This window comes from Gossypium hirsutum, chromosome A01, assembly GCF_007990345.1.
Source record: "Gossypium hirsutum isolate 1008001.06 chromosome A01, Gossypium_hirsutum_v2.1, whole genome shotgun sequence".
Lineage (NCBI taxonomy): Eukaryota > Viridiplantae > Streptophyta > Magnoliopsida > Malvales > Malvaceae > Gossypium > Gossypium hirsutum.
In genome coordinates, this window is record NC_053424.1 from 9625693 (window position 1) to 9697781 (window position 72089).

A 72089-nucleotide genomic window follows, 5' to 3' on the forward strand; every position below is an offset into this window, starting at 1 on the left:
GATAGAAACACAAAAGATATAATTGTGAAATGTGAAATTAACTTTATTTATTTATCGTTCAAATACATAGAAAACAATTACATGTTTACTACAATATGGACACATTTCCCAGCAAGTATTTGTAGTCCTAGTGGGACTATGTATTTTCTATTAAATATTATTTTTTTTGTTATCTATAAAATAGAGACTATTGACTAGATCAAAACATACCATATTAAGCTTTGTTACTTTGTCAAATTATAATGTGATTTATTCTTCAAATAAAGTATATTCTTCAATAGAGTTCAACTTTTAGTTTCTAACCCATATAGAGAAATTATATTCTCTATTGGTACATCAATAAAGTTTTCATTGTGTTAATTGGTTCATGAATTTAGAGCTCAGAGACTAAACAAGTCGAGGATTCAAGAATAGCAAAGAAGATTGTATTGATAGAAAGTTGGGAAACGACCTAAACCGTCTAACTCAAAACAACGGTACTGTTTTGGTAAATTGTTTATTGATACAAGTAACACAAATGCCTAGTTTTAAAATTTTTAATTTTTTATTGTGCAATATAAGCATTTTCTAAATCGAATATTTCCAACAATTGATATCAAAGTTAAATTGTGTTATGTTTATAGCGTAAATAAAATTAAACAATTTACTTCTCTCTTTTGACCGAATAAATTGATGAGAAGTGACCTTCTTACATTATATACATGTTTTGAATTTATATACTTGAATGGATGGATGTTTATTAGTTTATAATTGTTATAAAGTAATTTATTATTGATAGGGGATTTATCATTGCTAGTGATAAACATTGATTTATAATAGGGGTGATTTTTGTTAACATTGTCTGGTTGTTATTAGGGGGTTAAGTTTTTACATTTGTGTTTGTATGCTTTGTATGATGGTGGTTAGATGTCTTACGTTTCTGTTGAATTGATATGTACTGTTATGTCTGGTATGTTACTTTGCAATATATCACTGATGAAAATTACTTTGTAATACTAAATATGTAATTATGGTATATTTCAATACGAGAAGGATGACTAATTATATTTATAATTTATACAAAATTATATATTTTAATATGAAGTAATTTACAAATTTATACTATTTTATTTTCCAAAATTATATATTTTAGCATGTAACACGTGAGTTAAAATTAATTCAAAAATAAAATAAAAATGGTCGGGAGTTGGGATAAATTTAATACTATGATTTAAACAAGGCCAAACCTTATTTGATCCTTGAAACGGTCTGTGTTTAGCAATTTCTTCATAGAAACTCTGCCGGAAGACTTGACGTTTTGGTAAACCATGTTCACTTTATTCATCATTATTGATACGCAAATTATTCATCATTTTTCAAAGTATAGAAGTGAATGTTTTCTAGTTGCGCTCTGAATCGTTCTTGGTCAGACTCATAGTTACTGCTCATCATTCCGGATTGTTGACAACCCTAGTTGCAATACTTGATTAGAATTATTCTAACCTCGCATCACTTTAGATTTGAATGCTACACTATTGCAAACTCAGTTGCTTTTCTAGAAGACGAGCAAGACACTTTGAATATAAGCATTTTCAAAGTCAGTAAAATATAAAGAAAACTTGAAGTCTCCCTGTTCTCTTAACAATAGTCATCGATATCCATGCCTACGGTCATCTATTCAAGACAAAAGACTTGCATTTACAGTCAATGCATGAACTTAGAATGTTCATTAAAATGGAATCTATACTTAATTCGGCGAGCAATGTGCTATCAGACTAGATATCCATGGAAATGGATTTCTATTTTTACACTGCTTGTTGTTTCCTCGTCATCTTCTCAAATGCTTCAACTGCAATCGACACCCTTTCTCAATCAGACTCACTCACCGACGGCATTACCTTAGTCTTCGGTGATGGAAGCTTTCAATTGGGTTTCTTCTCTCCTGGCAGTTCTAAGAACCGCTACCTGGGAATCTGGTACAACAACATCCCCATGCAAACTGTTGTTTGGGTTGCAAACAGGGTAAACCCAATAAACGATTCCACTGGCTTGTTGAAGATACAAAGTAATGGGAAAATCCTGCTTCTAGTTCAGAACACAACAGCTGTTTGGTGCGCTAACTCGATAGCAAGAGTTGAGAATCCAGTATTGCAGCTCCTGGATTCAGGTAATCTTGTTGTCAGAGATGGAAAGTGTTAAGATCGTCCCGAATAAGCAACGAACAAGTAAAAATAGTAGAAGAAATTGAGAAGATGAACACACAAATTTAACGTGGAAAAACCCCTCAAAAGAGGATAAAAAACCACGGGCAAAGATAATTTTACTATAATGGCAAAAGAATGAAGAGTACAAAAGATGGAGATAAAAATTAAACCCCGAAAACCCAAAAAATAAAGAACCCTCAAACGTAAACACAAAATTCTCTGAATGTGTTATGAGTTCTAATCTAATGGGTGTCTCTTAATTCTAAGATTGTAAAGGAGCCTATTTATAGGCTAAATTAGTAAGTCAAATAAACTATACTAATAAATGCTAAATATATTATACTAATAAATACTAAATCTTCTAGAAAGAAAATATATTTTTGTTTAACTTGACTTGCAAGCAATCTCTTAGAATTTGGGTCACACAATTCTAACAATCTCCACCTTGACACGAATTCTTTCAATGCCATCTTTGCCAAAACCCGCCACGGGCCTATCTTGAACTATGCAGGGAATTAACTGAGTCGAATCTATGCTTAGAAGGTGGAAGACTTCTAGCCTTCGACTTGTGCACTGCCAAATCAAAACTAACCCGGGTCTGATTTTCACGAATACAGTGCCCTAACTTTTCAAAACCTGCATCCAAAAGAGAACCTCTCTTCAACGAAACGGTCATACCTTTTTCCCTCCTATGACCAAGTTGCCTCCGCTTCAAATGAGTTGACTTTGACTCCGTAACGGACGAGGAACGTCCGATTTCACCGGTCACTGTAGAACCTTCCAGAATATAAAGACTGCCGGCTCTTTTACCTTTTAACAAAACGAGAGCTCCACGAGATACTTTAATGTCGCTCGACTTGATGTTGATTCTGCATCCTTTCAAGTCTAAAATACTCAAGGAGATGAGATTCTTTCGTAAATCAGGTACATACCTGACATCTGAGAGTGTCCTAATCGTCCCATCGTGTGTCCTAATTTTAACAGTACCAATACCGATTATTTTACTAGATGAATCGTTTCCCATGTGCACAACTCCACCTTCAACTGAACTGTATGTGGAGAACCATTCTCTATTGGGACACATGTGGAAAGAACATCCTGAATCTAGGATCTACTCAGACGTAAGCTTGGAGTTATCGCTCGTTGACACTAACAAGAAATCATCACCGCCTTCATCGACCAAATTAGCACCAGCTACATCTTCCTCGTTACTCTCAGCAGCTCTTTTATTTCGCAGTTTATAACAATATGCTTTGACGTGACCTAACTTTTGCAATAGCGACACCTTTTGTCTCGTTTCTTTGATGCTACCAAAACGGAAGCTTGTCTATCTGCTTTGCTATTCAAATCAAACTCATTGTCGAGTTTGTCTCTACTCAACAAATGACCCTTCACATCTTCGAACAAGAGTTTGTCTCTGCCATAAATCAGGGTTTCCCTGAAAGACTTGTATGAAGAGGGTAAAAGCATAATAACAGCATAGCTTGATCTTCATCGTCAATATGAACCTCAACGTTCTTTAAATCATTTAAAAGAGTGATGAATTGACTGATGTGATCTTTAAGAAGCTCACCTTCGTTCATGCGAAATGTAAATAGACGTTGTTTCAACACTAAACGGTTAGCCAGAGGCTTAGTCGCATAAAGAGTTTCTAACCTTTTCCACAAGGCGAATGAGGTCTTCTCCATCAATACCTCCTGCAATACTGTATTCGCGAGGCACAACTGGATTGCAGACAAGGCCTTTTCATCAAGCTCTTCTCATTCTGTTTGATTTAGATTCTCAGGCTTTTTCCCTGTAACAACCTTTTTCAAGCCATTTTGAACTAGAATTGCCATCATCCGAACTTGCCACAGATTGAAATTTGTCTCACCATCGAACTTCTCAATTTCAAACCTTGTTGCTGCCATCTCTGACCGGGCTGATCTATGAAAGTTAAACTAGCTCTGATACCACTTGTTAGGATCGTCCCGAATAAGCAACGAACAAGTAAAAATAGTAGAAGAAATTGAGAAGATGAACACACAAATTTAACGTGGAAAAACCCCTCAAAAGAGGATAAAAAACCACGGGCAAAGATAATTTTACTATAATGGCAAAAGAATGAAGAGTACAAAAGATGGAGATAAAAACTAAACCCCGAAAACCCAAAAAACAAAGAACCCTCAAACGTAAACACAAAATTCTCTGAATGTATTATGAGTTCTAATCTAATGGGTGTCTCTTAATTCTAAGATTGTAAAGGAGCCTATTTATAGGCTAAATTAGTAAGTCAAATAAACTATACTAATAAATGCTAAATATATTATACTAATAAATACTAAATCTTCTAGAAAGAAAATATATTTTTGTTTAACTTGACTTGCAAGCAATCTCTTAGAATTTGGGTCACACAATTCTAACAGAAACCAGAGAATTACTTGTGGCAAAGCTTTGATTATCCATCAGATATAATGTTACCAGGGATGAAAATTGGTATTGATTTAAGAACTGGTCTCCATCGAAGACTAGCAGCCTGGAAGAACTAGGATGATCCATCTCCAGGTGATCTTACTTACGGTGTAGAACTTGAAGGAACCCTAGAGATGGTGCTAAGGAAAGGCTCGGAAAAGTACTATCGGAGTGGGTTATGGAATGGCGATGGATTTAGTGGGACGCCAAATTTAAGGTCGAATCCCATCTTTGATTATGACTTTGTGTGGAACGAAAATGAGGTTTACTATATATATTCCCTTAAAAACAAATCAGTGATGTCGAGGTTTGTTTTGAACCAAACCCAAAGTGTAAGACAAATGTATACATGGAACCCAGAAACTCAAACTTGGAAGTTGTTCTCAATCATGCCAAGTGACTTATGTGACAGAAGTGGACTTTGTGGTCCAGACGGGGACTGTGATAACAATAAGCTCCCGGCTTGTCAATGTTTGACAAGGTTCAGACCGAAATGGCTCGAGAGATGGAACTCATCGGATTGGTCCGACGGCTGCATACACAGTAAGCCACTTCACTGCAAGAGTGGAGACGGGTTTATCAGAATTGGGAAGGTGAAAACCCCAGACACCATAAACTCTTGGGTTAATAAAACTATGAATCTCAAGGAATGTAGAGCCAAGTGCTTGAGGAACTGTTCCTGCATGGCCTACACTAATCTATATGTTACAAGAGGAGGTAGTGGCTGCGCCATGTGGTATGGAGATTTGCTTGATATCAAACAGTTTCAATCAGATGGTCAGGATCTTTACATCAGAGTGTCTGCTTCAGAAGCAGGTACTGCTTTATAAAACTACATGTTATTACATCTTGTGATAATGCTTTTTGGGTTTTTGTGTAATAAAGAATTAATATTTGTGCTTCTTTATCAATATTGAAAATGGCAGAACGGAAGAAAAAGGCTAAGGTGAAACTTGCCATCATACTTGGGACGGTAATTGCTGCGATTTTGGGGTTTCTTTTAATCGTTTGTTACATTCTCAGAAGCAGGAGAAAGTTAAAAGTTAACACTAATTATGGCCCTCATAAATGTACTAATTTTGTTCTTTGTTACAAATACCATAGTCATTTTGCTTGCTCGAACTTGTGTGTTCGATACTCATATTGTGTCCGACATGGATGTATTTGGTTTTTTAAGTTTATGCATTCAGAGGGTAACTGGAGGATTATATCTCATACCCAAATCCAAAAATGTGTGAGATGCTTCAAGAAAATGAAGAGTTAGAAGTTGCGCATCATAGAAAATCCCAATCTCCATCCCAGTTTTTGGGAAAATTAAACAGTACTATTGATTTTTTTCCCCTTTTTACTTGATTTCCTACAAATTTGTATGATCTAAGAAACAGAGTCCCATAGTGCATATACCAAGTGCTTGTCTATGATTTATACTGTTTTTAGATGAAGTGAAAGACAAGAATCTAAATGATAGAGAGGATAAAGACGAGAATGAAGATATGGAGCTTGCAGTATTCGAGTTTGGGACCATAGCTCAAGCTACTGATTCTTTTTCATTTAACAACAAGCTAGGTCAATGTTAGGGTCGTCCCGATTAAGCAACGAACAAGTAAAAATAGTAGAAGAAATTGAGAAGATGAACACACAAATTTAACGTGGAAAACCCCTCAAAAGAGGATAAAAAACCACGGGCAAAGATAATTTTACTATAATGGCAAAAGAATGAAGATACAAAAGATGGAGATAAAAACTAAACCCCGAAAACTCGAAAAACAAAGAACCCTCAAACGTAAACACAAAATTCTCTGAATGTGTTATGAGTTCTAATCTAATGGGTGTCTCTTAATTCTAAGATTGTAAAGGAGCCTATTTATAGGCTAAATTAGTAAGTCAAATAAACTATACTAATAAATGCTAAATATATTATACTAATAAATACTAAATCTTCTAGAAAGAAAATATATTTTTGTTTAACTTGACTTGCAAGCAATCTCTTAGAATTTGGGTCACACAATTCTAACAATTTCCACCTTGACACAAATTCTTTCAATGCCATCTTTGCCAAAACCCGCCACGGGCCTATCTTGAACTATGCAGGGAATTAACTGAGTCGAATTTATGCTTAGAAGGTGGAAGACTTCTAGCCTTCGACTTGTGCACTGCCAAATCAAAACTAACCTGGGTCTGATTTTCACGAATACAGTGCCCTAACTTTTCAAAACCTGCATCCAAAAGAGAACCTCTCTTCAACGAAACGGTCATACCTTTTTCCCTCCTATGACCAAGTTGCCTCCGCTTCAAATGAGTTGACTTTGACTCCGTAACGGACGAGGGACGTCTGATTTCACCGGTCACTGTAGAACCTTCCAGAATATAAAGACTGCCGGTTCTTTTACCTTTTAACAAAATGAGAGCTCCACGAGATACTTTAATGTCACTCGACTCGATGTTGATTCTGCATCCTTTCAAGTCTAAAATACTCAAGGAGATGAGATTCTTTCGTAAATCAGGTACATACCTGACATCTTAGAGTGTCCTAATCGTTCCATCGTGTATCCTAATTTTAACAGTACCAATACCGATTATTTTACTAGATGAATCGTTTCCCATGTGCACAACTCCACCTTCAACTGAACTGTATGTGGAGAACTATTCTCTATTAGGACACATGTGGAAAGAACATCCTGAATCTAGGATCCACTCAGACGTAAGCTTGGAGTTATCGCTCGTTGACACTAACAAGAAATCATCACCGCCTTCATCGACCAAATTAGCACCAACTACATCTTCCTCGTTACTCTCAGCAGCTCTTTTATTTCGCAGTTTATAACAATCTGCTTTGACGTGACCTAACTTTTTGCAATAGCGACACCTTTTGTCTCGTTTCTTTGATGCTACCAAAACGGAAGCTTGTCTATCTGCTTTGCTATTCAAATCAAACTCATTGTCGAGTTTGTCTCTACTCAACAAATGACCCTTCACATCTTCGAACGAGAGTTTGTCTCTGCCATAAATCAGGGTCTCCCTGAAAGACTTGTATGAAGAGGGTAAAGAGCACAATAATAGCATAGCTTGATCTTCATCGTCAATATGAACCTCAACATTCTTTAAATCATTTAAAATAGTAATGAATTGACTGATGTGATCTTTAAGAAGCTCACCTTCGTTCATGCGAAACGTAAATAGACGTTGTTTCAACACTAAACAGTTAGCTAGAGACTTAGTCGCATAAAGAGTTTCTAACCTTTTCCACAAGGCGAATGAGGTCTTCTCCATCAATACCTCCTGCAATACTATATTCGCGAGGCACAACTGGATTGCAGACAAGGCCTTTTCATCAAGCTCTTCCCATTCTGTTTGATTTAGATTCTCAGGCTTTTTCCCTGTAACAACCTTTTTCACGCCATTTTGAACTAGAATTGCCATCATCCGAACTTGCCACAGATTGAAATTTGTCTCACCATCGAACTTCTCAATTTCAAACCTTGTTGCTGCCATCTCTGACCGGGCTGATCTATGAAAGTTAAACTAGCTCTGATACCACTTGTTAGGATCGTCCCGATTAAGCAACGAACAAGTAAAAATAGTAGAAGAAATTGAGAAGATGAACACACAAATTTAACGTGGAAAAACCCCTCAAAAGAGGATAAAAAACCACGGGCAAAGATAATTTTACTATAATGGCAAAAGAATGAAGAGTACAAAAGATGGAGATAAAAACTAAACCCCGAAAACCCGAAAAACAAAGAACCCTCAAACGTAAACACAAAATTCTCTGAATGTGTTATGAGTTCTAATCTAATTGGTGTCTCTTAATTCTAAGATTGTAAAGGAGCCTATTTATAGGCTAAATTAGTAAGTCAAATAAACTATACTAATAAATGCTAAATATATTATACTAATAAATACTAAATCTTCTAGAAAGAAAATATATTTTTGTTTAACTTGACTTGCAAGCAATCTCTTAGAATTTGGGTCACACAATTCTAACAGTCAAGGAGGTTTTGGTCCTGTTTATAAGGTAAAACTTGCTGTAATTTAGCCCAATGATCTTTCTTTATTTTATTGAAAGCTCATAAAGTGTAGTAAAATATTCCAGGGGACACTAGGAAATGGACAAGAAATTGAAGTGAAGAGACTTTCAAAGAGTTCCGGACAAGGATTGCATGAGTTTAAGAATGAAGTAAAGTTGATTGCCAAACTTCAGCATCGGAATCTTGTAAGGCTTCTTGGATGTTGCATTCATGGAGATGAGAGAATGCTAGTTTATGAATACATGCCTAATAGAAGCCTTGACTCCTTCATTTTCGGTATGAAAATCATTACAAACCTCTCAATATTATCACTTTTGCTTCTTCAATAACCAAATGAGTTGCAAGACTAACAAGAATACCTACTTTCCAGATCATACGAGACGCAGAGTTTTATCTTGGTCTAAGCGTTTCCGGATTATCTGCGGGATTGCTAGGGGACTACTCTACCTTCATCAAGACTCAAGGTTGAGGATAATCCATAGAGATCTTAAAACTAGTAATGTTCTACTTAATAGTGAGATGAACCCAAAAATTTTAGATTTTGGCCTTGCAATAACTTTTGGAGGAGATCAAACAGAAGCTAATACAAATAGAGTAGTCGGAACTTAGTAAGTGTACTATTATGCCACTGCTATACTATTTGACCTATAAATCCCCATAACTAAATTTTCTTTTATCCAACAATGTTCTGTAGTGGTTATATGGCACCAGAATACGCTATCGATGGGTTGTTTTCTGTAAAGTCAGATGTTTTTAGCTTTGGGATATTATTGTTGGAGATTATAAGCGGAAGAAAGAACAGAGGATTTTATCATGTAAATCAAAGTGGCAACCTCATTGAACATGTAAACATCGACAAATGCTATTATCATTATGTTTTGTCAGTTAAACTTCAAATGCTAAAAGGTTTGAATTTGGCTGCAGGCATGGAGATTATGGAAAGAAAGCAAACCTTTGGATCTTGCCGATGATTTCTTAGCAGACACTGGAGACCTATCCGAATTGCTACGGTGCATACACGTTAGCCTTTTATGTATACAACAGCATCCTGAGGAAAGACCAAACATGTCATCTGTGGTTCTAATGTTGGGAAGTCATAATGAATTGCCTTCGCCTAAACAACCTGGTTTCTTGTTTTACAATAAACCCTTTGAAGCTGATTGTTCATCCGGAAACGACAGATTGTCTTCGAGAAATGAAATAAGTTTATCATTATTAGAGGCTAGATAAGAAAAAGATTGTATGGCTCACTCAATCTGTTATGTTCCAAACTATCAGTCCCACTTATTTGATCAAGCAAGATTTTAGGTTTTTCATAAAGCTTTAGACATTGAAGGAAGATAATTGTTGTGGTGATAATTCTTGTTCCCTCGACAAATTGTTTAAATTTAGTGTTTAGATTCTTGAATCATGTTGTAGATGCAAAAATAAATTAGTATACAAGTAAAAAGGCTTCTCAACTTTTGACTCGGGTTTGGGTCATTGTTATTTTGGATCTAATTAGGGGTGAAGAAAGAAAATTTTTTGAGTCGAAATTAAATTATATACTTTTACGATAATAAAAATGTAATTTTATCATTTTAATAATCTATATCTTTATTATTTTTAAGAGTTATAATTAAATTTTTATCATTTTGAGATGTAAAGTACAATTTTACTATTATTAATTTAAAATTTTATAAATTATAAATGTGTTTAAATGAAAATTTTTCATTTCATATCTCCGCCTGCCATCTCCACTACATCCCATTGAAGAAATTTCCCACCCCTTACTAAAACTTGATAATTTGTTACTAGTCTAAGTTGGCTGGCAGATTAATCTTGGAACTCAGTTATCACTTGATTTCAAAACTTGATGTTTATGTAATTAGTTTTCTAAACCCAGATTGTAAATAATCAAGAAATTCGACTCGATAATTGTACAATTTAATCGTCAATCCTTGTAGGTTTCCTACTGTCTTTTAGATCATATTCCACAAATTATTATTAATATATTTATAGAATTTGATCTATTTTCGCCTCCACCTTTCATTAATTATACAAGTTAGGTGACACTACTTTTGATTATATTTTATTGTCATTGACTTATTCTCTATCACCAATGGTATGTGTAATTGACTGTCTTCTAATCATATAGGGTTTAGCAAAGAAAGAGATCTTGTTTTTACGTTAGAGCAATAAACGACGTGCGCTGTTTAGGATGCTTTCTATTGTATTGTTTAGTCACTTTGATTATTTATGTGGCAATCATTTTGGTACTGTTTTGACACTTATGTGGTCACTCGATTAATTTACTTGTCATGCTACAGTTATTAATTATAAAAATTCATGTTTTGAGTTAGTTTTAATATGTGTAACTTGTGCATGAAAGTTCAGTTGTATGTTAGACTTTTTTAGGTACCTTTTAGATCTAGGATAAGGGAATTATTTGGTCATGATTATTTGGGTTAATTGTTTGGAGAATTTGCAAGAACTGGAATCTTTTCATCTATCAAAATATTAATTGGACAGATTATGATGTTATAAAAACTTTCCTCAGTTGGGCTCAACATTTTGAACCTTTTTGAATTAGGATCAAGCCTAATTCACCCAAGTCAGAAATTCATTATCATTATGAAGATAATTGGGTCTATTTATTTTCTGATGGAGTAGTGGCTAGAGTTTCCGAAAATGCTTTCACAGGTGGCGTGGTTCGTAATCGGGTTGGCAATTGGATTTTGGGTTTCAATCATTATTTGGGCAGATGTTCACCTTTGGAGGCAAAACTTTAGGGTATTCTTGATGGAATTCACATTTTATTAAGTAAGGGCTACAAGAAAGTCAGGATTCAGACAAATAATCTTGAGGTGGTCAGGGCCTTGTCCATGGAGGAAACAGTGGACTCCGGTATTACCTTGCTCAAAAGAGTTAAACGCGCTCTGAAGGTCAGTGGGAAATTAAGTATGTTCCTAGGGAGTGTAACTTAATTGCAGATCAATTGGCAAAGATTAGTCTCTCTTGGCAGACTTCCCTTCAGAATCTAATAAATCGACTAATTCAAAATTTGCAAATTAACGATTTTTTGATTCTCGAATATCCAACTCACAAATTAATTCTTTATAGCGTATTTTATTTGCCTTTGATAAATAAGATAGTAGTCGTTGATGTTTTCCTAAAATTTTACGTAGACCTCTCTGAGATAAATAGTCTTTTTGTGCAATTCCAAATGTGAAGTAAGTCTTCGTATCTTATTGGTGAAACTAACTATTTGAAATTCAACAGACCCTTGTTTTCTTCTTTTTCTTTTCTTGAAAAATAATTGAGATGAATGAATTTTTAACATAAAACCAAAAAATTTCCCCCCTTTTTTTGAATGTGAATTTTACTGATCAGTAATAATAATACTAGCCATTTTGATATACACGATGATTTTAAGTTCGTTATGAACTTTATCATTTTTTTCAAATAAAATTAATCAATCTGAGTTTCGATTTGATTCGTATAGGGGTACAAAAGAGTGAGAGATTTCTACAAAAGAGAAAATTTTAGAATCCAAATAAGAGGATTTTGTTGATTCATTTGTCGATCTAATTGATATGTATGTCATTAAATTAGTATCATGTAAGCTCATTACATTAGAAAAAAAAAGATATTGGGAATTAATTCCCAATAAATAAGAAATAATTTAGTGTAAGAGCCAAATGAATCAAAAGGTTCATGTTTGGTTCGGGAAGGGATCATGGAATTTTTTAAATAAAAAAATGAATAGAAAGATAATCTACTTTCATTAAGGGATTTATTAGATAATCGAAAAGAAAGGATCTTGAATACTATTTGAAATTCAGAAGAACTACGCGGGAGGCTATTGAACAGCTGGAAAAGGCCCGGACCCGCTTACGAAAAGTAAAAATACAGGTGGATCAGTTTCGAGTGAATGGATACTCTGAGATAGAACGAGAAAAATTGAATTTGATTAATTCAACTTATAAGATTTTGGAACAATTAGAAAATTACAAAAATGAAACAATTTATTTTGAACAACAAAGAGCGATTAATCAAGTCTGACAACGGGTTTTCCAATAAGCTTTATAAGGAGCTCTAGGAACTCTGAATAGTTCTTTAAACAACGAGTTACATTTCAAATATTTGAAGTACCTCCTAATTTGGTGGTTACAGCTATCTATATAACATCCCGAATTAAGTCCTAGCCAAAATAGTGGTTTCAAGACCACAAATCTGAAGTAGAAATAATTATTTTATGAATATTATAAGGTTTATGATATGTTTGCATGCTTGTGTGAAAATTTCATGAAGAAATCTTATGTGAAAAGTGTTCAATTTGACCTCAGGGACTAAATTGAATACATTGTAAAATATGAGTTCTAGAATCTTTTAGCATGAAAGTGCATTGGATTACAAATTAGAGGCCCTTAAATAGCAATTTGACTAAGTTCTAAAATTTTAGAAAAAAAATGGGCTTGGATTGGAAAATTTTCAAAGAAATGCATGAAGGGCATTTTGATCATTTGGTAATTAAATTAACTAAAAGACAAAATAAAGGCCAAAATTTGTCCATCTTTCTTCTCCATGGCTGTGTGAACCAAGGAGGAAGCCATGGCTAGGGTTTTGTCACTTCTAAGCTCAATAGTAAGAGCACTCAAGCCCCGTTTTTAATGTTCTTTGCATTTTTGAAGTCCTCGTAGCATGATCTACCCATATTTTGAAGTAGGGTTCATGTTCAAAATTTGGCCCATGCATGTCATGCTTGTGTTTTGATGTTTAATGGAAGAATACAAAAGTTTGATGTGTGTTTAATATTTACTAAGTGATTTTGCATGAAAACACCTAAAAGGACCAAAGTGTAAAAAGATGAAAAAGTGAGTAGTAAAAATGTGAAATAAAGAAAAATATGGGCTGCTATGAGAAGGAATATGAATCGGCTAGGCTTGGGTAACAAAGAAAATGTGTACATTTCATTTTACGAGCCTAGGGACTAAAGTGTAAATATGAGAAAGTTTAGGCGCAAAATTGTAAATTTTCTAAAGTATGATTTTTGGACCGATTTGAATAATGTGAGTGTTAAATAAGATATATTTGATTTGTTAGATCGAGAAAAAATGAAATTCGGGCTTAGATCGGGAAAGAACAAGGTTGTGGACTAAATCAAAATAAATAGCCATTTTTGGATTCGAAGTAAGTTCGTATGATAAAATAAGCATGCTGTTAATGTTATTGTTGTTTATGCTTGAAACCTAAGTTGGTATGTTAACTTGATTGTGATGAGTTATATGTTTACGATAATATGTACGTGATAGTGACATACCCCATGAAATCTTCGATAATCCAAGTGTCGACAATGTGCTATGTGATGGTTGAATGCATTGGAAATTTGATGGAACATGATATTTTATTGAATTGCATAGATTGTGAAAAAGTGAAATGAAATGAAAGCTTATATTATGAAGAGTTCTATGAGTTGTAAAAACGACTCTTTGAGTAAGTTCATTTGCAAATAATGTAACATGTACCATACTTTAAATGCTTTAATATTGCATGTATGGTAAGTGTATACATATTTAATATGATATTGTATTTTGTATTTATTGCCTAAATGTTATCATGAATTATGCTTTGATTATTCCATGAATAAGTGATTGGTACTATAGGTATTGAAATCGACGTTATGAGCAAGTTCGGCAGAAATATGGTATCAAAGAATCCCGTTTGAACCTTAAGAATAGTTTAGGATACAACATGACATGTCACTAGGAACTATGTGATCGGAACTCATTGAGTTGTGTATGATTTCATGATATATGTGACATCCGAACTCATTGAGTTGTGGTCTAAGTTCGTGAGACATATGACACATGTTATGGCATTCCGGGTGCTAGTCTTGTACGTCTACTGGTGGTTGGGTAGACCGGATGTGTTGCGGGTACCTGTTAGCTTGTGTGAGCAGCCCGTGTAGTTACGTCCTAACTGCCAGCTTGTGTGAGTAGACCCGTGAGTAGCTCAAAAGCGAGCAACATGTGATATGAAGTAGCATTGGCTACATATGAGGCACTTAGGTGCGAGATCCCATGTAAGACCATACTTGAGATATGGCATTGGCATGATATTTCTCCGTGTATCCAATAATATTCCAAGTGTTCAACGGGAAGTCCAACTGGCAATTCAACAAGTAAGTTATTGAGTATGCTAAAGGCAAGAATATAAATGGTAAAGGATAGAAGAGTACAGGTATGTACTCCAAACTCGTGAGAAATGAGCTTTGTATGTGAGAAATATGTGGTAAGAATGTTTACAAAGAAGTTATGTTCACGAGAATGATTTCTATAATGACCATGTGAGTATAGATTTATATTCATGAGGTATAAATGTGTGATGAATCTGATTACTGATCATGTTTAAGATTTTTAGATCAATGTGACTTGAGACACGATGTGTTTATTCTTTAAGGTTGTAATTCGTTGAATGATGTCAAGCTATATGACTTGGGGAACATAAATACACATAAGTGATATGCATTATAGTACTTATGTTGAGATGCTTATTTATAAAGAGATTATGATTGCTTGACTAAAACCTGAGCATGATAAGCTATGATTATAGTTTTAAAAAGGACGAGCTTTATAATCGAATAATTAGTAATTACGAGAACATGTTGATGAACTTGATAAATGCATGTAAATGAAATGCTTATTATTTTCATACGAGCTTACTAAGCTATAAAGCTTACTCCCTCCTTTCCATTTCTTTTAGTGTTGTCAGGTTGGCTCGGGGTTGGAGATCGTCGGAGGTACCATTACACTATCAAATTATCAATTTGGGGTATTGAAAGTCTTAAATTTTTTCGAGTGAGTGGCATGTATAGGGGTTTAATTATTATGATACGTGTTCTCATGTTTTGGCCAAAGATGTTGGCCCATATTGATTTATTTTATATAGCCATAAGATGTGGCTTATATTCTGGGTTTGTAAGCCTATTCCCTTATACTATGCGCTAATGTCTTGTGATATGGTTATTAGATTGTGCTTATTTGTTATGAAGGGTTAGTGTCATGATATATGTGATTGATGAATGCATTGCAACCAATCTAAGTGGTCATAACCATGGAATTAATGTGTGATATGGTAATAAGAGAATAATACCTTGAATAAGAATGCTTGATGATTAAGTTGAGATTAATTGGCAAGTGGATAAACATAGTATAATGGTAAATGTAGCCATCAAAATGACAAGGCTAAATGAATGTGAATTAGTATGTTTAAACTTGGTATAAAATAAGTATGTGACTCACATGTATGATGACATGCAAATGTTATAATTGAATCTTAATTGAGGATGTTTAATCATTAAATTGATGCTATGCTATGTGCCTTTGATGTGTATAAGTATGGTTGGGATTAAGGGCAACAAAAGGATTGGAAAATAGCTTAAGTGTTGGCTACATAGGCAGAGACACGGTCGTGTGTCTCAGCCATGTGGAGGACATGGCCTAGAGACATAGGTGTGTGACCAGGGCATGTGAAGTCTGCACTTAATTCGCGAGAATTTAATTCATCACACGGCCTAGCACATAGGCGTGTGGCTTGGCCGTGTGGTTCATTTTGTTTGATGATGTCATAAACAGAGAGTTACACGGCCTGAGGACACGGGCGTGTCGAAGGCACACGGGCGTGTGACCCTATTCTATGAAAATTTTTCTAAGTTGCCCCAAAGTTCTTCAAAGCTCTCGTTTTAGTCCCGAACCACATCTAATGTATGTTTTAGGCTTCGTAGGCCTATATAAGGGACGATTTGCTTATTTATGAATGAATTTTAATTTCAATGAAATTTTATGGCCCGATTTTGTATGATTGTTTATGTTTAAGTCCGATAATGCCTCGTACCTTGTCCCGACGTCAGATACGAGTAAAGGGTGTTACAATCCAACAAGACAAAGCTTTTAGAGTCTCTTAGTAGTTGTTAAGTTGTAATTCTGTTTATCATTTTTCACCAAAATAAAAATTGGCAAGTTCTATATATCTATATTAATTTCTCAAGCCATTAAGAATATTTTTTACCATTTGATGAGCTTTTGATTAAACGTCATAAGACATGACATGTTTGTCTCAAGACATTGCGTTTATTTTAAGACAAAAAACATCGAACCTAAATTAGGATAAAATACATTTAAGGTCTTAAGACAAGATGCCTTATCTCGAAACACCAAACTTTGAAGCTAAATTAGTTTTTCAAGAGAAGTATGTCTCGAAACATGACTTTATTGTCTTGAGACATGATTGTGCAATTTGATATTTTGGGCTCAAAGTTTGTACCTTGGCCTCATTTGTAAGTGCCTATGACCTCGGGCATTCATAAGTGGGCCCCATCCACCATGATTACATGTATTTGCATTTACTTATTCAATTATGCAGAAATTTTGCAATTTGTATATTTGTTCGTTTGAGTTCTCTAGCAACAAATGTGGCAACTTGTATTGGAATTCATTATTCAGATCGGGTGTAAGATGTTACATAAACACACTAATGTGAATTATTGCATTGATATCTATCCGTCAATTGTGTCTAGGTACCGAAATCAAGTTAACCTTAAACAAATAAAATTGAAAAGTGCACCTATCGCACTACAAAAGAGACAATCATCTTAGTTGATTCATTTTGTTGTTTCCTTTATGATTTATCCATAGCTTTCTTGTTTTTCTTTGTATACCTCATTGAAGTTAGATATGTTAAGGATATGCCAATGTCAACCTCTTAATTCTTGACAAACCTTTTTTCAGTGTTGACCATGAATTCTTTAATCATGGTAATCTTATCAAACATAGTGCCCTTGAATGTTTCTAGAATGGCCTTTTTCATGATCATCATATACATGTGATTTGATGTCTCTCACCTTTCCATCTCCCTCTTTTGATCTAAGGTATTGTCATGTGTAAGCGATGGAGGAGAATCAACCTTAACGTAGGGTCGAGATTTATGACTTCGAGAACTGTCATAAGATTCTCTTGCCATGATTTGAAGTTCATATCATTTAACATGAGAATATAATCAATGCATACAGTAATGTTGGTATAATAATAGTTGAATTGAACAAAACAAGCTCACATAAAACTTTAATATAAGCTAAATTAATAACTTTGAATAAAGGTAAACCTCGTATCAATATATCAAGCACTCAATCATATTTCATCTTTGGATAAAATATTTACTTGTAGGTGATATCTTGGTATAGTAATCAGCATTGACAACAAAGACATATCGAACAATAAATCTTCCTTTAGACTAATTTATTACTCACTTGAATAATTTTGTCACATATTTATCACCACTATTGTCACATGTAATTTTACCACATTTAACTCCTTTTTTTCCTCAATTTAATAAGAAAAAACGAATTTATTTACCTTGGGATCTTGACAAAGAAAACAATCCCTTGACTCGACAATGGAACTCAGCTTCAGATTTGCTGCAACTATTACGAGCCTTGCCACTCGACCTCGAGCATGTAATGGCCTAAATTCAAAGTTATCGGAACAGTGGTTTCGTAACCACAAATCCAATTTAAAGAGAAATTTATTTCAATATTTTTGCATGAAAATTGATATGATAGGAAAATCGTATGAAAATATTGATAGAAAAATTTTACCGATTTAGTGGTTAGTTAGAAAAAGAAATTATTGAAGAAATTGGGTAAAAACAAGGTATCGGGACCTCTATCTCGTAAAACCGAGTTGAAAATATTTTTATAAATATTTATGAAATGTTAGTAATGCGGTATTAAAATTTCGTTAGGAAATTTTAATGTTTGCGTAGTTAATTAAATGAAAAGGACTAAATTGTAAAAGGTGTAAAAGTGGATGGGATGATTAAATAGCTTAAGAGTCTAATGTGAAAGGATTTAAAAGGCAATTAGACTCAAAATTTATTTAGGCTGGACGGCAAGGGCATGAAATCAGCAGGAAAATTGATAAATTAAGGGCAAAACTGGAATATTGCAAAATTAACTAAATAAAGCTAGGACTAAATAGGAAATATCTAGATTTCTCTTCATTTCTCTTCAATTCCTGCAGCTAAAAATGCCATATAAGGGTTCTCTAAGCTGTTATTTCATAACTTTTGCACCAAGTGAGTTAATCCTTACCTTTTTCTTGTAATTTTTGTGTTTCTAAGACTTTTACAACTAGGTCCTACTATTAAATTCATTAGTTTTTGATTTCATGGATGAAATTGAAAGTCACCATGATTGAGTTCTGTAATTTTATGATGAAATATAATGAAATTAAATCTTTAATTTGTTTATGATATGATTTTATTAGGTAATTTCAATAGAAATTGATTTTTAGGACCTAATTGTGAAAATGCTTGGAATTAAAGTCTATTGCTGAAATTCTGATTCTTAAAGGTTGTAAACTAGTTTAAGGTGATAGAATAAAGTGTTAATTGAGAAAAATCATCTCAATTGAGAGGCTAATTGAGTAGGGACGAAATTGTTATTTATTAAAAGCTTAGGGGAAAAATGGTAATAAACAGCTTGTACAAAAACAGTTTGGACAGCAGCAGTATACTAAATTTGAAAAATCACCATAAATTGTTTAAATCTAATTAGAAGATGAACAAAATATGGAATTAAATCTTATTGAGTCTAGTTTCTCATAGAAGAAATAGTGTAAGCAATGGATTTGTAAATTTTGAGATATAATGAATTTTGTGAGACAAGGTCAGAATGAATTCGGGTTCCCCGGTTCTGACTTTGAAAAATCATAAAAAAATTGAAGAAAAATAATTAGGGGCTTAAATTTATATGTATAGAATTCTGAATGAGTCTATTTTTAAGAGAAACAAACGAGAACATCATTTGAATCCTTTATGAAGAGATAATTAATTTTTAGTGAAGAAGGGTCAGAACTGTCAGACAGCAGAATAGGGGTGACTTTAAAGAATAAACTGTACTTATTGGCTAAACCAAAAATTCTGAAAATTTTATGGTAAGAAGATATATGAGTCTAGTTTCAGGGAAAATTAATGGATCTTAATTTGAAGTTTTGTATCTCGATTTATAAATAATTTAGTGACTATGACTCAAATAGACAGCTTTGAATAAACTATAAATAATAATAGTTGAATTATAGAGAATGTTGCATATGAACATGAAATGTATTAAATTGATAATTAAATTTATTTATTTAGATCCAGAAGATTCAAATACGAAGCTAGATCGAGGAAATGAAAAAGTTCAGGATTAGTAGATTTTTTTTGTTTACAAACAAGTATCAAGGTAAGTTCATGTAACTTGAATTATATTCTTAAATGCTTGAAATGCATGTTTTTGATATGAATATGATTTGAATGCTCATTTAATGAAATTTATGAAACATTGATATATTTGATAAAAGGGGAAGAAATCCCGGTTGAATGAAAGGAAAATTAGATGGATCTCTGAAAAGGAATTGACGGTAAAAAGGATCTAGCCCGGATGGGTGATCCTATTCTGATATAGCCCTCCCGAAGAATATGTGGAAAATGGATTTAGCCCGGACGGGTAATCCAAATTAGGGTCTGAATTTAGCCTGGACTGGTAATTCAGATCCAAGCTCATTAGAGTAATTGTCGTTACAGGGGATTTAGCCTGGACTAGTAATCCCGACAATACTCTATAAGTTTATATTACAGGGGATTTAGCCTGGACTGGTAATCCCGCTGTAAGGATAAGGTTCGCGGGAGTGTGCTCTCTGAAATGGAAATGTGTGCACATGAATATGAATTGACGGACCCAAAAATGTACACTAAAGTGTACCTCTGAAAATCCATCGAAAATTCCAAGAAATTCAACGGGATAAATATGAAATAAAAATATAAGGAAATGGAAATCATGGTATTGATGAGCTCATCAATCATAATATATATTATTGGTACATGGAAATTATTGTATGAACTTGAATGTTGAGTTTGTGCATATTAGGGTAATAATGCATTGAATGGATATAGGAATGTTTATTGTATTGTATTGAAAATATTAGGTAAGTATAATTCTTGTTACATGAGCTTACTAAGCACAAAGTGCTTACCCTGTTTCCTTTTCTCCTGTTTTGTAGTGTTAAGAGCTCGGAAGTCAGATTTGGTCGGAGACACATCACACTATCAACCTCAGGATTTCGGTATATAAAGAAACTTTATTTTGGAAATCAATGGCATGTATAAGCTAATAAAGTAAATGATTCTGTGAAATGAATGTAGAGTTAGCCATTGGTATGGTTAACAAACCTGGTTTTAGGTATGTGATGACGTTATCTTATAAATATGCATGAATTTATCTTGAAAATATGTTGAATTGGTTTGCTTGATGTGGATTGGTCTCGATTTAATATTGCAGGGAAGGTTAGATATTTATAAAGGGGCTATATTGAATATCAAAAAAAAAATTAATTCGTAAACTCCGGTAATGCCTCGTACCCTATTCCGGCAATGAATACGGGTAGGGGTATTACAGAGCAAGTCCAACAGCCACTCCAAAAAGGCAATATTTCTCGACACTTCAATCAAAAGTCACCTTCTTTAGGCTCTAGATTAGGTTTTGATTGTGTTTTCTCATCTTGTTATTTTCCAAATCATGTCTCTTTGAGGGAACATGAAAGAAATAGAAATGGATTTTTGAGGTTAACGGGTCTTGTTGGTGAAATTAGGAGTTATAGCAGTGAAATTGACAGGGTGTCTATAGATTATGGTGTTGTTATTGTTGGGGTTGGCTTCATGGCTTATCTGCAGCTATAAGGTTCAAGCAATTGTGTCAAGAAAAAAAATGTTGATTTCTAAGTCTGTGTTGTGGAAAGAGGTGCTGAAATTGGTATGTTTCTATCATCTTCTTTTGCGGGATTTCACTGTCAATTTGGCTATGGCGTTTGATCTTAGAACCATACAGTGTAAGTCCAGCTTTGAGCTTTTATAAACATTGATTAATATTTCCATGTGATTACCCAAAAAAGGACCAACTTTTGAGATTTTTTTTATAATTTTAAAGTTTAAAATTATACTAGTTTGAATTTTAAATTTTATTTAATTTTCTTTTAAATTTATTATTATATAATTTTTTAAACAAACAACTCACCACCCTTCAAACATTTAACTAAAATCGACTAAATTAAGTGATTAATTTAAAATTTTTAATAGTTGAATAATCAGAAAGGAAACTTGTGACCTCCTATATTTTACTCTTAATCATATTAAAGCAATTTTAATTTAAGTTAATTTTTTATGAAAGTAAATAACAATAATAATAATAATAATAATATATTAATATGATATTGATATTATTTAAATTATTTTTTTCAATTACTCAATTATATTTGTAATTATATTATATTTATTAACATTAAAAAAAAACTTGTCTATTTGAACATTAGTAAAGAATTGAATATTCTAGAAATGAATTTAGAAAAAAATATGAGTTGGGATTTATTTTAAATCTAACTTTTCTTAAAAAAAGGGATAAATCTCAAAATCATATATGAACCATGGTTTAATGTATAATTGTATACATGAACTTTGATTTTGTGTAATTTTATACATGAAATTTTGATTTAATTCAATTCTTGTAAATTATTAACACAATTATTGATATAACATCATTTTATGTTTATATATTGCATACATAAATAATTATATTTATCCAATATAAAAATAGATTTATGTATTTATTTCTTTAAATGTGTATGATTAAAATAAAATTAAAGTTTTAAGTATACATTAGAACCACAATTAGAGTTTCACGTGTATAATTATATCAAATTAAGGTTCATGTATACAATTACACATTAAATCAAAGTTCATGTATAATTTTAAAATTTATTCCATAAAAAATACATCTTTTGAGATTTATTTTAAATTTAACTTTTTTTATATCAATAATATTGAAGTAGAAAACTTCTTTTGAAAGTTTTTATCTACAATACAAATATAAGTACAAAATAACTACAAATATAATTCCAAACAATTAGAAGATAGAATTTAATTAAGAATAAAAAATAATTGAATAAATATGTTCCCAAACATTATAATTACGTGTTGTTTAATGTTACAGTTGTAATTTAAGATAGTTAATTATTTAATTCAATGTTATAAATTCAATTCAAGAATCATCTTACAAATCTAACCTCATAAATTAGCATCAGAAAATCTGTTCTTCTTCTGTTTTATATTGGGTAAATTTAACCAATTACCTTTAAGCTTTATTTAAAATTACATTTTAGTCATCTAACTTTCAAAAGTTACCTAATAGTTACTAACATTATCAAATTGTTACAATTTTGTCACTCAACTATTAACTTCCATTAAAAAAGGTAGCATTACACTTTAATTCAAAGGGTTAATAGTTAATTTGGTCCCTGAGCTAAAGTTGAAATCATTTTGATATTTTTAAAATTTTTTAACAAAAATTGTAAAAAAAAATAAAAAATCTTATAAATAAATAAATAAATTGTATAAAGACCCAAGAATTTTGCAGCTAATTTTTTCATGTTGAATCTCACCAAAGTTCACAATATTTAAACTTTCACAAAAAAAAAATTTATTAAATATCCATTCACTTTAATCATAGTCATTTTTTCGTTTGCTTTATTATCTTATGCTCTCTTCATTTTCATCTTTCTTTACCTTTTTTTTTTCTCTTTTTCATGTAAATAGATGAAGGCTCCTAGATCATTAAATATAATATATATATATATATGTTTTATTTATACTTGAAATTTGGAAGAAGAAATTTTGGATTTGAAGGAGGAGAACAGCACTTTGTATATAAATTTAAAAAATTCAAAATTCTAATATAAAAAGATATTCAAATACCTAATCAATCTAGTTATTGAACTTAAAAAAAATTAATGGGTTAGAAAAAAAGTAGAGTACTTTGTATTATAAATTAAAAGAAAAAAAAACAAAATAATTTGCTAAAGAACCGTCTTATTACTTAATTTTTTTCTCCTTTTTTTTTATAATTATCAAGAAAAGATAAGTCGTTGATGGTAGAAATTTTTATGAATCTCAAGAATGAAAGCAATATTGCAAGCGTAGATTTTGTTTCTTGAAAACTCGAGTAGCAACAATCAATTTAATAGTGAAATTCGAATCTTGCATTGAGATGTCTTTTGCTGAGACTTTGAGAAAAAAAATTTGACAAAGTAATTTCTAGGTAAAACAACGTGAATGTGTTTATCAACTGTGAAAATTTAATGGAATTTAGTTTGAAAATTTTAAATTTTTTATATAATAAAAGTTGTGTTTTAAAATTATTTTTATTTTTAATTTAAAGAATTTTTTTAGATTTTTACATATTTAAATTTTTTTAATTTTTTTAAAAAATTCTTTTTACAATTATATTTAAGAAATTTTAAAAATATCACAATGATTTTTAATTATGGGACCAAATTAGTTATTAACCCTTTTAATTAAGGTGCAATGTTACTTTTTTAATTGAAGTTAACACTTGAGTGATAAAAATGTAACAATTTGATAATGGTAGTGAGTTATACAACTTTTGAAAGTTGGGTGATCAAAATATAATTTTAATCAAAGCTTAAGGATCATTTCAAAAAAAATTTTAAAGCTTAGGCAGAGTTGGTGTAGTTTGCCCTTTTATATTTTATAAATTAAAAATAATGAATTAATTTAATTTTTAATTTATTATTGTCATTTTTTATTCTTACATTTTAGTTAGAAAATAAAAAGGATAAACTACTTAATTGTTGATCCAACTTTTAGTTTGATAAAAAAAAAATCCCATTCAATTTGTTCACTACCATTAGAAAAAGCTTCTCCTTTTAATCACTCAATCATTAAACCATTTGATCAAATCACACTATAAAATACTTCTTTTTGCACCAATCAAAATTTTCTTTCTTCCTTTCATTCTCTTCTTCTTTAACCCAACCTTTTTTTTCCTCCCATGCCCTTGCTTCCAACACCAAACTCGGTCTACATCAATTCGTTGTTCTTGTAACTTGCTTCATGACGACGACGACATTATGGGGTGACCAAAATGAATTTTTTTATACTAAAATGAAAGCATAGTAAAAGTTGGGTGATCAATTAGAGAATTTACCCAAGAATAAGTAAACTTTAATAAAAAAATTTTAAAGATAAAAGAAGAAACACGTTGCATTACCTGATGAAGGGGGCACCCGAGCAGAGGATTTGCTTTTTTACTAGGTCAAGCCTTGCAAGTCTTCGATTACCCCATGCCTATGGTCATCTAGTCAATGCATGAACTTAAATGTTGATTAAAATGGAATCTATACTTAATTCGGAGACCAATTTGCTATCAGATTAGACATCCAAGAAATGGGTTTCTATTTTTACACTGCTTGTTGTTTCCTCACCATCTTCTCAAAACCTTCAATTGCAATCGACACCCTTACTCTATCAGAGTCACTCACCGATGGCATGACCTTGGTCTCCAATGACGGAAGCTTTGAATTGGGTTTCTTCACTCCTGGCAGTTCTAAGAACCGCTACCTGGGAATCTGGTACAACAACATCCCCATTCATACTGTTGTTTGGGTTGCAAACAGGATAAACCCAATAAACGATTCCACTGGCTTGTTGAAGATACAAAGTAATGGGAAAATCCTGCTTCAAGTTCAGAACACAACAGCTGTTTGGTCGACTAATTCCACAGCTAGAGTTGAGAATCCAGTATTGCAGCTCCTGGATTCTGGTAATCTTGTTGTCAGAGATGGAAAGGATAGTAAACCAGAGAATTACTTTTGGCAAAGCTTTGATTATCCATCAGATACAATGTTACCAGGGATGAAAATTGGTATTGATTTAAGAACTGGTTTCCATAGAAGACTAGCAGCCTGGAAGAACTGGGATGATCCATCTCCAGGTGATCTTACTTTTGGTGTAGAATTCCACGGAAGCCCAGAGATGGTGCTAAGGAAAGGCTCAGAAAAGTACCAACGGAGTGGGTTGGAAGCCCAGAGATGGTGCTAAGGAAAGGCTCAGAAAAGTACCAACGGAGTGGGTTATGGAATGGCGATGGATTTAGTGGGACACCAAAGTTAAGGTTGAATCCCATCTTTGATTATGATTTTATCTGGAACGATAATGAGGTTTACTACATATATTCCCTCAAAAACAAATCAGTGATGTCGAGGTTTGTTTTGAACCAAACCCAAAGTGTAAGACAAAGGTATACATGGAACCCAGAAGCTCAAACTTGGATGCAGTTCTCAATGATGCCAAGCGACTACTGTGACAAATTTGGACGTTGTGGTCCAAATGTGGACTGTGATGGCAATAAGCTCCCGACTTGTCAATGTTTGACAGGGTTCAGGCCGAGAAGGCTCGAGAGATGGAACTCATCGGATTATTCCGCCGGGTGCATACACAGTGAGCCACTCAACTGCCAGAGTGGAGATGGCTTTATCAGAATTGAGAAGGTGAAAACCCCAGACGCCACTAATTCTTGGGTCAATCAAACTATGAATCTCAAGGAATGTAGGGCTAAATGCTTGAGGAACTGTTCTTGCATGGCCTACACTAATGTATATGTTACAAGAGGAGGTAGTGGCTGCGCCATGTGGTTTGATGATCTGCTTGATATCAAACAATTTCAATCAGATGGTCAGGATCTTTACGTTAGAGTGTCTGCTTCAGAAGCAGGTACTGCTTTATAAACTACATGTTCTTGTTACATCTTTAGATAATGCTTTTTGGGTTTTTGTGTAATAAAGAATTAATATTTGTGCTTCTTTATCAATATTGATAATGGCAGAACAGAAGAAAAAGGCTAAGGTGAAGCTTGCTATCATACTTGGGACAGTAATTGCTGCGCTTTGGGGGTTTCTTTTAATCGTCTGTTACATTCGCAGAAGCAGGAGAAAATTTAAAGGTAGCGCTAATTATGGTCCTCATAAATGTACTGATTTTGTTCTTTGAAAATGCCAAAGTAATTTTGTCCAACATGGATATATTTGGTTTTTTAAATTTATGTATTCAGAGGACAGTTGGAGGATTATATCTCATACCCAAATCCAAAAATGTGTTAGATGCTTCAAGAAAATGAAGAGTTAGAAATTGCTCATAATGGAAAATCCTAATCTCCATCCCATTTTTTAGAAAAACTAAACAGGACTATTTATCTTTTCTCCTGTTTTACTTGAATTTTTAACAAATTTGTATGATCTAAGAAACAGAGAGTCCCATAGTGTATGCACCAAGTGCTTGTACAGAATCATGTTTATAAATCAATCAATATAGAAAATAGGCAATGGGAAATGCTACCCAATGTTTTATACTGTTTACAGATGAAGTGGAACACAAGAATCTAAATGGTAGAGAGGATAAAGACGAGAATGAAGATATGGAGCTTGCAGTATTCGAGTTTGGTACCATAGCTCAAGCTACTGATTCTTTTTCATTTATTAATAAGCTAGGTCAAGGAGGTTTTGGTCCTGTTTATAAGGTAAAATTTGCTGTAATTTAGCACAATGATCTTTCTTTATTATATTGAAAGCTCGTAGAAGTGTTGCAAAATTTTCCAGGGGACACTAGCAGATGGACAAGAAATTGCCGTGAAGAGACTTTCAAAGAGTTCCGGACAAGGACTGAACGAGTTTAAGAACGAAGTAGAGTTGATTGCCAAACTTCAGCATCGGAATCTTGTAAGGCTTCTCGGTTGTTGCATGCAAGGAGATGAGAGAATGCTGGTTTATGAATCCATGCCTAACAGAAGCCTTGACTTATTCATTTTTGGTATGAAAATCATTACAAACCTCTCAATGCTTTCACTTTTGCTTCTTCAATGATCAAATCAGATGCAGGACTAATACGAATGCCTACTTTCCAGATCAAACGAGACGCACAGTCTTAACTTGGTCTAAGCGTTTTCGGATTATCTGTGGGATTGCTAGGGGACTACTTTACCTTCATCAAGACTCGAGGTTGAGGATTATCCACAGAGATCTTAAAACTAGTAATGTTCTACTTGATAGTGAGATGAACCCAAAAATTTCAGATTTTGGCATGGCAAGAACTTTTGGAGGAGATCAATCAGAAGCCAATACCAATAGAGTAGTTGGAACTTAGTAGGTCTACTATTATGACATTGCTATACTATTTGATCCACAAATTCACATAACTTCATATTTTTATCTGGCAATATTCTGCAGTGGTTATATGGCACCAGAATATGCTATTGATGGGGTGTTTTCTGTAAAGTCAGATGTTTTTAGTTTTGGGATATTATTGTTGGAGCTTATAAGTGGAAAGAAGAACAGGGGATTTTATCATGTAAATCAAAGCGGCAACCTCATTGAACATGTAAACATCAACACATATTATATTATCGTATTATGTTGTCACTTAAAACTACAAATGCTAAAAGGTTTGAATTTGGCTGCAGGCATGGAGGTTATGGAAAGAAGGTAAACCTTTGGATCTTGCTGATGAATTCTTAGCAGAGACTGGAGACCTATCCGATTTGCTAAGATGCATACACATTAGCCTGTTATGTATACAACAACATCCTGAGGAAAGACCAAACATGTCATCCGTGGTTCTAATGTTGGGAAGTCATAATGAATTGCCTTTGCCTAAACAACCTGGTTTCTTGTTTTACAAGAAACCCTTTGAAGCAGATTGTTCATCCGGAAACGACGGATCGTCTTCGAGAAATGAAATAAGTTTATCATTATTAGAGGCCAGATAAGAAAGAGGTTGTATGGCTCACTCAATTTGTTATGCTCCAAACTATTAATCTCACTTGAACCTTGAGCAAGATAAGATCAATCAAGAGTCATCTGGTTTTATATTTTTCAGTAATCGTTAGAGATTGAAGGAAGATAATTGTTGTGGTGATAATTCTTGTTCCCTCAACAAATTGTTTAAATTTAATGTTTAGATTCTTGAATTATGCTGCAGATGCAAAAGCAAATTAGTATACAAGTAAAAAGTCTTGTCAACTTAATTCTGGTTTGGATCATTATCATTTGGGATCCCATCAAGGGTGAAGTCAGATAATTTTAGGGGATTAAATTTTATATTTTTACGATAGTAAAAGTATAATTTTATTATTTTAATAGAGTATATTTATTATTTTTAAAGGTTAAATTAAATTTTTATTATTTGAATATCAAAGTATAATTTTAACGTTATTATTTTAAAATTATATAAATTATAAAAAGACTTAAATAAAATAATTTTAATTTTAATATCTCGCGCACTCACTAAATTCCATTGAAGAAATTTCTCACCCCTTACTAAAACCCAATAATTAGCTACTAGTCTAAGTTTGCTGCCTTGACTAATGTTGGAACTTGATTTTAAAACTTGATATTTATATAAATAGTTTTCTAAACCCAGATTGTAAATAATCAAGAAATTCCATTCGGTAATTGTAAAATTTAATCGTCAATCCTTGTAGGTTTCCTACTGTCTTTTTATCTCATATTCCACAAATTATTATTAATATATTTATATCATTTTATCTATTTTCGTCTCCACCTTTCATTAATTATCCAAGTTCGGTGACACTACTTTTGATCATACCTTATTGTCATTGACTTACTCTCTATCGCCAATGGTATATGATAATTGACTGTCTTCTAATCGTAGAGGGTTTAGCAAAGAAAGAGATTCATTTTTGCTGTTTTCTTGACTAAATTTGCTTTGAAAGTGATCTTAATTTCCATACTTTTACAAATACAAACAGTACCCACGGAGGATAAGAGAAGTATCATCTTATCAATTGCCTCATCACCTGATCACACCAGGTAATTAATGATGGAATTGTCTAGTTTACGATTTTAACATATTAGATTTTAACCTGTATAACACTGTAGATTTTTCCCTGCATTATGTCAGCTATTTTCCCCCCAACATCTTTCTACTTCCAAGGAGCCAAGGGGATTAATTTTCAGTTCATCTTTCTGAATATAATTTGGAAAAGAAACCCAGGTACTTTTAATGTCAATTTTTATTCTTGCAATCATTTCTTAAGGACCTTTTGATTTATGGAAAATTTGGAGAAAAGGGAAAATGAAATTTAAGGATTCCAACTTTTTCTCGTCTTTAATTAAGGAAAATATAAAGGATTAACATTAAATAAACTCTTGGAAGTTTGCAGTTTTGAAGTTGCAAACCAGGTGTTTGCTTTTTTGTCCATGTCAGTGGATCATATTAGTTATTTAGTTGAATCTTGGACGACTGACTCATTTGGGTGTGATTGATCATACTAATAGGGTTTGAATGTTCTTGAGTTTCACTTTAATTTGTAATTTTTTTTTCCTAATGGAATGAATAAAAAAGGTTAACACTGCCATTTAATATTCTCTTATTTAAGTAAATGGATGATAAAATTTTCCTTCATATTTTTCTTATATCACTAAACAAGCTAAGAATTGTCATTTTTCTTCTATTTATTTTCTTCTTCCTTTAATTTCTTTATTCCTTGTAAATTTTCATTAACTAAACAGAGCCCAAACGTCTTCTGTAAGGATGTAACATTACTTATGTTAGATTACGTTAATCAAGAATTGACAACCTTAATATTTTCTAGGGTTTTTATGCTTATTATTGTTGAAATTTAATTTAGCTCTCTTCTTTTCCCTCCTTTTTTTTTTATTGTTGTAAATCAAAACTACAAACCATAGGCAATATATGTTCAAGGAATTATGATGTTTTTTTCTTTAAGTTGGAAAAATAATATATGCATTCACCTAATATAAACAACAAAGAGAGTTGATGTATAAATGTTGTTGGGAACAGCTTTTTGGGAGATATAATTAATATATATGTATTATATATGTTTGTTTTGTGAACTACAGGAAGGAGGCCTAATAAATATGGAGTTTTTAGTGCCACTGTTTGAAGTGATAAAGTGTTTGGGGGGACCAACCAGTAGATATTTAAATCAACACCGAAAACTCGAAGAAAATGTTAATGACCTTAGAAGAAAAGTGAACGATTTAAATATCCGAAAGCAAGACCTCGAACTAAAAAAGGAAGCAGAGATTCGTTGCAGAAAAGTGGTGAAGAAAGAAGTGGAGAATTGGTTTGAAACTGTCCGAAGCACAAATGTTGAAATGGAGAAGATAGAAATGAAGTTTCGTGTTGTTTCATACTTCTCTCGTGCACGCCTAGGGAGATTTGTTTGCAGAAAGATTGAAGAAGTTGAGAGAATTTACCAACAAGGCAGTTTCCCGGAAGGTGTGGCAGTTGATGGTCCTCCAGCCACTGGAGTGACATTGCTAACAACAGATTTAGAAGGCCGAATGGATGTAAAAGAACAAATTTGTGAGTATCTGAGGGTCGATGACGTTGGAATGATCGGTGTATGCGGAATGGGTGGCATAGGCAAAACCACCATCATGAAGCATATCAACAATCAATTGTTAAAGGAAAATCAGTTTGATGCAGTGATTTGGTTGACGGTATCCAGAGAATTCAATGTTGTAAAATTACAAGAAGATCTTGCATGTGCTTTGGACCACAGTCTTCCTAAAAATAAATTGGAGTGGCCAACTGTACTAATGGAAATCTTGGAGAGAAAGAGATTTGTGCTGATCTTAGATGATGTTTGGGAAAAGTTTGCTCTCTCGGATGTGGGAATCCCTGAACCAGCATCACATAATGGGAGCAAACTGGTAATCACTAGTAGATCAATCGAGGTGTGCAATTCCATGGGTTGCAAGGTGTTTAAAGTACAGCCTCTTTCACAAGCGGAATCCTGGAACTTATTTTTGCGTCAGGTGGGGGATGGTGTTCTACAATATCCAACTTTAAAAGAACATGTGAACCTTATTGTTGGCGAATGTGGTGGTCTACCACTTGCTATCATAACTATAGCTAGTAGCATGAAAGGTGTGGATGATGCCTTTGAGTGGAAGAATGCACTAAATGAACTACGTGAAAGGGTTACAAGTGTGAAAGGATCCGATACCATAATATTTGAGCACCTGAAATTCAGCTATGATCGTTTGAGAGATTCAAAAATCCAAAATTGCTTCTTATATTGCTCCTTGTATCCTGAGGATTATCACATTGAAAAGGAGGGGTTGATTGAAAATTGGATAGATGAAGAACTCATTGATGAATTAGAGAATAGACAGGCAATGCATGACAGAGGTCATACTGTTCTAAATAAGCTTGTAAATAATTGCTTGTTAGAGAAGGTAATGATTGACAATGTTAAGGAAGGAGTGAAGATGCATGATGTTGTGAGAGACATGGCATTGTCTATCAAAAGAGGTGATCACTTTATGGTAAAAGCTGGTACTGAATTGGAGAAAATACCAAGTGAGCATAAATGGAAGGAATCTCTTGAGAAGGTTTCCTTGATGAATAATTCAATATCAGAAGTTCTTATGATATCACCGAAATGCCCTAATTTGTCAACCTTGTTATTGCAAAAAAATTATTACCTTGAAAAGATTTTAGGATCTTTCTTTGAGCACATGCATAAGATAAAGGTTCTAGATCTTTCTCATACTGGAATTTGGGATCTGCCAAATTCCATTTCCACCTTGACAAGTCTTACTGCACTTATACTTAGACGGTGCCGCCAGTTAAGACACATGCCCTCATTAGCAAAGCTCACAGCATTGAGGAAGTTGGATCTTTTTAATACAGATATTAAGGAAGTCCCTCACGGTATAGAAATGCTAGAAAACCTCACATATCTCAATTTATATGCAAGTGGTCTAAAGAATCTACCAATGGGAATAATATCAAGGTTTTCTAAACTCCAAGTCTTGAAAGCTTGGTTGAATTTAAATGGAGAGGAAGCAGCCAAACTCAGAAAGCTGGAGATTCTTTTAGGAGCTTTTCGTGTGCTGCAAGACTTTGAAGGATATGCCAAGTCTTTATCGAGTCAATGGCCAACCAATTACTGGCTTCGAGTTGGATCACCTAAGACAGGCTACTTGGAGAACCTTCGTAGGTTTGATAACCTTGAGGATGTTGAAATTGACAAAGGGGTCTGTTTTATTAATTGCAAGATGGGGAATGAAGATTTTGTGGTGCTCCCAAAAGACACAAAGACACTTACTGTTGAGCACTGTCGAAATCTCAAAAGTTTGAGCAATATTTCTTTGTTCTGTGAAGCAAATGAGTTGAAGACATGTACCATTAGTTGGTGTGAAGAGATAGAGTGCGTGGTTGATTTGTCATTATCGTCTTGCAACTCATTGCAGAACATTGAGATTCTTCGTCTTAGAAACTTGTGGAACCTGAATGAACTTGTAAGAGTAGCAGCAGTTGCATCTACATCTCACACTCCAACACCACCTGGCATCTTCACTTCTCTTAAAGAATTCTATCTGATTGATTGTTCTAGCATAAAGAAATTGTTTCCAGTTCATCTATTGCAGGGCTTCCAACACTTGGAGTATATTGAAGTTAAGCACTGTAAAAAGTTGGAGAAAATAATTGCAGAAGAAGATGAAGAAAATCAAAATGTAGACAGAAGGGGTTCTATAACAACATTTGCTTTTCCCAAGTTAAAGACATTGCACTTGATCAAATTACCAGAATTGAAAAGCATTTGTAGTAGCGGAGTTAGAATCCCTTCCGAGTCTCTCAAATATCTTTCAATAATAAATTGCTCAAATATAAGGAAGATCCCTTTTTCGATACCCCTGCTTGGAACTGGGCAACCATCTCCTCTTTCTCTCGAGTTAGGCTATGTTCATCCAAAAAAATGGTGGAAATTAGTGGAATTTGATGATCCCAATGCCAAGGATATCCTCTCATCTCTCGTTTTAGATTATTCTTCAGAAGAGGATGAAGAGTAAGAGCCTGATGATAGTGATCAATAGTAGGTACCTTCTTTTTCTTCTTTTTTGCTTTGGGGGATAGATTGTGTATTATCCAAGAAACCATAGTTCTACTACCTGTAAATTCCTGTACAATTATGGGATTTTGCAGTGACATCTGTATCTACCTATACAATATAGTTTCATGATTCAATGGGGCTTCTGCTAATGCTCTGCTTTGACATTTCTGGACCCTGCTAATCTTAGCCTGACTGCTTCCTTGATGCTGTTTAGGATCTACAAACTAAATGAAAAAGATTGCTGGAAAATTCTGGTGTGCTCTTCCTTGAGACTGTAGTGTAACATTTCAATAGCCAGCTTATTTCATGTACATTTTATTTCTATTTTTTTTTCTATAACCCAAACTGAAGAAAGTTCGAGGGTTTTGCCATAAAAACAATGACAACCTTATTAAACATGCAAGAGTCAACAGATACTATTGTCGTTATTTCTGTTTCGTATCTTGAACTAACATACGGATGCTAAAAGCAAAACAAGCCTTGGTTTGGTGACTGGGAGTAGGACGTTGAATCTTTATGTTTCAAGTTCAAGTCTCATCATGTCTGGCTTTAGTTTAACTGTGTTGAATTCGCCTAGTTAGTACTGCCTACTGGTTCGTTGGTTGATGATTGAAATGTTTGATTAATTTTGTATTCGATATTGTATTTTCTACCTGTAACTTTTTCGAAACAAAATTGCTATAAGGGTTTCATTTTGCGGCAGGCATGGAGATCATAATGGATCCACTTAGCCTTATATGTGCACAATAGCATTCCAAGGGGAGACCAACCATGTCATCTCTGGTTCTGATGTTGGGAAGCGAAAATGAATTCCCTCTTGAATCGAAATCAATGATGACATTAACAGTAAACCATGAGTCGGTCCCATGACATATATCTGTTCCATAAAACCATGAATGCTGATTAATATCATTAACGGAACATGAAGCCTTTGCAGCATATTGATTCATTTTGACAAAAAGTAGTTAAGATTCTAATGAACATGTTGCCAGATCCAATATGTTACAATGAGCTGAGACCAAATTACCTCTAAAATTTGGCTCCTTGAAGTATCCCTAAATATGTTGCAAAGCACCTAAGAATTTTTTAGGACATGAGAGTTAAGGACCTTGAAGTTCAATCATATATAACTCAGTTTTATCATGGGAATATGACATGTTTAATGTGAAGGACATATCCACTAAGAGAAACTTCGGTTTTTTTTCGTTTTTCTGGCCTCCACAAATTTGCCTCCTTAAATGTGAACATATGGACTTTTATTTTATCACTTCAAAGATGACATGACTTTGGGATCATCACCCTGGAAGAAAAGGATAAGCAAAAACCAAATGTGATTGCAAAAGCTGTAACTGGTTATTGATGCTGTCATGCTGACAATTTCCAGGCTCAACTTTCAAATTTTTTTTCTACAATGAATGCAAAGGGAAAAAAAAGGGGGGTAAGCAGCAACTTTCAATCTAATCCTGGAATGGATTTGTTGAAGCCTCCCCATTCCTTTAGATATCATTCATTTCTGGAAAAAGAACATAAAAGATGGTCCAAAAAAGTGGCTTAGGTTAATAGTAAAAGTGGTGGCCGGCTGTTGAACTTCCTTAAGGTTCCTCCTGGATGTGAAATTTGATGCTAATCCAGGACCACTTTTGCTTGTTATATCAGTCTTTGCCTTTTCAATCATACAGGTAATATCATCAGATTATAGGTAAGCAAAGCTGAGACAGCTGGTTAATTTTATAACTTTAAAAACAAGCAAAAAAGAAAAGACTAAAAATTTAAACAAGGATTGAAACATTATGGCAGGGGTGATGACAGTGTGAGGGGTCATTGAAGCAAAAGTCAATTTTCCATTCTTGGTGGGGGTCTTTATTCTATTCAGATAATTTATGGGGGGTATTTATATTTTATGAAAGAGATGGAAGCATGGGGTTAGGATTTATTGACTTAAAAAGATAAATACATAAATTAATCGAATTAAAATAAAATTTTATATATTTATACAACTTAATTTTTGTTACACTACTTTAACTATTGTAAACAAAAGGAACTCACCAAATTTTAATACACTTCTCGCTGAATTCTTACTGGATCAATTTAAACTTTTTTTAATCACATCCCATAAAATCTTTCAAAAGTAGTCAACCAATAATTCTATTAAAATAAAGTTTAAGCTTCATCCAATCATAGGGGTGTTCATTCGGTTAACCGACCGGTTAACCAACCCGAAATTACTATAATCGAATTAACCGACCTTCCAAAAATTTTAACCGTTAACCGAACCGATTTTTTTTTAAAAAATTTAACCGAACCAAAATTTTTTCGGTTAATAAGGTCGGTTAACTGAATTAACCGAAAATTATGTATTTTTTATTTTGGTTAAAAATTACCCGAATTACCCGAATTACCCGAATTACCCGAATTAACCGAATTACCGAAAAATACCCGAATTTTTTTTATTTTTATTTTTAAAATTTAAAAAAATTATAAATTATTAAAGTAAATTGGGTTTTAGAATTTAGTAAATTGGGTTGTCTTTTAGTTTTAGTTTTATTGGATTGGGTAATTGGGTAAACTTTAATTTTAGTTTTATTGGGTTGGGTAATTGAGTTTGGGTTGGGTTGGATAATTTTATTTATTAATTTTTTCGGTTAACCGAAAATTTTCGGTTAACCGACCGGTTTCGAACCGAATTAACCGTTAACCGAAAAATCATAAAAAAATTAACCGACCCCCGACCGAAAAAATTCGGTTAACCGACCGATTAACCGAATTCGGTCGGTTAACCGAATTTTTTCGGTTTTACCCGAATTATGCACACCCCTATCCAATCACATTTTAATAGAATACCTCAAGTCTCTAATAATAGCACTCGATAGTCCTATGTTATAGGACAACTCTTCCGATTACCAACACTAGTTCTTTTATAAAATTTTTTTTTATCTCTAACTAAATTTTAAACACGAAATTTTATTCAATTTTTTTTTGGTTACGCGATTTTTTTTATATAAATTTTCTTCATCTTCAAGAAAATTCCAAATATAAAATTTTTTTCAATCTGCTTCTCGAACTTCCTCAGTCTTTCTAACAAATCTCCATGCATCAATATCAACCACGTCGTTTTGATTCAAAAAATGAAGAAAAAATTGAAAAAAGGACCAAGTGAAAAGTATGGACAAAAAAAAAAGAAATCAAATAAGATTTCCTCCTGTAAAAGGGGTTGTAGATTCTGGAAGAATCAACATCTTTATCTCCCTTTTTCATAGGGTTGTATTAATGAGATTATGGTAAAAAAAATATTGACCTTTATTGTTTATATGATTACTTTTCCATCTTCAACCAAATGCTGCCATTTGACCTATATATGGATTCAACTAACTTACCATTTGATTCAACATTCAAATTCTTTTAACCAAGTTTAGTGGTATTATTTACTCCTAAAAGGGTTTCTCAAAACCAAGATAAAATGCAATTTTTTTCAAATAAAATGTTTAGGAATATATTACTATCAATCAAATTCAGGGCAAGTAATTAAAGGGAGTTTCGATAAGCTTTTAACTAAAGTTTGCAGTTAGGTAAGAGAGCGCCAATGACCTCAAAATCATGTGAAAACTTGCTCAACTTTTTAAGAGTCACATAAAATGATATAAATTAGTATTTGGTATTGAATGATGATGATTATTATTATGTGGTTGGAGCATTGGACCATGCAAATGCATATTATACATAATCAAATGAATGCATGACAGGAAGTTGGATTTTGTTGACTTGAAAAAAGCTGAATTGGCTTCTCAAAGCTGTCTAATGTAACCCATGATGTGGAGAATTCCTAGTTACTGTTAAGTACAAAAGCTAACCTTTACTGAAAAATAATTCTTTTTATCAAACAGAACTTTTGCAAATTGCAATGTTCTTTCAAACCTTCGACTACAAATACTAATACCAAATGCTGCCAAGCTAATTGCTTCCAAGCTTTTCCATGTTTTATTGTTTCTGATCCAATATATCAATAAGGGTGGCTATCCCAATATTCATCCAATTTCAATTTAAATATTAATTCATCTTGAATAATTATTAGCATTTTAGCAAGTATTAAAATTCAAGTTTCGCTAGTAATTTTATTCGGTAAGTACCATTTTCAATTTTATAAAAAGCCGGTGGCATACCCTAACACCAAAAATTGAGATAGCTTTATGCCTCCTAAACTTTTCATTTCGAAAATAATTACTTAAATTTAAATGAAAATTTAAGACTCTATTTAGTTTTATGAAAACGTGTTTGGATGAAAGTAAATGAAATTATGTGAAAATTAAAAACTATTAAAAAGTTGTTGACCAAATGGCAATAATAGTAAGTTGTAGACATAAGAGCTTAGATTTGATTTTAAGTAATCCCATTTTCCTTCCATGATTATCAAAAAATATATATATATTTTGTAAAATTGAAAATGATAAAAACAAAGGTTTTTAACATTAAACAAATTGGCCTTAGTTCAAACTCGTATAAACACAAAAAAAAAAACTCAAATTTTTCAAACATTAAACTCTGTATTATAGTTCGAATCCATATAAGTATTATTTTATTTTTTATGTTTTTATTATAAAAAAAAAAATAGGGGCCAAACATATTTCATGTTGTCATTATTGAAAACAATTTTTTTTATTTACTTAAGGTTTTTTTTAATTTTAAAAAAATAAAAAATAAAAATTGTGTTCTAAAATTAAAAATGAAAATAGAAAATATTTCAGAAACAAAACGCATACTCAATTAAAATAATAGCTAAACTCATTTTACTAATAGTAATAAGTCAAAAAATTTATTTTAAGAGATATCGAAATTAAATTATAAGTTTAGAGTTAAAAGTGTAATTTTATTAGTATATGAATTTTTTATTTCAAAAAAATTGAAGGAATTAAATAAAAGTTATACCATTTTCGAGAGAAACGTACCAAAATTTTTAACATCATTATGTTGTCTCTACCATGATAAAAATGAAATTTTAAAAGGATTCATTTAAAAGAAAAATTATATGCATTTTTCAATATGATCAAGCATATATTTTTATATGCATTCTAATCCATCAAATTAGATAGATATAATGTTTGAACAGAGCTAGGGTCAGGTTCAAATGATTTGTGTTGCATTTATATTTTTTTACCTACCATAATCGTATTTAAATTACTAATTTTATTCTTGTGCAATACATTATTTAATTGTATGTATTAATTAAAATGCAATAAATTATTTTGTATTTAGACTTATTTATTTATGGTACAAATTAAAAAAATTTTATATTATGGTAAAAAAATTAATAGATTTAAATTAAATTATTATATGTATGTACATATACATTATACCTTAAAACATAAAAGTAATTCATAAAAGTTAGTTTATAAGGTTAGAAAGTATTTAAATGATATTTTAGTTATAATTTAAGGGTCATATAAGTTATTAACGCCTCCTCATCATTTTAACGGGAATAATAAATGAGTGACTAAAATGTAAAAGTTAAATAACGTTAATAGATATTACGTAAGTTTTAAAAGTTGAATAACTGAAACATAATTTGAGGTAAAATTAAGAGACAATGGTTGTAGTTTACACATAAAATTATTCTTGTGTATCTTAATATTTATAATGATTTAATACACTTTGTATAAAATTATACACATTACCTTGAAATTTTCTCCAACCAACATGTAATTGCCATCTTTGTCCTCATATATATCTCCATATGCTTTTTTTAATATTTTGTTTTAATATGTAATTAAATTTTTAATCTACTTTTTAATTTTATTAGTCAGTATTTAAAATTAGTTTTAAACATGAATTAAATTTTATATTTAAATTTTTTATAATTTATGTTATTTAAAAAATCAAAAGGAATGAAAATTTATTTGAAAACCTGTTTTTAAAATTCATTTACTTTTAATGTTATATTTTAAAAAAATTTAAAATATGTTTTTTTAAATCTAATTATGTTTTAATTATATTAATTACATATTTTAAATTATTTTTTATTCCTCTACAAATGTACAAACTATATTTCAATAAAGGTGGCTATCAAAAGTTTTTGTTAAGCAGCCTAAACATTCGCAATATTCATCCAATTTTAAAATCTAAGAAAATTATTCAAATATTAATTCATCTGGTTGAGTAATTATTAGCATTTAAGCAAATATTAAAATTCAAGTTTATGGTAATTTCATTCAGTAAGTATTGGAACCTCCCTAACTCAATCTAGACGTTAAACCTGAATTCAAAAGACTACATTAGAAACCGAGATGGCTTAAAGGGCTAACGGAGTTTTTGAAAAGAGTTGATTTAATATTTTTGTTTAGTTTAATAGTAAACTTAGTTTAGATGTCGAGTTATAATTCCTTAACGTTTAAATTATCTTTTAGCAGCGGAAAATATGGTATTTACCTAAGTTTTTAATAAAAATCGGGGTTCTTACATCATCAATTAATAGTAAAAATTTAACATCCTAATTAAAATCATAATTAAATGTCATGCAACAATAAAAACATTTTAAATCTTAAATCTCATGCCACAATTCAAATAAAACATTATAGGCCTTAAATAATAAAATAAACCAAAAGAATACGTCTTAATAAATTGAAAATAAGTTGGATTGTGCCGAGATCCTCTATAACACGCCAAACCCGATCCCTTAAAAGGATCAAGTATGACGTGTTACTACTTAGAAATCATCTATCTTTAAAACTGTTTCTAGCGTAAACTTTGTAAATCTAAGTGTTTAAATTAAACCTTTAATAAAATACTGAAATAAAGTACGAGTCAAATGGCGTATAAACTTCAATAAGATATTTATATCATTCGAAATATTACACTGCGAAACCATTTCATAAACTTAAATGAATCTTCAATAAAATAGTTTATCAAACATAAGTTTCAAATACAAATCCTTATCAAAATACAACTAGACATCACTTCCACATGTCATGCATAGTACAAATAAACAAATGTCTCACAGTAGCAGGTGCTCCCTCGCGTAGTCCTTTGAATAGTTATCCTTTACTCAATAGGCCAAAAGGAAAGTGTAACGGGGTAAGTTCATAAGAACTTAGTGAGTTCCACTGAGATCTTAAATAAGAATACTAATAGTACAACTCAGTCATTCAAAGAAATTTCTCATAGTATCATAGAGTACGCCCAATGGCGTATACAGGACTCACATACTCAATACACTGATGGCGTATCACATGGGCGAATACTATAAACCAACACGACATAACTCAGACATTCCATTTTCATGTCAGCCACATACCCAGATTCAAAGTCAGAAACATATCACATGTTTTCATTTCATTCATATACATTCTCTCCTTATAGCTCCCCATATCAGAATCAATCAGTAACATGTTTTATCATGATCTGCCAATCTAGTTTATAATATATCTGTCTACCAGAGGCTACACAAACATATATCTTCAACTTCATATCCACATATCAGATCAGATCATATCATTCATATCAGAAGCATATGATTGTGGCTTAACATGAAAATGACTCATAATCTTTATTCCAGGCATACTGAACTCAGACTGACGACTCTGGACAACCATTATTTATACACATATATTTGTTATCCGTTACAAGGTAAGAATAGTTACCATACAAAACTATAAGGTAAAAATACCACACACATAGAAGTAAGAAGGAACTCACCAAAAGTATACCAAAGTCTATATAACAGGTCATTTGCCTTTGTCACTCGGACCTTCAGTAGCTTCTTGAGCTAAAAATATGGATAATTCAACATATCAGATCACTACTCTATCGAATCTAAACATGCATGTAAGAAACATCAATATTAAACTCAGAATCAAAAAGTTTTATGCCTTACACACCAATCTAACACTTATGCATGTAGAACTAAAAATACGTAAATAACTTCAAAAATAACCTAAGGTTCATCAAAAATTACCAATAAACTAAAACAAACGTGTAAGTTAGCTTACTACAGCAAACCTAACTTCGAAGATGTTTTTTGGACTTAAGTTTTTCAGAAAGTGCAAAAAAAACCAATGAGGAAGATGAATACAAAGAAAACACAAAGATTTTTTAGTGAAGGCACTACTATCCATATATGCTTAAGCACGGAGACAAGGTTTCATGAAAAAATCAGATAATTCCACTAACATTTTTTATTCCCGTGATTAAATGCATTAATCATAATTTAAAATCTTTTCATCTACAATAGCTTAGTTCCACTCTAACTAAGTCTCAACTTAACTAACTAAATTTCCTTACTAAAATATTAAACAAATCTATTCAACTGCAAACCAAACGAGTTTTCCAAAGCATCTAGGTGGCATACACTTAACAGAAGAGTCCACCAAACCATAGATCTATGCCAAAACTAAGAGTTTTCCAAGTGGCACATACAAAGAATCCTATATTTAGAGAAAATAAATATTTTACTTACTCATATCTACACTTATTTTACTAGGACGCCAAACAGTAACCAGATACTAAAACTTCTCCAGATGGGCTATTACACCCTCTAGATGTCGTGCCCGCGTCCTAACTTGGTGGGTTATCTGTAAGGATGAAATTAAAAGGTGAGTGAGCTTTGATGCTCAGTATGAGTCCATTTACAACAAAATCAATGTGATACTCATTAGGACACATTTATTAATATTGCATAGAATAATCAAATATATCAATTCAGTTCATAATATTGGTTTTTCAAATGCAACCATCACTGATATATCAGAAATCACAATAACAATTTTCAAGATAATCAAATCATCAGAATTGCCACAATAATCATATTCCATGCATATATAAACATATATATAGATTCACGCATTTGCATCATAATATAATTTTCAGATTTGTATACACATGATTTAAATGATGTCATATAGTTTCGGGTTTAAACAGAATAATTTTTACCCTACAACTACACACCACAGTAGAAGTTCCCTATAACTCCTTTACTTTTACACCACATCATGGAAAAACCACTACTGGTTGGCAGATAACAACTGCTATATTTTTTGTGCACATACAACAAGTCCTAGTGGTTGGAATCTGCTTTTGGCTATTGGTTCACAGCAAAAGTCCTGTAGATAAAAACCTGTTTTTTGGCTATAGATTCTACAGCATAAACTCGCAGTTGGAATCGACCTTTGGTTGTGGGTTCACAACAATACCCACAGATGGAATCTGTCATTTGGCTGTGAATACACAACAATTTGCAGATAAGAACTGTCGCATGGCTATGCTCTGCACTTGTCATTTTTCTTGCAGATATATTGCTTCATCCTCCTTCATTCATAACAATCCAACCCATGCAATACATTAAGGCATATTAAATAATCTGACTCATGGCCAATTAGTAGCAATTCAAGCTTTTCATGTATTCAGTATGAATAATAATATAGGCATGTCATTCATACGATTGCAAGTATATATATACAAAGTTAACATATACTATTCATAACTCATGCAAATATTTGTCACATTAAATCGATCAATCATGATTTCTACCATATCTCATATCATCATCATCAGGGACCTATTTGCATGATTTAATTCACTAAAAATAGTTCGGAACTTATTCAGGGACTAATCTGATCAAAACATAAAAATTTGGGTTAAAACTATAATATCTAAGTTATAAGAGACACACAACTATATAATGTGGGAAGCCTTGGGTTGTGTGGAAGGGGTACACGATCGTGTGGCTAGGCTGTGTGAGAGACTGTGGTCGTGTGGTAATTCGATAATTCAACCTACAAGGAATACATGGGTGTGTGGAAGGACTTAGGCCGTGTGAGAAGCAAAATCCAAGGGTTTCAAGGGTGGATTGGTTGTGTATGGGGTCGTGAAGTCCACATGAGTGGCCCACACACTCTTGTGGTTTGGGCTAGGTTAGGTTTTGCCTCAATTTTCTCATAAAAGAACACACATCTAACTTCTTGGATTTTGCACGATGATCCTCACATCCAAGTCTGGCTTGGGACACCTACAATGGTGTTCGAATTCGATTAAGATATTTATCGATCTTGAAGTTGTTGCGAACAGGTATTCTATAGATATTCGAGATCTAATTATCAAGATTTGGAATGTTCTTACTGATCTTGGTACGTTAGAGATGTAATTGATGGTGTTTCGCTAAATCGATGGAACAGACTCGGTTTCAATCTTGGGATCAAAATAAGATTTCTAGCAAAAAAAGATGAAGATTTTTATGAAAAGGAAATAAGGGAATAAATCTAATTAGGGTTGAAAAGAAGTAGAAATCCACATGTAATTAGGAAAATGGATTAAATAGTTAGGGTTTCAAAAAGTAAAAGGGCTAAATGGTAATATACCCCTTTTTATTCGAAATTTTTTAAAAAAAAATGGGGGAATGGTTTTAGCATGATTCAAACTTGGTTGTAAAAAGGGATTAGAAGCCTTACCACTTAGGCTACTAACCATACTTGATTACTTTCTACCACATTTAATATATGTACTAGATTAAATTTGTTTCTAGCTGAAAAATAAAAGAGGAAAACTAAAAGAGTGAGGTTAGAACCTTAACTTTCTAAGAAATTTACTAAGCTCTCTGCCACTTAGACTAAACCTCCTTTCTTAATGGTTTTATTAATTCTAATTTAATTCTAATACTATGATTTTTGGGGTGTTACAAGTATTTTGTAAGTACCATTTTCAATTCTTTATGAAGTCGGTGGCATACTATAACCCCAAAATTGAGGTAGCTTTACGTCTCCTAAACTTTTATTACGAAAATAGTTACTTAAATTTAAATGAAAAATTAAGATTCCGTTTAGTTTCAAGAAATCGTGTTTGGTTGAAGGTAAATGAAATTATGTGAAAATTAAAAACCATTAAAAAATTGTTGACCCAGTAGCACTAATAGTATGTTGTAGGTATAAGAGTTTGGGTTTGATTTCAAGTAACCTCATTCCTCTCTCACAATTATAAAAAATGGCAAAAATAAAAGTTTTTAACTTTAAACAAATTGATGTTAGTTCAAACTCATATAAATACAGAAAAAAAGAAAAAATAATAGTTTTTCAAATATTAAATTTTATACATTGCTTGAAATCCATATAAATGTTATTTTATTTTTCATGTTTTTATTATTAAAAAAAAACAGGTGCCAAACATATTCCATGTTTTCATTATTGAATACAAAATTTTATTTTTATTTACTTATCGTGTTTTTTTTTAAATAAAAATATAAAAAACTGTGTTCTATAATTAAAAATGAAAATAGAAAATATTTCAGAAACAAAACGCATATTCAATTAAAATGATAGCTAAACCCATTTTACTATTAGTAATAATCAAGTATAAAGTCAAAAAAATTATTTTAGGAGATATCAAAATTAAATTATAAATTTGAAGTTAAAAGAATAATTTTATTATTATATAAATTTTTTATTTTAAAAATTTTGAAAGAATTAGGTGAAACTTATATAATTTTTGAGAGATCAAAATACTACTTGAAACATATACCAAAACTTTTAATATCGTTATTTTGTCTCTATACTAATAAAAATAAAAATTTAAAAGGATTTATTTAAAAAAATTATATACATTTTCCAATACTCGTTTTATAGGATAAGTATATATTTTTATATGCATTCTAGTTGATCAAATTAGATAAATATAATGTTTATTTTAACGGGAAATAACGGATGAGTAACTAAAATATAACAATTTAATAATATTAATGGCTGTTACACAAGTCTTAAAAATTGAGTGACTAAAACGTAATGTGAAGTAAAATTCAAAAACATATTTGTCCTCATATATATCTCCATATGCTTTTTTATAATAATTTTTAATATTTAATTAAATTTTTAATGTACTTTTTAGTTTTATTAGTCAGCATTTAAAATTAGTTTTAAACATGAATTAATTTTATATTTAAAATGTTTATAATTTATGTTATTTTTAAAAAAAAAATGAAAAGGAATGAAAAGTTATTTAAAAATCCATTTTTAAAATTCATTTACTTTTAATGTTATATTTTTAAAAAAATAAAATATGTATTTTTAAATATATTAATTATATATTTTAAATTAATTTCCTATTCCTCTACAAATGTAAAAACCATATTTCAATTGCTTTTAAATTTTTAAAAGTATTAAAAAAAATATGTTTAAATTCTCTTCTTTTTTTTCAACTCTTTGTCTGGTTTTCAATGCTTTTCCGCTTTAAATCAAGTATGGGCATTGTGAAAAGGAAAAGTGATGGACTTATTATGGGAAAAGTTTGTCTATAGAGCCGGTTTAATAGCAGAAGCTTTAGTCAGCACTCAAGCAATTAGATTTGCTCAAGAGATGGGTTTCGGTTTGTTGAAATAGAAGGTGATTTCAAGGTTGTGATAAAAGAAGCTTGAGACAACATGAATTGTCAGATCGATGATTAGTAATGTAATATTATTTGGAAAATGAAATAATTTTTTCTAGATTTTGAAATAAAAAATAATTTTATAATTTATAAGCATCCAGAACATCAAAATAATTTTATAAAAAATTCAGTAGTTTGGAATTTTAGACTTAATTTTTTTTTTCTATATTTTTAACGGAAATTTGGATTAGGCAAGGAAATCACAGAATGATAGTATTAGCAGTAAACTGATAAAAAAGTTAGTGCAAACACTAAAATGATAATTTAACTCTAATACAAGGATGAAAAGAGGAATTAAGCCTAAACCCTATATTCAAAGTGGGGCATTCAACTAAAAATGGATCAGCATGTAGCATGGGAGACGTCATCCCATATTTGTCAGGCAAGCATTAGTTCGATTTTGGTATGCCACTAATTAACCCACCTCTTCTTCAATTTCATCCTTTTTCTTTTTCTATTGGACCCCAAATTCCAATAATCTAAAAAAACAAATAATAATTCATTTTCACCCATTGCAATTAAAACACCCATCTTTTTGTCCCCCCATTTACTTAACACAAATCTTTTCATTTGTACCAATATCCTTTGTATTTTTTTCCCATTAATCAAACCTTGACTAACATTTTTACAAATTAAATCATCTACCAAACCGTTTCTTTAAATTTTATAAACAATTAAATTCGTTACAAAAAAAAGTTTAACTATGCCCTCACTCCCTATATGTTTTGGATTTTCAAATTCAATCGCTCTATATATAATTCTCCCTCTACTTATCTAATTAAAAAAAATTGAAGTTCAATTAATAATATTATCATTGTATTTACATTAAATTTGAATATTTAAATGGCCAATTTAAAAAATTAAAATTAAAAAGTTCAAAAATAGAAAGACTGAGGCCATAATTAGACCTAAAGAACAGTTAAAAATATAAAACAAAAAAGGTATAAATAAGTTTTAGTCAACAAATTTAATAAAAAGTAATAAAGGAAGCATTAAATTTATTATGTGTAACGACCCGCATGATGATGAGCGTGACAACAACATCTCATCATTAAATTTCATAATTGTTTTTAAAATCAACCACCAACCCCATTTAAAACCCCTTACGTACGCCACCGTTTCCTTAATCTCAATTTTACTAACTAATTAAACACCCTTTACATTAAACCCTGCAATCAACTATAAATACAGCTTTCGGCCTCCTCCATTTTCCCACATTCTGCAACCATTCTTTTCTGATTAAAAAGCAAAAAAAAAAAAAAAAACAAAACAAAACCAAACTTCAAACAAAAGGGAATTTTCTTGTCATAATTTTCTGAGGAATTCATCGATGGCAACCAAAGTGTATATTGTGTATGTAGTTTAATTCTATTTCCCTCTTCTTAAATTTTGAAAAAAAATTATTTGTTTTTTTTTGGGGGGGGGGGTGTGGGGTTTGAAATGCTGTTTGATTGTGATGCTTGATTGATTTTTTTATTACTTCAGTTGAGTTGAGATTTGTGATTTTTTTCCCTTTTTTTAGCTTTCTTTTGATTTAATTTTTTAAATTAGTTTATTGCTTTGAGTTGATTCTGCTGAACTCGGTTTTTCTTTTCTGTATTTATAATTTAACGGAAAGTTTGGAATTTCAATTAATCTTACAATAATTAGAGTAAGATTTAGTTCCCCAAAGTATAATTTCTGGAGCTGGAAAAATGCGATTTTTAATCATTTGAGTTTGAAATTAATTTCAAGTTGGATACCGGAGAAATGCAATATCAATTGGTTTTTGTTTATCGTCTGTTGATTTTGGAGTCAATTAGTTAAGAAATAACCATAGACGTTACGATGTCAGTAGTTTCAGATTCTTTTTCATCTAATTTTTGTTGGTAATGGGATTAATTTGGCTATTTTAGGAGGCACAATCAAAAAGGTCAATCAGATTAAAGCTGTGTTCAATTTGGTTATGTTTGTTTGAATTGATACATGGGAAAACTGATTAGGAAGTAGAAAAGGAAATGAGCCTATCAAGGACAGTTTTTTAGTCAGTAAACCATGAACTCTTAACTGGATCTGTTTTGCATATTTTATTAAACCATGATTTAATTGTTTGCTATTTGTTGGAAAACTTACATGTTGCATATAGATTTGGGTTGAGAAAGGCTATGTTTTATTGTTCTAGTTGGAGATTTAGCTTCTAAAATTATTATGCTGTCGGATTAATTGTTTTTTTTTTCTTAAATGTCTGCTAGTATCTGTATTAAAGATGAAACTACGTTTGCATTATGCATTAACTAGCGATTTTTGTACTGCTCTCTGAGACGACGTGGTAACTAAGACATAACCTGTGTAAGGAACTGAATTTGTTGAACAATAATATGGAGACAGGTTGTCGGTTTTAGGGGGGTGGGAGTGGGGATCTAGTTCTGTATTTGCCGACATATTTTTGAGTTTTAGATGAATCAAGAATGTCCTCACAACTATTCCCTATATATATACTTGAGTCAATGTCACTTAGTTGCAGTTGCTACTGTCCTTATCTGTACTTGTTTGTGAGGTTCCTCCAAGAGCAAGTTTAAACAGGGCTCAAGTGGAGTCAGCAATTTATTTTATTTGGGGCCAGAGCAAGTTCTTAAGAAACTAAACCTATCTGAGATTCTGAATGGTGGGGCTAAGGACATTAGATTCCATCATTATTGTTTTGAATTACAAAATCGTATACCATTAGCAATGTTTTTTAGTATGACCATATATTAGACTTACATTTGGCATGTTATTGAATTACTATATTACTATAGATTGTATGCACTTTGGATATCTCTGGATGCTTTTGTTGTATGCTTATTCTGTACTCATATGCATTCTTGGAATTCAAAAGCAATGACATCTGTAGGTATTGACATAAGATAAATTTCTTGGCACCATCTGCAAGCGACATCTGACATTAGTTTATTATAGAAATGACCGAAACTATTCTCCCTTGTAACAAGGTATCATGTATGGCATAGCATGCTCTCTTCAGGGGTGATTAGTTATATACTATTCAGTTGTCATTATGCACTCAATCTGCTAGTTTAATACTGGTTGCTTAATTTTTTTGGTTTTATTCTGATATCCTAGTTTGTGGCAGCTTTCACCTTAGAACCCTTTGCCCTGTGTTATTGTAGATGAATACTGATGTATGGTAAGATGGGCAGACAATTTTTGGTTGGTTCATAGTTTTTCTGTTTTCTGACCCCTTATATGTCCCTTTCTAGAATTTTCCTCTGCCACAAATTTATCCTGGCATTGATCTTCAAGCTCCCCTACTCTTTGGGTCATGTATCTGCCCATGATTGATGGTCTAGTGTATCTCCATTTTTCCTTAAAATAGTTATCAAAATTGAGTTTTATGAGCCAGCACACTAAATGTTGAACTGTGATATAGCTTTTGTGTGATTTTAACTTAGACTTCAACACTTGCTGATTGGTGGTTTATTGTAGCTTGTTCATCATGATTGCACAAAGTTGTATGATGTTGTGATTGGCAGTTTGTCGTGTGAATCAAACTAAGTGGTCCAGTTGTGTCTTAAATTTAGTTAAACTTTTTGACCATACTATTTTTTGATGATAGCCTAATGACTCATTGTCGAGCCAAAATTTCATGACCATAATGTATAATATAATTCGTGAAAACTGCTATGTCCTTTTTATTACCTGGAAACATACATTGGTTTCAATTATTATATTTCTTGGTTCAATCAAGTTCTTTTTTGTATTTATTATTTTCATTAGAATACTTTTCTCTTAGCCTCGGTTATGCTTAATCCTTTTGCAAATATAGTGTCTCTTTTTATTGGAACGTCTTTTGTTCCTTCTTTTTTAAATAATTTTTGATCAAAACTTCTCGCTGATGTTATAGATACTATTCCATGTATGGACATGTGGAAAAACTAGCAGAGGAGATAAAGAAAGGGGCGGCATCTGTTGAAGGTGTTGAAGCGAAACTATGGCAGGTAATAATTTGTAGCATGCTGCTGTGGTTGAAATACCTGCTTTCTTTATAGTAGTCTCGATAACCTAAAAGCAATGAACAGTTTATTTATGGATAAGGAAGGTGAAAAGAGATTTTAAAATGCAATCTATTGGTCCTATTCTCCAAAGGTTTCAAGGTTGGTAAATTGTTTAGAATGTCTGGTCACAAGTCATTAACTAGGCTTTGGTCTCATCTGTTTCATACTCGATTGCAATGTATATATTTTCCCCAGCCTCCTTTTCTAATGCTTCTGTTCTTCTCCATCAAGCTATATTTTACTTAATTAGTGCTTTTTAAAAGTTTGTCATTTTGCTGTCTCCTTTTGAGAACCCTTGACCATTTTCCCTATAAGAGATCTTAATCAGCTATCCCATATCTTATTGCCCATTAGTTATTTGAACATCTTGTGGTTTCTTGGTTTGATATTCTTTATTGATGAAATCTTTACAAATATGCTTTGTTGTTGCATTGAACCTCCTTGATTTGATTCGTTGCCTTCCATTTGTTTAACCAAGTTTTGTAAAGCTCTGCTGTTGCAAATATATATATAGATAAGAAGCTTCACAAGATTTATTTGTTAGGCAACATTCATAGAATTGATAAAGTAAATGAAGTAACTGTGGCATACATTTGGTACAGGTCCCTGAGACTCTGTCAGATGAGATTCTTGGAAAGATGAGTGCACCACCAAAAAGTGATGTACCGATCATTACACCACATGACCTTCCTGAGGCTGATGGGTTTATTTTTGGCTTCCCAACAAGATTTGGCATGATGTCTGCCCAATTCAAAGCATTTATGGATGCAACTGGTGGTCTATGGAGAACTCAGCAACTTGCTGGAAAACCTGCTGGGATATTCTATAGCACTGGATCTCAAGGTGGCGGACAAGAAACTACACCGTAAGTTCTTATATCAGCATCATATGATAGACTTACGACAACCAAATATTAAATGGAACAGCTATGAAAACCTAACTTGTATCTTTTCCAAATTAATCACAGGTTGACTGCAATCACTCAGCTTGTTCACCACGGGATGATTTTTGTTCCCATCGGATACAGCTTTGGTGCTGGCATGTTTGAGATGGAGCAAGTGAAGGGTGGAAGCCCTTACGGTGCAGGAACCTATGCTGGGGACGGAACAAGAATGCCATCCGAACTTGAGTTCGCGCAAGCTTTCCACCAAGGGAAGTACATTGCCGGAATCACAAAGAAACTCAAGACAGCTGCCTGATTTCAAATTACTACAAGAAAACCACAATTTGTCCTTTTGATTTTTTACTTTCTAGAATTTCAGTTCTCTATATTTTACAAATATGAAAAGAAAGCAATAATTCATGTCCCGGTACATGCTTGTACGTGTGTTACACCTTACATTGGTTTCTGATTTATGGTAAGTTTGGTGATTTATTAAATGTCAAATTGTGTATTAACATAGGCTTTTGTTTTGTTTGGGTCCTTGAGTTGGAATGGCAATGTTCAATTATATTCCCCACTTTTTATGCTATTACAAGTGGTTGCCTTTTTTAGGGACCCTTATGTAAATGGCTGTGGGGAGCTTTTGTAAGACCAAACCGATAGAGATGTCCACCAATTTCCCTACTTAAAAATACCTATATCCACCTAACATTTTCTTTCTGCTTCAGAATTATCAAATTTTGATGACCGATAGAAACCTACTATTTAGGTATACGCACACTATTTGCATTTTGGACGGAACAGAGTCGGCGTTTCGACGAAGTGACATACGACGTCACGATGTATTCTCACATAAATTGAATTTTTTCTCTCAATTAAGCTTTGATTATTCTTTTTAATCGAACTTTGATTAATCTAAGACATTTTAATCATATTTGACCTTTAAATTTAGCCTATAAAAGGGCCTTAGTAACTCTAGAAATGTTGATAAAAAATACAACATAACACGATTAAGAAATAACTTTAACAGAGCTTTAAGAGAATTTTATGTTTCAGAGGACTTTGTATTTTGAGTTCAGGGTTTGTTTTTTTATTATTTCTATCTTGTACTTTTCAAATTATTTTCTTCTCATTTGTGAAGTCTCTTTTACTCATGATTTTTTATACACTAAATTGAGGGTTATCTATGTAAATATTTATGTGTTCAATTTTCTTTATTCTTCTTGTTCGTTATTTATATTAATGGATCCCCAATATATATATTATCGAATTTATTCTAGAGGACCGCATAGGCAAAGGTTTGATAAAATTGCTTTTTAAACCTTTCATATTTGTTGCTTCATTTTAGTGGAATATTATTTTCCAACACATCTTAATACATGAATTTGTTTTATTTGATTGGGTATTATTTTTTAACATGTCGTAATACATGTATTAGTAATGAATTACTTTCACTTTGTCACGAAATGGGAGGAAATTTTTTTAACTTATTTTAAGTAATTTTTTATTTAGAAAAATAAGAAACAAGAACTCATCATTTTAATTTTAATTTTGTACTGATTATTATTAAGTTATGCCAAATCATTTTAATATTTATGTATGAATTAAGTCTTCTTATGTTCATACACTAAATAACCTAACAAGTTATAGCCAACAAAATGATAAATTTGGTGTTTTGGCCCTAAAATTTATAATTTAATTTTGATTTTAATTTTTTTTTGTTTCATCTGTACTAAAGATATTTATAGTTCAAGAAGGATCAAATTTGTATTAAACTTGGATCTCATGTCAACAAACATTTTGTTTATTTAGATTTGACCTGATTCAAAATGTAGATTTGACCTGATTCAAAATGTAGATATTTCTCTTTCATGTAGTTTAACAGTCTCAAAAAAACCTTCGAACTTTAGTAACTAATCTAAACATTAAACAAATGATTATTTCGGGTGAAGGAGATTCACCGATGGCTAAAAGTTACTTAAATTTTATAAACTAAATTATTCGAATTTGAAAATGAATATTAGATATAAATTCAATATAAAACAATGAGGAGAAAAGAAAACAAAAAATGATGAGAAATAAAAAGTATATGTAAGGGAGCTTTGAAGACAAGTTACTTCTTCTTTTTTGATGAAATGAATTATGTTCCAAAATGATGGGTTTAACATAAAATATTTTAGCTTTCAAGTGGCATAAATACTCTGGAAAAATAGCTTAATTATTGTAGTAGGAAGGGATATTATATCATATCAAAAGCCCTAACTAATTAACATTAAATTTGGACAGCTCAAATATAAAATGCTTGGAATTAAATTTTAATAGTGGGGCTTACATTTTATGACTCCTCTTTCATCAATTCCAAGCATTTTAAATTTAAATCTAGCCTATATCATTCTTTATCAATGAGTAAAGTGAAACAACAATATAACCACGGGAGTTAGGTGAGATGATAAGAGTCTCTCCTAACTTAACTAGTGGTTGAAGGTTCAATGGAATAGTTTTAAAACTTGTGGCCAGCGTCTACCCCCTTAATGGGCCTACATAATGCGAATGATTAGTTATTAGGTACATTATAGATAAATACTTATCAATTAGCTTGATTTCTAATTTTTTAGGAGACCTAACGTAAAACGGATAGCTTTATCCAACGAGTAAAACAAAGAACTAATTCTTCATGTATGCAAAAAAAAAAAAAAGACTCCATAAATTCTTATGAAAGACTAAAAAAAATTTTTTTTAGCCATAATGATAAATTTAGTATATTTTGTCAATTTGATCCTTTCTTTCACTTAAATTTAACTATTAAGGTATTATTCAAGAGATTTGAAGATAAAAACAAGATTCTCACATTTTTGTATATTTCCATTAAGGGTTTTAATGAATAAAGACTTAAATAAAGAATACTAATTGACATATTAGGCCCCCAAAAAACAAAAGAGTTGGAAACAAAAATGAAAACTTGTTAAAGAGATATGACAAATATAGACTACTAAAAGTAAACCTAAGAAATCTTGGGGATCACATGGAAGACTATGAGATGAGCAATGATCAATGCCTAGATTCTTTCATTCTGGTACATATAATATTATTGTCATTGTTCACTAAAGTTAATGTTAGTTGAAATTTTAATTTTTCAACTTTATAAAGTGAATTGATCATCAAAGAATACTGATCCCAAGGAACTGTACAAGATATGTTTACAAAGCTCTTTTGTAGCCAATGGGTGCAAAAGTTGAGGCCAACTAGAGTAGGAGTAAAGATATAATATAAATAATTTATTTAGTTTTTTTGAGATTATATATTTACATTCTTAGTGCATTTTATTCTTTACTTTGAAGAAAAAGAAAGAGTACAAAAGAAGATTATTAGATTGTAGAATCTCATAAAGTTCTTCATGATTAGTTTGTTATATATGTCAAGCTTTCTTCTTTTTTGGTCCTATAAATGGTAGGGTTTTCTTGGAAATTTTTAATTAGATTTGTTAATCATGAGGTAACCCAAAGATTTTCTTTCCCAAGCTATACAAATTTAAATATAAAAAATACACCCAATTCATACGTAGCCAAGTAATTCTACCCATATATTTACAAAGGTTTCAATTAACTTTATTTATAAATGTTTGAAAATGTGATAATAATACTCAAAAATAGTTTTATCGAGTAAAAGTATTATAGAGACTCTTATATTAAGAGTTAGATTACATTTTGTTTTCTTTACTAAAAAAATGAATAAAATAATCATTATACATTAGATTAAAAAGTAAATTAGTCTTTCTGTTAAAAGTTTTTTTTTTCATTTCTATTGTTAAAAACTGGTTCATGTATGTCGACATGAAGTATATGGGACACGCTACGTGTACTTGCTTAGTTATTCGATCAGCTACGCCAATTTTTAACAATAGAAATAGATAGAAATTTTAACTGAAATGACTAGTTTGCTATTTGATTTAACGTCTATAGACTAATTTGTTCATTTTTGGAATAAATTAAATAAAATACAATCTATCTCTTAATACAAGGGCCTTCATGGTGCTTTTATTGAGTTTTAAAGCATTCATGCTATATATTTTATTTTGAACTTGTGAGAAAAGATGTTTAGATGCTTAGCCTTCAAATGTATTGGTCGGTATATCTTATTCGAATAATAAACTGAAGTTATAAAATTGTTATTATTTAAATAATGACATATTAATTAAAAATTATTGATGAAACAATAGTTAAAAAATATACTTAAGTTTTTAAAAGGTAATATATTTTAAATATTTTATGATTTAATTATATGAGATTAAAATTAATTTTTTAATAAAAATAGCGAAGAAATTGACAATTATTTATAGTGTAAGTGTGAGTATAGGAGTGTTCTTTAGCCAATGTGAGATTAAAATTAACTTTTAGTGAAAATAGTGTAGAAATGAGCTATGGGAGTATTCTCTAGTCAATGTAGAATAAAAATTAACTTTTGAATGAAAGTAGTGAAGAAGCGAGCTACAAGTGTATTCTCTAATCAATGTGAGATTAAATTTAAATTTTAATGAAAATTGCGAAGAAATTACACTTACTTATAGGGTAAATGTATGGGAGAATTCTCCCATCAATGTGAGGTGAAAATTAACTTTTTAAGGGATTAAAATTAATTTTTAATAAAATAATGAAGAAGTGAGCTATAAGAGTATTTCATAGTCAATGTAGAAATAAAATAATTGAAAAGTGTGCTATGAGAATATTCTCTAGTCAACATGGAATTAAAATTAACTTTTTTTTTAATTTTTTAATAAAAAAGAATCACTTATTTAAATTAATTGAGAATGAAAAAAATAAAATAAATTGTAGTTTTAAGTTATTTCTAAATCAATTGAAATATTATTATTTCTCTCTTATATATATATATATATGGTTATAAATGTTTTAAATAATAAGTTATTATATATGGTTATAAATGTTTTAAATAATAAGTTATTCTAGAAAGCTTATGAAATTAGTGATGAAATTTACACTTATTTATAAGGTAAGGGTAGGTTATGAGAGTCTTCTCTAATCAATGCATGATTAAAATATTAAAATAAAACTAGCATTCATGTTATTTTCTAATTAGTAAATAATTTTAGGATGTTGTATGCGATGGTGTTTGGGTGATAAATATTTATATCTGTGAAGATAAATATTTTATATTTAAAATTTATTTAATTAATATTTATAAATAAATTTCATATGTATTAAATACCAATTAAAAAAAATTTATCCATATGCTACCTCATTTTAAAATGCAAAAGAAGTGAACTTGGTAAACCACAAACATAAATAATAGATGTATTAATGATTTTGTGAATGTTAAAGCCATCCTCATTTTACATAAATTAATCCAACTCAATCAATAATTGATGAAATATAACTTAACTGTTAATCAGTTCTATCTCACTTTTCTTTTATAAATACTATTTTAATTTTTCATAATTAAAAAGTTAACTTACTTAAAAATCAGTATTTTAACAATTTGCATTAGCAAAAATTAACATTTTATATTCATGTATTTATTATGAATTTGATTAATTTTTTATAAAGTATTGTAATATTAATATGATACTATAGTCATAATCTTAAAAAAAAAAAAAGTAGTTTTGATGAAGAGGAGGTGGGAAGGCCACATATACTAATTATTATCTAGGATATTTTTTCACAAGAAAGCATTATTATCTAGGATATATAAATAATAAAGTGTTTTTTCTTTACCTTCCAATGGAAGCTCTTCAATGTGACCACTCAATTGAAAAGCAAAAAGCATGAACTGATAGTATTTTTACATACATTCCTCCAATTCTCTTATATATACACCTTGATGCTATTACTGTGTTATTATATTATAAAATTGAAGGAATGAAAATAAATAAAATAAAGGGTGAAAGAGAGGAGGAGCTGGAGTGGGCCACCTTCTGACTTCCACTAACATATTCCAAACAAATAACAAAATCAAAAGTGAGATTTCCAATCAATTCACATTTCCCCCACATTTCTTTATAATTCAACATTTCAATTATTCTTTTCTCTTTTCTTTTTTACTTGTTAAATTAAAGGTAGTAGTGGCACCTCTATTCACAATGTTGGTAAACACAAAATTAATTTTAAAATTATAAATAAATAAATAAAGGAACAAAGGGTTCAATTTTTCTTTCTAAATTATTTCTTTCTTTTTTTTTTGCCCTCTAAAATCAGCAACTATTGTTTAATTCTGAATTAATATTCCTAATCCAATAAAATAACCTCTCATCTCACAATAATTATTCTTCAATTATTACAAAAACAAATTAATATCAGTTTATATCTCATATGGTCCCCTTCAACAATGCCCAAATCCTTGCATCATTTTGCCTGTTGTTGGAACCTTGCTATTGCCCCCTCTTCTTTGAAGAGTCCTCTTCCCTTTCTATCTTCTAATTTTCCTTTCAATTTTCCCTTCTTGGAGTCTGGACTTCTTTCCAATTTCATCCTTATCAATTATCATCCCTCCAACAACTTGTATCTAGGGTTTTGATTTTCCTGATAAGAATATACACTATAGTTTGCAGAGAATCTGTTCCATTTACATATAATATCTATGGACCCCCTTTTTTTTCCCCCACCATTTCAGTCATCTACCTGAAAGTTCCTCCAAATGTTGGTGTCCAGAAATCCACAGGCGACTCATTTGTCAATGGGAATGTGCTGGAGACTGGCACTAGGCATAGTCCTCGACTTCTTAGATCTTGTTTAGGTCCTTCTGCTGGGTCCTTGGACTTCTCAGGATTCTGCCATTAAAGATTATGAGATATCAACTCTATACCAATAACACCAAGAGAAATGTTGTATTAATAATATATTAATAGTACCTGTTGAGGATGTTGTATGGTGGCTTCATTTTTCATGTATGGGGTACTTAAAACCTGCTATAGGAAAAACGCAAAACCTTATCACAACACTGTTAATATTTTTATGATTTGCATAAAAGGGAATACTAGGTGGGGGTGTTCATGGAACTTACACTGACTTGTGCATGGAGGAATTTAATGTATTCGATGGCTTCAGATAGCACTGAGGCTGTATCCGTCTACAAATAAATAATTAAGAAAAATTCATTTAATTTGATTTCTCTGAAGACTGACGAACAGTAAAAAAAGAAAAGATGAAGAGAAAACTCACTTTTCCGAAAGGTGAAACCAATTGTTGGAGTGCAGTGATTCTGTCCCCCATCTTCTCTTTTCTCACCTATGATCAATCAAAGCTATTGAATGAAATTCTCATTTATATTTCTATCGAATCATATAAAACAAATTCAAAAAAAAAAATCCTGTTGTGAAAAGTTTTATCAAAGTGATGGTACCTTAAAAGCTGGCATCGTTGATGGGGTTTCATTTCGAGGCCTTTTAGTAGAAGCGGGTTCGTTTCCACTTTTCTTCACCACAGTGCTCGTCTCCCGAACTTCGGATATATTCTGCTGACATATGAAAATTAAATAAATAAAAATTCTAACTACACATATATTCCAAACCCTAATATAGAAATAAAATGGAAGTAAAAGATTCTTCAATCCACTTTTTTTTTTTTCGTGGAGGGGGGTTCACCTTTGGTTTTTCATCGAAAGTTCCTGTTTGAAATTGGGTTTGCAATGAGGGGAAAAACCCAGGCCTAACATGATCAGTCATGGAAGCTGCTGCTGCTGCAGAGGGATTCCAAAACGGAGCATTGTTTGAGAAATGTAACTGACCATGGAGTTGTTGTTTTGGAGGTGAACTTCTTAAGAATTGTGGGACTTTGGACAAAGCATTAGGCAACAATTGATCATTAGTGTTCATTCCATAACTTGTAGGGGCGGCTGCTCCATATTGGTAATTCATTGAACGATTCTCATAAGAGGATTGTTGTTGTTGTTGTTGTGGTTGATTTTCTGACCCCAATAGCCCTTGCAGAATGGTTGAGGGACTCCCATACAAAGCTGTAGAAGAATCCATCTGGAAACTAGAAGGCAAGCTCTGGCAAGTCACAGTGCTATCACTGGAACTTCCATGGGGACTGAACTGAGATTGATCCAGTGAAAACCCTCTCCCGATTTGCTTTAACCCGGCATCCCCAGTAAACATCTTGTCTCTCCAATGAAGTTGAGACGATCCAATCCCACCTGTTTCTCGCTGTTGATGCTGATAGTTTGCATTTGAAGCATTCAAGTTATGATCTTGAAGCATCGACCTGAAACTAACCTCACTCTTATCCCCACGCCTGTTAAGACTACAAAAGAACATAACAAAAATTAAAACTTTAAACCGACAATAAACATATAAACATATCAAAGTATATTTTAAGTACTTACAGCAAAGCTTGGTTCCAATCCATGGCTTGAGAAGGAAGTCCTAAACCCATCATTTGTAAATCACTAGGTGGATGATGATGGTGGTGATGATGATGATGATGATCAGGTCCGAGTCCAACTTGAAGCTTTGGGTTATCATGGAAAACAACTGAACTGCCTGAAACTGATGAGACCGAATCCATTGGAGACCTTGCTGCTTTGATATCAACCATTTCAGTTGCCCAACCAAAGCTGTTATTAAGCCCTGAAGATGAAGAAGATGAACCAGCTGTCCTTGATGAATCCCACCAATTAGTTCCTGTATTAAACTCATCTGCCATGGCTATAAAACTCAGCTGCTGCCTTACAGTTGCTATGGTGAAGGACCTGTTTGATGGAGAGGCTTGTTTGAGGGGGGTTTTATGGTTGAATAAAATGATAGAAATGCTGCATCTCAGGTTATATATATATATAACCACACAAACATACACACCCAAAGCAGCCAAAGGATTAAACAGCTTAATTGGCAGTACTATAGTGAAACAAGTAACCAGGATGTGGTTGACATTTCTAGGGGTGATAAGACAAGGGGAAAGGTCATTTTGAAATTGAATTTTTTTTCCCTTCTGTTTTGGATTTAATATTTTAGATGCTTTATTAACTTTCTGTTAAAGTTTTGAAATTGATTTTAATATATATATATATATGGTGCATAGTCATTTTTTGTTATATATAGGAATTTTGATTTTCTCTCCTTTTTCAAAGTGTTTTTTTCATTACTTTATATGTAGGGTCTGCTTAATTTGCACAATTAATTCATGCCAAAGATGACTTCTAAAGGAAAACACGAAGTTGAGCTAATTATAGACACCCACTATTTGATTTTAACATTACTTATATTTAACTTTTAAAATATAACATTACTAATATATGATATTGTAATTATATATATTATATTTTGAATTTTTAAAAAATTAGAATGGTGTTTATATATATACTAATTAACTATATGTATTAATTAAATTGTTTTTTAATATTTAAAAAATTATAACATTTCACAAAAACATAATTAAAAAATTAAAACACAATAATATATATATGTTTATTTTTAAAACCTTTGATAGTTAAAATTACAATGATTTTCATTCTATAATAATTTAACTTTTCACAAAACTAATAAAAAAAAACATGTGGAAAAAATAAAATGGTACACCAAATGTTAAAAGCTTACAAACTATACAAAAGAGACGCAAAAAACGAGACATCCATTTATAATAATGTAAAGAAATAAATAAAAATTGATTTTAAAGTTAAATAAAATTTGTTCCAAAAATTAAACCATAAAATCAAATTAATTTCATAAATAAATAAAATATTATTTTAATATTATAAAATGCTTGACGTGTGAATGAGATTGTCACCTTATCAACTTCTCTATTGGATCGATTCATAGTTTGCATGAAAACCTTATTCTTTTGGGTAATTAATTGATATAGTAAAGATAGAGTTTTTAAATTTTATAAGTAGGATTGGAAAATAACATCATTCGTATATTAAATAATAATTTTATTTATGTTAAAAATATTAGGGGAAAAACACAATATTTCATATATATTTTATATTTTAGAAAAAAGTAATTTAAAATGATGAAAAGTTAAATAAGTAGTTTAATTAATTAGCGTGTAGTTTTTTTTTAAAGAAGTGGGTAATTTTCTTAGAAAGTAAATAGTTTCATTTTAATAAATACATTATAAATGATATTCCAATACAACAATAAAATTAAAAAGAAAAAAAAAAGATATGGTGATGAAATCATAGCTCATGATTTAATTTTAATTGGGTTAAGACCTAAATTTTATTTCAATCTCATAAAATTTGGAATCAATATGTTTTTAGCTACCATTCAAACAAATACTAATTAGAAGTCTGAAAACCAACAACATATGCACAAACAAACCATAAAATATGGTATATATATATATTTATCTAAAACCCAGTCTTGTAGAATTTTTAGATTTAATAAAATTGTCTTATTTATGATTCAAACAAATAAAAAGTAGATGAGTAGTTATTATCCTTAACCCAAATTCATCAAATGTCTTTGTCTTGAGATTGTAGGATCAAATCTAAGAAGTGCAATTATAAGTTTGTTGTTTTAAAATAAATTAGAGCAAAAAGTGATTATAATTAGTTTAATTAGTATAACAACTAAATCCCACCTTGGAGGAGCCAATTTATAGCATATTTTATATTACACTCATTCTATTATATACTCTAATACACATTGGAAAATATATGTAATAGGCTAGAAAAAGAGAACACACATGTTGCATTTGGTTGAAAAGTTTACATGTTTTTTAATTTAACACTATTATCAACCCTCTTAATTTAAAAATTTTCATCTATTTATTATTTTAACTTATTTTAAATTAGAATAATGTTATGAAATGAAATAATTAAAATGAAAACTTTATTCTTAAAGAACAGATTTAAATTTTTGCAATTAACAATCAATCCTTTTTTTAATAATATTTCATTATAATGACTAAGTTTGTTGTAGAGCTGTTTTTTTTTTATGTTTTATTTTTACCCTATAATATAAAGTATGAAGTACACCATTTACTAAATTTGTTTTCTATAAGATCTATTTGTTTTAAATTTTAGTAAAATTAATTATATTAATAACTGAAAAGAAAATAATAAATTTTAGTTAAGATATTATTTATATAAAATTTTTGAATTTTATATAAAAATATATTAATCATAATTTATTAAATGAAAATATTTTATAAATTTAATTAAATATCCAATCTAACCCTCACTAATTAATAATATTATTAAGGGTAAACTATAAAAACAGTCGTTTTTGTTTGCCTCAGGTTACATTTTAGTCACTTATGTTTGAAATGTCATGTTTTAGTCACTTATGTTATTATTTTGTTACAAAGTGATCACTCTTCCGTTAAGTTCCGTTATCTCCCTAACGGTAATCCTACATGGCAGTCCAACTAGATTTTAAGTGCCAACTAGATTTTAAATATATCTGTTAATACATACTTCATCCGGCCAAATTATGCATTTGATTTACTATTATAATTACGTTCTTCAACCAGGGGAAGGATGACTATCCTTTGAAATATGCGTCAATGAAACTTTACAATATATTAGTGTGAGTATGAGCATTCCATATGGCTTGTTATAAATCCGAGTATTAATAACAATTGTACGATATTAAAAAGTTTCATTGACGTATATTACAAAGGATAGTCATCCTTCCCCCGGTTGAAGAACGTAATTATAATAGTAAATCAAATGCATAATTTAGCCCGATGAAGCATAACAGATATACTTAAAATCTAGTTGGACTGGCACGTAGGATTACTGTTAGGAAGATAATGAGACTTAACGGAAGAGTGATCACTTCGTAACAGAATAATAACATAAATGACTAAAATGTAATATTTCAAACATAAGTGACTAAAATGTAACCTGAGCCAAACAAAAGTGACTATTTTTGTAGTTTACCCTATTATTAATTTTAAAATTTTAAAAATTCTAATATTATCTAGATTTCAAATGTTGTTATACATGTACCTCTATATAACATCCAAAATTTTGACAAACAAATGAGGAGAGTTGACTGTATATTAAAATTCTCTTAAAAAATTTTCAAGGGAGAGAGGTGCTCTCCCTAGGAGTTGCATTTGATCGAGAAATTTAGGTTTGAATCCTAAATATGACATTGTTCAGAGTGGTAGCCATAAATTTTGAAAAATTAAATTTTCACAAACAGTAAAATGAATATAAAAAATATATTAATCAGACAAAAGGATGATTAAATTTCCTCTTAAAATTTTAAATAAAAGCAGATAATATACAGCAAATTGGGTGAAAGTGTTCGTATAACCTCCTTGGGAAAAATAGGGAGTAGGTTGAGCTAAGTCTAAAAAATGGGGATGTTATTTGTGAATTGAGGAATGGTGAAAGAAAGTGTTTGTTGGGATACGCGAAGTGAATGTTTAAAGCAAATTAATTTAAACTTGGAAATGTAAAAATGATGATAATAATTATTTATTGAGCATTAAACAGAATGTGAAGGAATCCATTTCCAGTTCAGGAATGTAGTAAATGTTGAGAATTCTTACCTTAACTTTTTGCAGTCATTTCTTCTTTCATTGCCGTCACTAAATGGTTCACCCCAATTTCAGTTGACTAATATTAATTTCATTTTTTGGTCCTAATCATGAAGAAAATTTGGCATCTTTAGGTCATTCCCAAAATCTCTTTTTTTCCCTACCATAAATTCAATGTTAACCATGTGGTTTGTTTGATTGTCGATGGGATTAAGACTTTGTTGGTGCATATGTCAATCAAGATATTTTGGCAGCCAAGGATCCATACTTCATTCAAATGATTCATGTTGATGTCTCTGTTGATAGTGATTTATTAAAGTCAGCAGGCTTGACGTTTAGAGTGATGGGTTAAGAAATTATAATTTTTTAAGAGAATAAAATTATTATTTTTAATCTTTGAAAATGATTAAAATAAAAATTTATCGTCTTAAGTGGTTAAAATAAAATTTTATCATTTTTGAAGTAAAGTGATATTGTTCTTGGCAAAAAAAAAAACTTGTATTTTTAGAAAAGGATGGTAATTATGGCCAATGGTGAAAACAAAAAGTTTTTGAAAAATTTCACTACTCTCTTGATTTCTTTATCTCCTCACCAAAATTTCCATTAATCCATAAAACTTAATCTCAAGTATGTAGTTGAGAAAAAGAAAAAGGTAAAAAAGAGGAAAGTGGGAGGTAGAAGTAGAGAGGCGGCAGAGGGAGGGAAGACTAAGAAAAGAAGAATTGATTAGTCCCTTAAATTAACATTACAATAAACAAAGCGTACGTCATCTTCTCCTTTATATGACCTTTGAAATACTTAAGTCAACGAGTGGGTCCACGCGGCGTGCGCGCGTGCACGGACATTTGGACCCCACCCCCCTTCTCTCAGAGTCAGAGCCCCGAAAATGACCATTTTTATTCTTCCCTTCTTCTTCCTAATCATTTGCCCCCACTTCCCCTTTGTCTTGTTTATATTACACGTACCCATCAATTCTCTTCTTTTTTATATTCAACTACAATTAATATTTTCATTTTTTTTCTCTTTTGAAAGATAAAAAAAATAAATATCCCATTTTTTTTGTAAAGTTATAATCTCAATTTCATAAATAAAATAAAATATATGAATGTTAGAATTAAAAAAAAATTATACAAAATCAAAATCAAAAAAATAAATTAACAATACCTATTGGAATTTATAACCATAGTTAAGCATAGAAAATCACATATTGGACTGCATAACAAAAATTATATTCTATTTTTGAAAAAAAATCATACATGTTAAAATTTAAGTCAGAATAAATTTAAAAGTTACTCAGAATCAAATTTAAAGCATTAAAATCTTAAGGTCACGGTTATCAATATTGTCAAGGTCTCATTACATCAATTAATTATACCTAAATATAAAATTCTAGCAAATAAAAAAGTGCATGCTAATCTAAAAACAGAAAATATATTAGATAATACTTATTCATTAATTATTAATGCATTATTGTTACCCAAAAATAGAAAAAATAATAATAATAATATAAAAGAGAGACTTCTCCCCCACTAAATATTTGTTATCTTATCCATTAATATCATAATAGAATTATTTTTCTTTTGATTAGTCTAATTAATATTATTTTATATAATCCTAGTCATACGTGTCCAATGATATATTTTAGAATTTGAACATTGTTTTAAATGGAGTAATTTAGTTTTAAAAAAAGTAGTTTTAAATAGAAATAAATCTAAAAACTACATATAAACTTCAATAAATTGCACCAAATCAAAGCTAATGTATAATTTTGAGATTTATCTTTTTTTTTAAATATTATTTTATGAATATTAAGTTTTATTTGAAAAAAAAAGGAAAATTAAATAATAAATTTAAATTATAAAATTTATATTCAAAAAATAATTTAAATTATTCATTTAAAAAAATTAAACTATAAAATCTATTTGATATATTATTTGAAATTAAGTACAAAATATAATTAAATTACTTGATAAATGAAAATTATATATATTTTTTATGGTTATTTTTTAAACATTTTATATTATTTCAAAGAAAGTCAAATACCAAATGACATTCAATATAAACACTAAATATTTGGAATAAACATTTCTATCCTTTATATTTAAAGAATATTGTTTATAAAGAATATTATTAAATTTTTACTACGGAGACGAATAAAATCAGGAACTACAAAATTTGTAAGTATTAGCCATTGAATCGGGTCATGCAAGACTTCACCTCTTAAAAAAATCGGATCCACTATAACTACAGTATTTTCTTAAATAAAAAAAAGAAAAAAAAACTATGACTACAGTTTGTTTAGAAAGAAAAATCATTATTCTTTTTTTTTTAAAGCAAAATACAAGCTACAAATACAATATTGATGGAATTGCTTGTGCAAGGAAAAATTGTCAAGGTTAATGAAAAATTATAACAAATTTTGAGATTATTAAAATATATGTAATTTACATTGTGTTGAGGTGGTTCACTCTTTTATTGGGAGAAGCTTTTGAGTGTCGTCCTCTGAGCAGTGATTGGACCCTTGAACAGTAGAGGTATTGTCTCAGAGGTGTCTATGCCCGATTTAAGCCTCAATTTTTTGTCTTCCTACTCCTAGGAAAGCCCAAAAGGGTTCAAGGAGTTTTGACGGGAGCGCTTGGTCTACCAAGGAAATATTTTATCATTTTGCCTTGGGGGTTCGAACCCTCATAGGCGCAATATGCATAAATAATATTTAACACAATACTAACACTTCTCTTGTGAGCTTGCAAGTTATATCTCTACCAACCGAGGCACTCCCTAAACTCTATAAACCATTTTGGGCTCTACTCGGAGTACGAGAGACAACCACTACACAGAGACAATACCTTCCATCGAAGGAGTGGGACACTCCAAAGCAGATACTCACTTTCAACCCAGTGTCTTATATATACAAAAGATTCTCATTAATTCATCAGAGAAGCAAACAATTCTTTATAACAAAATTTGTTATTATAAAAGATCATGTTTAACAAAAAAAAAAATTAAATTGGTTCCCGAAACAAAGAATAAAGAAAGTTTACGAAATGCTTAAGTAGAGTATGAATAATGGTAAGCTCAAACTTTAGAGTGAATATACTTGAGCCTTTTATACTAAAGGTGTCATGGGTGCCTAGGCAACATGAAAGTTCATGAAAACCTAAGGCTTAACCATTCATTGCTTATGATTGGTTGAGGTCAACGTCTTTACCTGGAAATGGTGTTCTTGCCATTTTCTTATTAATCCTGCTACCTAATCCTTGGTGGGTACTATTATCAAATCTTGATAGGGACTCACTAGTTGCCCTTTGCATGACATTTATCCATTTCTGAACATTCTTTTCTTTTAGGTTGATCTAACATATTTGCATATGGTGCTTATTTTTTAGGCTTGATATTTGTTGTATAATAATATGTCCCCCTCAAGTATGAGGTTGGTTATAAAGTGACCTAGTGGGGACCTAAGAAAGTTGATATTTGATGCTTTAGTTGTATCACAATCTCATAGGGTGCAAGAAACTAAAGTAGTTATTTGGTGTGATGGTGGCGTTATACAAAGAATTGTGAAGAAATTTGAATGAAGTCGGTTTAGCTTGATAGGTCCCTTAACGGACTCAATTCTATTAGGTGAAGGGATTTTTTTGTTGTAGATTTTAACAATCAATCCTCTGTAAGAGTCTATAGGGAATTTCATTATTGCTCATTAAGGGTTTTTGGTAAATTATCCTCTGAGATAGTAAGAAATCATCCCTTAAAGAATGCATGGATAATCCCATTTTGAAATACCTAGAGGGATATAGGAATGACCCTTGATGGATTAAGTTATCATCTGTAAGACTAAAAATTTAGCCTTTGATGGATTAGAATTTTACCTCATAAAGGGTAAGAGTTGATCCCTTAAGAGATAAAAAAAAATTTATCTCCTGAGGTGTTAAAAATTTATCTCTTGAGGGATTATAAAGGGCTTATGGTTGACAAGTTAAAACTTCGACTCAAAAAATGCTCTTACTATCTCATTTGTTTACTCATAGGGGATTTAGTAAAGAACTTGGTAGAGGAGAAAGTTTATAAAAAATTAAGTGTTGGTTGGGTGTTCAATTTTGATTAACTATGGTGAAGGCAAACATGTTTGAGTTTGTTGATACTAGTAATGAAATATGTAGTTATGGCTTTAAGCAAATCATTGTGATGTTGCAATTGTCCGAAAAATGGCTAATACTAATTATGGCACATACATTGTTTTTCTTGAGGGGAACGTGCAATTATTGGGTATATAAAGGTTATATATATGTGGTCTTTTCCTATTGGTTGTGTAAAAAAATAGAATGTCGATAATGACAATATATATCGCAAAGAAAAGAGAAAGAAAAATTAAAGAACACATAAATTTTTACGAGGAAACCCTTTCGGGAAAAAAACCACGGACAGAGGAGAAGAAAATTTATTATATCGAATTCGAATGATTACAAGAGGAGTAGACTATGTCTATTTATAGGCTTGTAAAACCATATTCTAATAGGAGTGTAGTAAGATTGAAACACCTTATTCCACTCAATATCAAATGAAGTTTAATAAGGTTTAAAAAATCTTATTCTAAAATAAAATAAAAGAAGTGTAGTTCTATATGGATTTTACTTTTATTTTATTTTACCACTGTATTTTATTTAAATAAGGATTCAGATCACTCAATTCTAACAATCTCCACCTTGACATGAATTCTCAATGAACAAGTTTTTCATCACAAACTCTCAACTAACAAGTTATCCACCTCTTTTATAAAACCCCTTAAGGGTTTAACTTCAACAATGAATACCAACCAAGTCTATGCAATCCTCAAACTTGGTTATAAGAAGTGACTTAGTCATCATATCTGCGGAATTTTCATGAGTACTAATTTTTCTCACAACAATATCACCACGAGCAATAATATCACGAACAAAATGATACCGAACATCAATGTGTTTTGTTCTCTTATGAAACATTTGATCTTTTGTAAGGAAGATGGCACTCTGACTGTCACAAAATGCTGTACTGATTTGAAGGTCTTCATTGAATTCACTAAAAAGTCCCTTCAACCAAATGGCTTCTTTACAAGCCTCAGTAATCGCCATGTACTCAGCTTCAATGGTAGACAAAGTGACTATAGTTTGCAAAATGACTTTCCAACTGATTGTACAACCTCCGATTGTAAAGACATAACTTGTGAGAGATCTTCTTCTATCAAGGTCTTAAGCAAAATCAGTATCAACATACCGAATGACTCCATCTCTAGTTCTTCTAAATTGTAAGCAAACATCAGTAGTACCTCGTAAGTATCTTAAAACCCACTTAATTGCTTTCCAATGTTTTTTACCAGGATTCGCCATGTATCTGCTAATTGCATTGACTGCATATGATAAATCTGGGCGTGAACAAACCATAGCATACATGAGAGTCCCACTGCACTAGAGTATAGAACATGTGACATGTACTCAATCTCATCATCTGATTGTGGAGACAAAGCCGATGAAAGTCTGAAATAGGCTGCTAAATGAGTACTAACAGGCTTAGCACTATGCATATTGAACCTGTAAAGAACTTTCTCAATGTACCTCTTCTGACTTAGATACAATTTACTTACTTTTCTATCTCTAAAAATCTTCATACCAAGTATCTTTTTTGCTGGTCCCAAATATTTCATAACAAATTCTTCACTTAGTTGGTCTTTGACCTTTCTTATCTCTCCTTTATCTTTCGCTACTATCAACATGTCCTCAACATAAATGAGTAGATACACAAAAGAACCATCACAATTTTTTTAAAAGTAAACACAACTTTCAAAGCTACTTCTTTTGAAATTATGAGAAGTCATAAAGGAATTAAACCTTTTGTACCACTCTTTTGGTAATTATTTCAAACCGTAAAGGGACTTTTTTAACAAGCAAACATAGTCCTCTTTTTCTGAAACTGTAAAACCCTCTGATTGTTGCATGTAAATATCCTCATCAAGTTCTCCATGCAAAAATGCAGTTTTTACATCTAACTACTAAAACTCCAAATCATGCATAGCCACAATACCAAGCAAAGCTCTAATTGAACTATGTTTCACAACTGAGGAGAATACATCTGTGAAATCCACTCTTGGAATTTGACTGTAACCCTTTACAACAAGCCCTGCTTTATATCTGGGTTTTTCAACTCTTGGAGTCCCTTCTTTCTTTTTAAACACCCATTTACAACGAACAACCTTTTTACCTTTAGGAAGTTTCACAAGATCCCATGTTTTGTTTTTGTAGAGTGATTCCATCTCCTCTTACATAGCAAACATCCACTTTTCTGAGTCTTCACAGCTAGCCTCCTCAGAATAATTAGATGGCTCTTAGTTTGCATCTATATCTTCAGCCACATTTAAAATATAAGCAACTAGATCAACCTCAACATACTTCTTTGGAGGTTTAATTTCTCTTCTAGTTTTTTTTTTTGCGATAGAGTATTGCGGTGAAGAAGTAACTCTATTCTGAATTTTTGTACTGGCTTGAGGAGTTGACTCTGTTGTAGATTCTGGATTAATTTGATACTCCACCTGCTTTTGATTTTCTTTATTGGAAGAGTCTTTAAGAGATAAGTTAGGTAGTATAACAGTTTCATCAAAAACAACATCTCTGCTAATCACAACTTTTCTATTTTTAGGACACCATAACTTATACCATTTTACACCATCATTATAAAAAAAATACATTTAATGGATCTCGGTTCCAATTTTCCATTATCAACATGAGCATATGTAAGATGCCCAAAGATCTTTAAATCAGAATAGTCAGCAAGATTACCAGACCATACCTTTTGTGGAGTCTTTTTCTCAATGGCAACGGATGGAGATCGATTGATCAAAAAAATGTAGTAGAGGCAACTTTGGCCCAAAACGACTTTGGTAAGTTGGCATTTGACAACATGCACCGAACCTTCTCCATGATCATTCTGTTCATTTGTTCTACAATGTCATTTTGCTGTGGAGCATGACAAACTGTCAAGTGTCTCACGATCCCTTCTGACTTGCACAGTTTATTAAACTCATCATAACAGAACTCTAAGTCATTATCTGTGCGGAGGTATTTTATTTGTTTTCTCGTCTGTTTTTCAATCATAGTTTTCCAAGATTTAAATGTGAAAACACATAACTTTTCTGCTTCAGGAAGAACGCCCAAAATTTTCTGGAAAAATCATCAATAAAAGTTAGCATATAATTAGCTTCACCTCTTGAGGGCACTTTGGGTCAGGCCACTTGACCCGGCCCGAAGGCCTGCTCGAAATGTGGGTAGGTTTGGAAAAAAATATAAGCCCGAAAAATGGGCTCGGACAAAAAATAAGCCAATTTAAAAATTGGGCCAGGCCTCGAGTAAGGTATTTTTGGCCCGAGCCCGGATCGAATCCACTAAAGGACAAAAGAATCTATTTTTTTAATATTATTTTCTTGTTGTTTTCTCCCTATTTTGCTACTATTTTGTTGTTATTATTTGGATATTGTATAAAACTTATTTTGTTGTTAACTTTGTTATTATTTTAGAGACATTTGCTTGTTAAATTGTATCTACCTTAGTGTTATTTAAGTATATATATATATTTTAAAATTTATTTTTAATTTGTTGAGAAATATTTATTTTGATGTTTTTAGTATTTTTTATGTATTATATATATTTTTAAAATTATATAAAAAATAATATAAAAATTAATATGGGCTGGCCGGGTCGGACCCGGGTTTTAGCATTTTTATCCGGGTTGGGCTTGGGAAAGATTTTAGGCCCATTTTTGGGTCAGGCTGGGCTAGGGACTAGCAAACTGGCCTAAATTTTTAGTTGAGCCTGGCCCGACCCATGCTCACCTTTAACCATAACGCAACGACGGACTTCTCCTTCAACATGTCGTGTAGAATTTCATTCGACGGATGCAAACATAATTGCGATAGGGCCTTTCAATCTTGACACTACTTTTCAACAAACCCCAATGTCGAAGGCATTTTATCTAACCCTAATAGGGTATCATCCAAATCCATCTACCAAAAATTGCTTGCATCTTTACCTGCCACAACACGAATTTGGTGTTACAATCCAATAGCAGAATATCATACTTTAATGTCGCCATTACCGTGATTAAGACAAACAACCCGAATGCTCTGTACCGATTTGTTATACTATATGTCAATAATGATAGTAGGAATGATCAGAAAGCAATAAGAAAGAAAAATAAGAACACACATATTTTATGTGGAAAACCCTTATTGAGAAAAATCACGGGTAAAAGAGGGGAAATTTACTCATGTTGAAAAACAACAATACAAGAGGTTTTTGGCTATATACAAAATTTTAAGGGTTAAACAACCCGTATAATCCTATACAGATTCAACTTGTGCGGCAAGATCCATACCACAGGGGCTTTTCCCCCGTACCCCGGTTGAGTTTAGTGGTCTCTATTTTATTTCTTTAACAAGTGAGTTGTACCTCGAACTTTTTAGACTGGGTCAAACGGGGTTCGGATTACACAACTATAACAAGAGGCGTAATTTATTTAGATCGACATCCTTACTTGAAAGATGTGTTCTTGTTGTTTGCTTGTTTCTCTTGTTAGGCAAGTGTTATTATCAAATCTAGATAAAGACTCACTAGTACCTTTACATGAAATCTGTTCATTTATAAAGTTTATATTATATTTTAGATTGATAAACATATTTAGGCCTGGAGCTTAATATATGAAATATAACAAAACTCCATAGCTAATGATGACTCATACAAACCTTAAAATTACTTTCTTTCTTTTTTAAAATAGAAATAGATCATAAGGATATATCTATCACTATTGCATTTAAAATAAAAGAATGGAGAGTGCTACATGA

The 72089-nt window shown here is 31.4% G+C and overlaps 5 protein-coding genes and 1 pseudogene across 9 annotated transcripts; 5 read left to right on the plus strand and 1 right to left on the minus strand.

The window, feature by feature from the left end:
- Positions 1-1764: 1764 nt before the first annotated feature.
- LOC107917266 (G-type lectin S-receptor-like serine/threonine-protein kinase At4g27290) lies at positions 1765-10117 on the plus strand (annotated as a pseudogene).
- A 14691-nt stretch (positions 10118-24808) lies between these two features.
- LOC121204970 (G-type lectin S-receptor-like serine/threonine-protein kinase SD1-1) lies at positions 24809-28501 on the plus strand. Of its 2 annotated transcripts, none has more exons than XM_041075890.1 (7): positions 24809-26302; positions 26415-26531; positions 26947-27104; positions 27163-27394; positions 27489-27726; positions 27811-27961; positions 28044-28501. In XM_041075890.1, exons 1-7 carry the CDS (start codon positions 25621-25623, stop codon positions 28347-28349), a joined length of 1884 nt encoding a protein of 627 aa, XP_040931824.1. In that variant the 5' UTR covers positions 24809-25620; the 3' UTR covers positions 28350-28501. The 2 variants fall into 2 exon arrangements, with proteins under 2 accessions (XP_040931824.1, XP_040931830.1); XM_041075896.1 differs by having other exon boundaries at positions 27184-27394.
- Positions 24977-25574, plus strand: LOC121208741 (S-locus-specific glycoprotein S13-like). Its single transcript, XM_041079768.1, has 2 exons — positions 24977-25523; positions 25558-25574. The coding sequence occupies exons 1-2, from the start codon at positions 24977-24979 to the stop codon at positions 25572-25574; spliced, it is 564 nt and encodes a 187-aa protein (XP_040935702.1).
- Positions 28502-29106: 605 nt separating the features above from the next.
- Positions 29107-33871, plus strand: LOC107916637 (probable disease resistance protein At1g61300). Its single transcript, XM_016845949.2, has 3 exons — positions 29107-29412; positions 29504-29596; positions 30466-33871. Exon 3 carries the CDS (start codon positions 30484-30486, stop codon positions 33430-33432), a length of 2949 nt encoding a protein of 982 aa, XP_016701438.1. The 5' UTR covers positions 29107-29412; positions 29504-29596; positions 30466-30483; the 3' UTR covers positions 33433-33871.
- Positions 33872-47196: 13325 nt separating this feature from the next.
- LOC107917815 (probable NAD(P)H dehydrogenase (quinone) FQR1-like 1) lies at positions 47197-51096 on the plus strand. Its single transcript, NM_001327136.1, has 4 exons — positions 47197-47219; positions 49747-49840; positions 50500-50762; positions 50865-51096. Exons 1-4 carry the CDS (start codon positions 47197-47199, stop codon positions 51094-51096), a joined length of 612 nt encoding a protein of 203 aa, NP_001314065.1.
- Positions 51097-56936: 5840 nt separating this feature from the next.
- LOC107917817 (transcription factor bHLH123) lies at positions 56937-59757 on the minus strand. 4 transcript variants are annotated; one of them, XM_016847151.2, is made up of 7 exons: positions 59115-59757; positions 58372-59032; positions 58131-58241; positions 57950-58015; positions 57792-57857; positions 57640-57693; positions 56937-57558 (listed from the first exon to the last, which is right to left on the minus strand). In XM_016847151.2, the coding sequence occupies exons 1-7, from the start codon at positions 59432-59434 to the stop codon at positions 57406-57408; spliced, it is 1431 nt and encodes a 476-aa protein (XP_016702640.2). In that variant the 5' UTR covers positions 59435-59757; the 3' UTR covers positions 56937-57405. The 4 variants fall into 4 exon arrangements, with proteins under 4 accessions (XP_016702640.2, XP_016702639.2, XP_016702641.2 ...); XM_016847150.2 differs by having other exon boundaries at positions 57640-57696; positions 59115-59756; XM_016847152.2 differs by having other exon boundaries at positions 57640-57696; positions 58372-59023; positions 59115-59701.
- Positions 59758-72089: the final 12332 nt, after the last annotated feature.

What these genes read in the sequence shown, in the direction of transcription:
- LOC121208741 (XM_041079768.1), top strand. Translation starts at nt 24,977, where the DNA reads ATGGGTTTCTATTTTTACACTGCTTGTTGTTTCCTCACCATCTTCTCA.
- LOC121204970 (XM_041075890.1), top strand. Translation starts at nt 25,621, where the DNA reads ATGGTGCTAAGGAAAGGCTCAGAAAAGTACCAACGGAGTGGGTTATGG. An exon ending in AGTGTCTGCTTCAGAAGCAG is followed by an intron (nt 26,303 to 26,414) that starts GTACTGCTTTAT and finishes TGATAATGGCAG; the next exon opens with AACAGAAGAAAAAGGCTAAG. An exon ending in AAGCAGGAGAAAATTTAAAG is followed by an intron (nt 26,532 to 26,946) that starts GTAGCGCTAATT and finishes TACTGTTTACAG; the next exon opens with ATGAAGTGGAACACAAGAAT.
- LOC107916637 (XM_016845949.2), top strand. Translation starts at nt 30,484, where the DNA reads ATGGAGTTTTTAGTGCCACTGTTTGAAGTGATAAAGTGTTTGGGGGGA.
- LOC107917815 (NM_001327136.1), top strand. Translation starts at nt 47,197, where the DNA reads ATGGCAACCAAAGTGTATATTGT. An exon ending in GCAACCAAAGTGTATATTGT is followed by an intron (nt 47,220 to 49,746) that starts GTATGTAGTTTA and finishes CTGATGTTATAG; the next exon opens with ATACTATTCCATGTATGGAC. An exon ending in TTGAAGCGAAACTATGGCAG is followed by an intron (nt 49,841 to 50,499) that starts GTAATAATTTGT and finishes CATTTGGTACAG; the next exon opens with GTCCCTGAGACTCTGTCAGA.
- LOC107917817 (XM_016847150.2), bottom strand. Translation starts at nt 59,434, where the DNA reads ATGGCAGATGAGTTTAATACAGGAACTAATTGGTGGGATTCATCAAGG. An exon ending in GATTGGAACCAAGCTTTGCT is followed by an intron (nt 59,033 to 59,114) that starts GTAAGTACTTAA and finishes GTTCTTTTGTAG; the next exon opens with TCTTAACAGGCGTGGGGATA. An exon ending in CCATACAACATCCTCAACAG is followed by an intron (nt 57,559 to 57,639) that starts GTACTATTAATA and finishes CTTTAATGGCAG; the next exon opens with AATCCTGAGAAGTCCAAGGA.